Here is a 71,569-nt window from a genome sequence, read left to right as displayed (position 1 = left end):
TGTGAGTGGACACAGCCAGATCCGCACTTCGCATTGCCTGACCGTCTGCCGTGGGTGAGTGGACACAGCCAGATCCGCCCTGCGCCCTGCCTGCCCGTCTGCCGTGGGTCAGTGGATGTAGCCAGATCCACACAGCACCCTCTCTGCCCGTCTCCGGTGGGTGAGTGGACACAGCCAGATCCACACTGCGCCTTGCCTGCCCCACTCCCGTGGGTGAGTGGACACAGCCAGATCCGCACTGCGCCCTGCCTGCCCGTCTGCCGTGGTTCAATGGACATAGCCAGATCCACACAGCACCCTCTCTGCCCGTCACCCGTGGGTGAGTGGACACAGCCAGATCCACACTGCGCCTTGCCTGCCCATCTCCCGAGGGTGATTGGACAGAGCCAGATCCGACTGCGCCCTGCCTGCCCGTCTGCCGTGGGTGAGTGGACACAGCCAGATCCACACTGCACCCTGCCTGTACGTCTGCCGTGGGTGAGGGGACACAGCCAGATCCGCACTGCGCCCTGCCTGCCCGTCTGCCGTGGGTCAGTAGACATAGCCAGATCCATACGGCACCCTCTCTGCCCCTCTCCCGTGGGGGAGTGGACACAGCCAGATCCACACTGCGCCTTGCCTGCCCGTCTCCCATGGGTGAGTGGACACAGCCAGATCTGCACTGCGCCCTGCCTGCCCGTGTGCCGTTGGTGAGTGGACACAGCCAGATCCGCACTGCGCCCTGCCTGCCCTTCTCCCGTGGGTGAGTGGACACAGCCAGATTCGCACTGCGCCCTGCCTGCCCGTCTGGCGTGGGTGAGTGGACACAGCCAGATCCGCACTGTGCCCTGCCTGACCGTCTCCCGTGGGTGAGTGGACACAGCCAGATCCTCACTGCGCACTGCCTGACCGTCTGCCGTGGGTTAGTGGACACAGCCAGATACGCACTGCGTCCTGCCTGCCCGTCTGCCGTGGGTGAGTGGACACAGCCAGATCCGCACTGCGCCCTGCCTGCCCGTCTGCCGTGGGTAGTGGACATAGCCAGATCCACACAGCACACTCTCTGCCCGTCTCCCGTGGGTGAGTGGACACAGCCAGATCCGCACTGTGCCCTGCCTGACCGTCTCCCGTGGGTGAGTGGACGCAGCCTGATCCGCACAGCGCCCTGCCTGCCCGTCTGCCGTGGGTGAGTGGACACAGCCAGATCCGCACTGCGCCCTGCCTGCCCGTCTGCCGTGGGTCAGTGGACATAGCCAGGTCCACACAGCGCCCTTTCTGCCCGTCTCCCGTGGGTGAGTGGACACAGCCAGATCCACACTGCGCCTTGCCTACACGTCTCCCGTGGGTGAGTGGACACAGCCAGATCCGCACTGCGCCCTGCCTGCCGGTCTGCCGTGGGTGAGTGGACACAGCCAGATCCGCACTGCGCCCTACCTGCCCGTCTCCTGTGGTGAGTGGACACAGCCAGATCCGCACTGCGCCCTTCCTGACCGTCTGCCGTGGGTGAGTGGACACAGCCAGATCCGCACTGCGCCCGGCCTGCCCATCTGCCGTAGGTCAGTGTACATAGCCAGATCCACACAGCACCCTCTCTGCCCGTATCCCGTGGGTGAGTGGACACAGACAGATCCACACTGCGCCTTGCTTGCCCGTCTCCTGTGGGTGAGTGGACACCGCCAGATCCGCACTGTGCCCTGCCTGCCCGTCTGCCGTTGGTGAGTGGACACAGCCAGATCCGCACTGCGCCCTGCCTGCCCGTCTGCCGTGGGTCAGTGGACACAGCCAGATCCAAACAGCAACCTCTCTGCCTGTCTACCGTGGGTGAGTGGACACAAGCAGATCCACATGGCGCCTTGCCTGCCCGTATCCCATGGTTGAGTGGACACAGCCAGATCCGCACTGAGCCCTGCCTGCCTGTCGGCCGTGTGTTAGTGGACACAGCCAGATCCGCACTGCACCCTGCCTGCCCGTCTCCCGTGGGAGAGTGGACACAGCCAGATCCGCACTGCGCCCTGCCTGCCCGTCTCCCGTGGGTGAGTGGCCACAGCCAGATCTGCACTGCGCCCTGCCTGACCGTCTGCCGTGGGTGAGTGGACACAGCCAGATCCGCACTGCGCCCGGCCTGCCCGTCTGCCGTAGGTCAGTGTACATAGCCAGATCCACACAGCACTCTCTCTGCCCGTATTCCGTGGGTGAGTGGACACAGCCAGATCCACATGGCGCCTTGCCTGCCCGTACCCCATGGTTGAGTGGACACAGCCAGATCCGCACTGCGCCCTGCCTGCCTGTCTGCCGTGTGTTAGTGGACACAGCCTGATCCGCACTGCGCCCTGCCTGCCCATCTCCCGTGGGTGAGTGGACACAGCCAGATCCACACTGCACCCTGCCTGAACGTCTGCCGTGGGTGAGGGGACACAGCCAGATCCGCACTGCGCCCTTCCTGCCCGTCTTCCGTGGGTCAGTGGACATAGCCAGATCCACACGGCACCCTATCTGCCCATCTCCCGTGGGGGAGTGGACACAGCCAGATCCACAGTGCGCCTTGCCTGCCCGTCTCCCATGGGTGAGTGGACACAGCCAGATCCGCACTGCGCCCTGCCTGCCCGTCTGCCGTGGGTGAGTGGACACAGCCAGATCCGCACTGCGCCCTGCCTGCCCGTCTCCCGTGGGTGAGTGGACACAGCCAGATCCGCACTGCGCCCTGCCTGCCCGTCTGGCGTGGGTGAGTGGACACAGCCAGATCCGCACTGCGCCCTGCCTGCCCGTCTGCCGTGTGTCAGTGGACATAGCCAGATCCACACAGCACCCTCTTTGCCCATCTCCCGTGGGTGAGTAGACACAGCCAGATCCACACAGTGCCCTTTCTGCCCGTCTCCCATGGGTGAGTGGACACAGCCAGATCCGCACTGCGCCCTTCCTGACCGTCTGCCGTGGGTGAGTGGACACAGCCAGATCCGCACTGCGCCCGGATTGCCCATCTGCCGTAGGTCAGTGTACATAGCCAGATCCAAACAGCAACCCTCTGCCTGTCTCCCGTGGGTGAGTGGACACAGCCAGATCCGCCCTGCGCCGTGCCTACCCGTCTGCTGTGGGTGAGTGGACACAGCCAGATCCGCACGGCGCCCTGCCTGCCCGTCTGCTGTGGGTGAGTGGACACCGCCAGATCCGCACTGCGCCCCGCCTGCCCGTCTGCCGTGCGTCAGTGGACATAGAGAGATCCACACAGCACCCTCTCTGCCCGTCTCCCGTGGGTGGAGGACACAGCCAGATCCGCACTGCGCCCTGCCTACCCGTCTGCAGTGGGTGAGTGGGCACAGCCAGATCCGCACAGCACCCTGCCTGCCCGTCTGCCGTCGGTGAGTGGGCACAGCCAGATCCGCACTGCGCCCTGCCTGCCCGTCTGCCGTGGGTCAGTGGACATAGCCAGATCCACACAGCACCCTCTCTGCCCGTCTTTCGTGGGTGAGTGGACACAGCCAGATCCACACTGCGCCTTGCATACCCGTCTCCCGTGGGTGAGTGGACACGGCCAGATCCACATTGTGCCCTGCCTGACCATATGAAGTGGGTGAGTGGACACAGCCAGATCCGCACTGCGCCCTGCCTGCCCGTCTGTCGTGGGTGATTGGACACAGCCAGATCCGCACTGCGCCCTGCCTGCCCGTCTGCCGTGGGTCAGTGGACAGGGCCAGATCCACACAGCACCCTCTCTGCCTGTCTTTCGTGGGTGAGTGGACACAGCCAGATCCACACTGTGCCTTGCCTGTCCGTCTCACGTGAGTGAGTGGACACAGCCAGATCCGCACTGCGCCCTGCCTGCCCGTCTGCCGTGGGTCAGTGGACATAGCCAGATCCACACAGCAACCTCTCTGCCCGTCCCCCGTGGGTGAGTAGACACAGCCATATCCACACTGCGCTTTGCCTGCCCGTCTCCCGTGGGTGAGTGGACACACCCAGATCCGCACTGCGCCCTGCCTGCCCGTCTCCTGTGGGTGAGTGGACACAGCCAGATCCGCACTGCGCCCTGCCTTCCCGTATGCCGAGGGTCATTGGACATAGCCAGATCCACACAGCACCCTCTCTGCCCGTGTCCCGTGGGTGAGTGGACACAGCCAGATCCGCACTGCGCCCTGCCTGACCGTCTCCCGTGGGTGAGTGGACACAGCCAGATGCTCACTGCTCCCTTCCTGCCCGTCTGCCATAGGTCAGTGGACAATGCCAGATACGCACTGCGCCCTGCCTGCCCGTCTGCCGTGGGTTAGTGGACATAGCCAGATACGCACAGCACACTCTCTACCCGTCTCCCGTGGGTGAGTGGACACAGTCAGATCCACAGTGCGCCTTGCCTGCCCGTCTCCCGTGGGTGAGTGGACACAGCCAGATCCGCACTGCGCCCTGCCTGCCCGTCTGCCGTGGGTGAGTGGACACAACCAGATCCGACTGCGCCCTGCCTTCCCGTCTGCCGAGTGTCATTGGACATAGCCAGATACACACAGCACCCTCCCTGCCCGTCTCCCGAGGGTGAGTGGACACAGCCAGATCCGCACTATGCCCTGCCTGACCGTCTGCCGTGGGTGAGTGGACACAGCCAGATCCGCACTGCGCCCTGCCTGCCCGTCTGCCGTTGGTGATTGGACACAGCCAGATTCGCACTGCGCCCTGCCTGCGCATCTGCCGAGGTTCAGTGGACATAGCCAGATCCACACTGCGCTTTGCCTGCCCGTCTCCCGTGGTTGAGTGGACACAGCCAGATCCGCACTGCGCCCTGCCGGTCCGTCTGCCGTGGGTGAGAGGATACAGGAAGATCCGCACTGTGCCCTGCCTGCCCGACTGCCGTGGGTCAGTGGACATAGCCAGATACGCACAGCACACTCTCTGCCCGTCTCCCGTGGGTGAGTGGACACAGCCAGATCCACACTGCGCCTTGCATGCCCTTCTCCCGTGGTTGAGTGGACACAGCCAGATCCGCACTGCCCCCTGCCTGCCAGTCTGCCCTGGGTGAGTGGACAAAGCCACATCCGCACTGCGCCCTGCCTGCCCGTCTGCCGTGGGTCAGTGGACATAGCCAGATCCACACAGCACCCTCTCTGCCCGTCTCCCGTGGATGAGTGGACAAAGCCAGATCCGCACTGCGCCCTGCCTGACAGTCTGCCGTGGGTGAGTGCACACAGCCAGATCTGCACTGCACTCTGCCTGCCGGTCTGCCGTTGGTCAGTGGACATACCAAGATCCACACAGCACCCTCTCTGCCCGTCTCCCGTGGGTGAGTGGACACAGGCAGATCCACACTGCGCCTAGCCTGCCCGTCTCCCGTGGGTGAGTGGACACGGCCAGATCCGCACTGCGCCCTGCCTGCCCGTCTGCCGTGGGTGAGTGGTCACAGCCAGATCCGCACTGCGCCCTGCCTGCCCGTCTGTCGTGGGTCAGTGGACGTAGCCACATCTACACAGCACCCTCTCTGCCCGTCTCCCATGGGTGCGTGGACACAGCCAGATCCACACTGCGCCTTGTCTGCCCGTCTCCCGTGGGTGAGTGGCCAAGCCAGATCCGCACTGCGCCTTGCCTATCCGTCTGCCATGGGTGAGTGGACACAGCCAGATCCGCACTGCGCCCTGCCTGCCCGTCTGCCATGGGTCAGTGGACATACCCAGATCCAAACAGCACCCTCTCTGCCTGTCTCCCGTGGGTGAGTGGACACAGCCAGATCCGCACTACGCTCTGCCTGCCCGTCTCTCGTGGGTGAGTGGACAAAGCCAGATCCGAACTGCGCCCTCCCTGACCGTCTGCCGAGGGTGAGTGGACACAGCCAGATCTGGACTGCGCCCTGCCTGCCCGTCTCCCGTGGGTGAGTGGACACAGCCTGATCTGCACTGCGCCCTGCATGCCCGTCTGCCGTGGGTGATTGGACACAACCAGATCCGCACTGCGCCCTGCCTGCCCGTCTGCCGTGGGTCAGTGGACATAGCCAGATCCACACAGCACACTCTCTGCCCGTCTCCCGTGGGTGAGTGGACACAGCCAGATTCACACTGCATCTTGCTTACCCGTCTCCCGTGGGTGAGTGGACACAGCCAGATCCGCACTGCGCCCTGCCTGACCATCTGCCGTGGGTGAGGGGACAGAGCCAGATCCGCACTGCGCCCTGCCTGCCCGTCTGCCGTGGGTTAGTGGACTTACCCAGATCCACACAGCACCCTCTCTGCCCGTCTCCCGTGGGTGAGTGGACACAGCCAGATCCACACTGCGCCCTGCCTACCTGTCTCCCTTGGGTGAGTGGACACAGCCAGATCCGCACTGCGCCCTGCCTGACCGTCTGCCGTGGGTGAGTGGACACAGCCAGATTTGCACTGCGCCCTGCCTGACCGTCTTCCGTCGGTGAGTGGACACAGCCATATCCGCACTGCGCCCTGCCTGCCCGTCTGCCGTGGGTCAGTGGACATAGCCAGATCCACACAGCACCCTCTCTGCCTGTCTCCCGTGGGTGAGTGGACACAGCCAGATCCACACTGCGCCCTACCTGCCTGTCTCCCGTGGGTGAGTGGACACAGCCAAATCCGCACTGCGCCCTGCCTGCCCGTCTCCCGTGGGTGAGTGGACACAGCCAGATCCGTACTGCGCCCTGCCTGCCCCTCTCCCGTGGGTGTGTGGACACAGCCAGATCCGCACTGCGCCTGCCTGACTGTCTGCCATGGGTGAGTGGACACAGCCAGATCCGTACTGCGCCCTGCCTTCCCGTCTGCCGTGGGTCAGTGGAAATTGCCAGATCCACACAGCACCCACTCTGCCCGTCTCCCGTTGGTGAGTGGACACAGCCAGATCCACACTGCGCCTTGCCTGCCCGTCTCCCGTGGGTGAGTGGACACAGCCAGATCCGCACTGCGCCCTGCCTGCCCGTCTGCCGTGGGAGAGTGGACACAGCCAGATCCTCACTGCGCCCTGCCTGCCCGTCTGCCGTGGGTCAGTGGACATAGCCAGATCCACACAGCACCCTCTCTGCCTGTCTCCCGTGGGTGAGTGAACACAGCGAGATCCACAGTGCGCCTTGCCTACCTGTCTCCCGTGTGTGAGTGGACACAGCCAGATCCGCACTTCGCATTGCCTGACCGTCTGCCGTGGGTGAGTGGACACAGCCAGATCCGCCCTGCGCCCTGCCTGCCCGTCTGCCGTGGGTCAGTGGATGTAGCCAGATCCACACAGCACCCTCTCTGCCCGTCTCCGGTGGGTGAGTGGACACAGCCAGATCCACACTGCGCCTTGCCTGCCCCACTCCCGTGGGTGAGTGGACACAGCCAGATCCGCACTGCGCCCTGCCTGCCCGTCTGCCGTGGTTCAATGGACATAGCCAGATCCACACAGCACCCTCTCTGCCCGTCACCCGTGGGTGAGTGGACACAGCCAGATCCACACTGCGCCTTGCCTGCCCATCTCCCGAGGGTGATTGGACAGAGCCAGATCCGACTGCGCCCTGCCTGCCCGTCTGCCGTGGGTGAGTGGACACAGCCAGATCCACACTGCACCCTGCCTGTACGTCTGCCGTGGGTGAGGGGACACAGCCAGATCCGCACTGCGCCCTGCCTGCCCGTCTGCCGTGGGTCAGTAGACATAGCCAGATCCATACGGCACCCTCTCTGCCCCTCTCCCGTGGGGGAGTGGACACAGCCAGATCCACACTGCGCCTTGCCTGCCCGTCTCCCATGGGTGAGTGGACACAGCCAGATCTGCACTGCGCCCTGCCTGCCCGTGTGCCGTTGGTGAGTGGACACAGCCAGATCCGCACTGCGCCCTGCCTGCCCTTCTCCCGTGGGTGAGTGGACACAGCCAGATTCGCACTGCGCCCTGCCTGCCCGTCTGGCGTGGGTGAGTGGACACAGCCAGATCCGCACTGTGCCCTGCCTGACCGTCTCCCGTGGGTGAGTGGACACAGCCAGATCCTCACTGCGCACTGCCTGACCGTCTGCCGTGGGTTAGTGGACACAGCCAGATACGCACTGCGTCCTGCCTGCCCGTCTGCCGTGGGTGAGTGGACACAGCCAGATCCGCACTGCGCCCTGCCTGCCCGTCTGCCGTGGGTAGTGGACATAGCCAGATCCACACAGCACACTCTCTGCCCGTCTCCCGTGGGTGAGTGGACACAGCCAGATCCGCACTGTGCCCTGCCTGACCGTCTCCCGTGGGTGAGTGGACGCAGCCTGATCCGCACAGCGCCCTGCCTGCCCGTCTGCCGTGGGTGAGTGGACACAGCCAGATCCGCACTGCGCCCTGCCTGCCCGTCTGCCGTGGGTCAGTGGACATAGCCAGGTCCACACAGCGCCCCTTCTTCCCGTCTCCCGTGGGTGAGTGGACACAGCCAGATCCACACTGCGCCTTGCCTACACGTCTCCCGTGGGTGAGTGGACACAGCCAGATCCGCACTGCGCCCTGCCTGCCGGTCTGCCGTGGGTGAGTGGACACAGCCAGATCCGCACTGCGCCCTACCTGCCCGTCTCCTGTGGTGAGTGGACACAGCCAGATCCGCACTGCGCCCTTCCTGACCGTCTGCCGTGGGTGAGTGGACACAGCCAGATCCGCACTGCGCCCGGCCTGCCCATCTGCCGTAGGTCAGTGTACATAGCCAGATCCACACAGCACCCTATCTGCCCGTACCCCGTGGGTGAGTGGACACAGACAGATCCACACTGCGCCTTGCTTGCCCGTCTCCTGTGGGTGAGTGGACACCGCCAGATCCGCACTGTGCCCTGCCTGCCCGTCTGCCGTTGGTGAGTGGACACAGCCAGATCCGCACTGCGCCCTGCCTGCCCGTCTGCCGTGGGTCAGTGGACACAGCCAGATCCAAACAGCAACCTCTCTGCCTGTCTACCGTGGGTGAGTGGACACAAGCAGATCCACATGGCGCCTTGCCTGCCCGTATCCCATGGTTGAGTGGACACAGCCAGATCCGCACTGAGCCCTGCCTGCCTGTCGGCCGTGTGTTAGTGGACACAGCCAGATCCGCACTGCACCCTGCCTGCCCGTCTCCCGTGGGAGAGTGGACACAGCCAGATCCGCACTGCGCCCTGCCTGCCCGTCTCCCGTGGGTGAGTGGACACAGCCAGATCTGCACTGCGCCCTGCCTGACCGTCTGCCGTGGGTGAGTGGACACAGCCAGATCCGCACTGCGCCCGGCCTGCCCGTCTGCCGTAGGTCAGTGTACATAGCCAGATCCACACAGCACTCTCTCTGCCCGTATTCCGTGGGTGAGTGGACACAGCCAGATCCACATGGCGCCTTGCCTGCCCGTACCCCATGGTTGAGTGGACACAGCCAGATCCGCACTGCGCCCTGCCTGCCTGTCTGCCGTGTGTTAGTGGACACAGCCTGATCCGCACTGCGCCCTGCCTACCCATCTCCCGTGGGTGAGTGGACACAGCCAGATCCACACTGCACCCTGCCTGAACGTCTGCCGTGGGTGAGGGGACACAGCCAGATCCGCACTGCGCCCTTCCTGCCCGTCTTCCGTGGGTCAGTGGACATAGCCAGATCCACACGGCACCCTATCTGCCCATCTCCCGTGGGGGAGTGGACACAGCCAGATCCACAGTGCGCCTTGCCTGCCCGTCTCCCATGGGTGAGTGGACACAGCCAGATCCGCACTGCGCCCTGCCTGCCCGTCTGCCGTGGGTGAGTGGACACAGCCAGATCCGCACTGCGCCCTGCCTGCCCGTCTCCCGTGGGTGAGTGGACACAGCCAGATCCGCACTGCGCCCTGCCTGCCCGTCTGGCGTGGGCGAGTGGACACAGCCAGATCCGCACTGCGCCCTGCCTGACCGTCTGCCGTGGGTGAGTGGACACAGCCAGATCCGCACTGCGCCCTGCCTGCCCGTCTGCCGTGTGTCAGTGGACATAGCCAGATCCACACAGCACCCTCTTTGCCCGTCTCCCGTGGGTGAGTAGACACAGCCAGATCCACACAGTGCCCTTTCTGCCCGTCTCCCATGGGTGAGTGGACACAGCCAGATCCGCACTGCGCCCTTCCTGACCGTCTGCCGTGGGTGAGTGGACACAGCCAGATCCGCACTGCGCCCGGATTGCCCATCTGCCGTAGGTCAGTGTACATAGCCAGATCCAAACAGCAACCCTCTGCCTGTCTCCCGTGGGTGAGTGGACACAGCCAGATCCGCACTGCGCCCTGCCTGCCTGTCTGTCGTGTGTTAGTGGACACAGCCAGGTCCGCACTGCGCCCTGCCTGCCCGTCTCCTGTGGGAGAGTGGACACAGCCAGATCCGCACTGCGCCCTGCCTGCCCGTCTCACGTGGGTGAGTGGACACAGCCAGATCTGCACTGCGCCCTGCCTGACCGTCTGCCGTGGGTGAGTGGACACAGCCAGATCCGAACTGCGCCCTGCCTGCCCGTCTGCCGTGGGTCACTGTACATAGGCAGATCCACACAGCACCCTCTCTGCCTGTCTCCCGTGGGTGAGTGGACACAGCCAGATCCACACTGCGCCTTGCCTACCCGTCTCCCGTGGGTGAGTGGACACCGCCAGATCCGCACTGCGCCCTGCCTGCCCGTCTGCCATGGGTGAGTGGACACAGCCAGATCCGCACTGCACCCTGCGTGCCCGTCTGAGTTGGGTAGTGGACATAGCCAGATCCACACAGCACCCTCTCTGCCCGTGTCCCGTGGGTGAGTGGACACAGCCAGATCCACACTGCGCCTTGCCTACCCGTCTCCCGTGGGTGAGTGGACACAGCCAGATCCACACTGCGCCTTGCCTGCTGGTCTCCCGTGGGTGAGTGGACACAGTAAGATCCACACTGCGCCCTGCCTTCCCGTCTGCCGTTGGTGAGTGGACACAGCCAGATCCGCACTGTGCCCTGCCTGCCCGTCTCCTGTGCGTGAGTGGACACAGCCAGATCCGCACTGCGCCCTGCCTGCCCGTCTGCCGTGGGTGATTGGACACCGCCAGATCCGCACTGCGCCCTGCCTGCCCGTCTGCCGTGGGTCAGTAGACATAGCCAGATCCACACAGCGCCCTTTCTGCCTGTCTCCCGTGGGTGAGTGGACACAGCGAGATCCACACTGCGCCCTGCCTCCCCGTCTCCCGTGTGTGAGTGGACACAGCCAGATCCGCACTGCGCCCTGCCTGCCCGTCTGCCGTGGGTGAGTGGACACAGCCAGATCCGCACTGCGCCCTGCCTGCCCGTCTCCCGTGGGTGAGTGGACACAGCCAGATCCGAACTGCGCCCTTCCTGACCGTCTGCCGTGGGTTAGTGGAAACAGCCAGATCCGCACTTCGCCCTGCCTGCCCGTCCCCCATTGGTGAGTGGACAGAGCCAGATCTGCACTGCGCCCTGCCTGCCCGTCTGCCGTGGGTGAGTGGACACAGCCAGATATGCACTGCGCCCTGCCTGCCCGTCTGCCGTGGGTGAGGGACAAAGCCAGATCCACACTGCACCCTGCCTGCCCGTCTGCCGTGGGTCAGTGGACATAGCCAGATCCACCCGGCACCCTCTCTGCCCGTCTCCTGTGGGGGAGGGGACACAGCCTGATCCACACTGCGCCTTGCCTGCCCGTCTACCGTGGGTGAGTGGACACAGCCAGATCCACACTGCGCCTTGCCTGCCCGTCGCCCGTGGGTGAGTGTACACAGCCAGATCCGAACTGCGCCCTGCCTGCCCGTCTGCAGTGGGTGAGTGGACACAGCCAGATCCGCACTGCGCCCTGCCTGCCGGTCTGCCGTGGGTGATTGGACACGCCCAGATCCGCACTGTGCCTTGCCTGCCCGTCTGCCGTGGGTGAGTGGACACAGCCAGATCCGCACTGTGCCCTGCCTGCCCGTCTCCCGTGGGTGAGTGGACACAGCCTGATCTGCACTGCGCCCTGCATGCCCGTCTGCCGTGGGTGATTGGACACAACCAGATCCGCACTGCGCCCTGCCTGCCCGTCTGCCGTGGGTCAGTGGACATAGCCAGATCCACACAGCACACTCTCTGCCCGTCTCCCGTGGGTGAGTGGACACAGCCAGATTCACACTGCATCTTGCTTACCCGTCTCCCGTGGGTGAGTGGACACAGCCAGATCCGCACTGCGCCCTGCCTGACCATCTGCCGTGGGTGAGGGGACAGAGCCAGATCCGCACTGCGCCCTGCCTGCCCGTCTGCCGTGGGTTAGTATACTTACCCAGATCCACACAGCACCCTCTCTGCCCGTCTCCCGTGGGTGAGTGGACACAGCCAGATCCACACTGCGCCCTGCCTTCCTGTCTCCCTTGGGTGAGTGGACACAGCCAGATCCGCACTGCGCCCTGCCTGACCGTCTGCCGTGGGTGAGTGGACACAGCCAGATTTGCACTGCGCCCTGCCTGACCGTCTTCCGTCGGTGAGTGGACACAGCCATATCCGCACTGCGCCCTGCCTGCCCGTCTGCCGTGGGTCAGTGGACATAGCCAGATCCACACAGCACCCTCTCTGCCTGTCTCCCGTGGGTGAGTGGACACAGCCAGATCCACACTGCGCCCTACCTGCCTGTCTCCCGTGGGTGAGTGGACACAGCCAAATCCGCACTGCGCCCTGCCTGCCCGTCTCCCGTGGGTGAGTGGACACAGCCAGATCCGTACTGCGCCCTGCCTGCCCCTCTCCCGTGGGTGTGTGGACACAGCCAGATCCGCACTGCGCCTGCCTGACTGTCTGCCATGGGTGAGTGGACACAGCCAGATCCGTACTGCGCCCTGCCTTCCCGTCTGCCGTGGGTCAGTGGAAATTGCCAGATCCACACAGCACCCACTCTGCCCGTCTCCCGTTGGTGAGTGGACACAGCCAGATCCACACTGCGCCTTGCCTGCCCGTCTCCCGTGGGTGAGTGGACACAGCCAGATCCGCACTGCGCCCTGCCTGCCCGTCTGCCGTGGGAGAGTGGACACAGCCAGATCCTCACTGCGCCCTGCCTGCCCGTCTGCCGTGGGTCAGTGGACATAGCCAGATCCACACAGCACCCTCTCTGCCTGTCTCCCGTGGGTGAGTGAACACAGCGAGATCCACAGTGCGCCTTGCCTACCTGTCTCCCGTGTGTGAGTGGACACAGCCAGATCCGCACTTCGCATTGCCTGACCGTCTGCCGTGGGTGAGTGGACACAGCCAGATCCGCCCTGCGCCCTGCCTGCCCGTCGGCCGTGGGTCAGTGGATGTAGCCAGATCCACACAGCACCCTCTCTGCCCGTCTCCGGTGGGTGAGTGGACACAGCCAGATCCACACTGCGCCTTGCCTGCCCCACTCCCGTGGGTGAGTGGACACAGCCAGATCCGCACTGCGCCCTGCCTGCCCGTCTGCCGTGGTTCAATGGACATAGCCAGATCCACACAGCACCCTCTCTGCCCGTCACCCGTGGGTGAGTGGACACAGCCAGATCCACACTGCGCCTTGCCTGCCCATCTCCCGAGGGTGATTGGACAGAGCCAGATCCGACTGCGCCCTGCCTGCCCGTCTGCCGTGGGTGAGTGGACACAGCCAGATCCACACTGCACCCTGCCTGTACGTCTGCCGTGGGTGAGGGGACACAGCCAGATCCGCACTGCGCCCTGCCTGCCCGTCTGCCGTGGGTCAGTAGACATAGCCAGATCCATACGGCACCCTCTCTGCCCCTCTCCCGTGGGGGAGTGGACACAGCCAGATCCGCACTGCGCCCTGCCTGCCCTTCTCCCGTGGGTGAGTGGACACAGCCAGATTCGCACTGCGCCCTGCCTGCCCGTCTGGCGTGGGTGAGTGGACACAGCCAGATCCGCACTGTGCCCTGCCTGACCGTCTCCCGTGGGTGAGTGGACACAGCCAGATCCTCACTGCGCACTGCCTGACCGTCTGCCGTGGGTTAGTGGACACAGCCAGATACGCACTGCGTCCTGCCTGCCCGTCTGCCGTGGGTGAGTGGACACAGCCAGATCCGCACTGCGCCCTGCCTGCCCGTCTGCCGTGGGTCAGTGGACATAGCCAGATCCACACAGCACACTCTCTGCCCGTCTCCCGTGGGTGAGTGGACACAGCCAGATCCGCACTGTGCCCTGCCTGACCGTCTCCCGTGGGTGAGTGGACGCAGCCTGATCCGCACAGCGCCCTGCCTGCCCGTCTGCCGTGGGTGAGTGGACACAGCCAGATCCGCACTGCGCCCTGCCTGCCGGTCTGCCGTGGGTGAGTGGACACAGCCAGATCCGCACTGCGCCCTACCTGCCCGTCTCCTGTGGTGAGTGGACACAGCCAGATCCGCACTGCGCCCTTCCTGACCGTCTGCCGTGGGTGAGTGGACACAGCCAGATCCGCACTGCGCCCGGCCTGCCCATCTGCCGTAGGTCAGTGTACATAGCCAGATCCACACAGCACCCTCTCTGCCCGTATCCCGTGGGTGAGTGGACACAGACAGATCCACACTGCGCCTTGCTTGCCCATCTCCTGTGGGTGAGTGGACACCGCCAGATCCGCACTGTGCCCTGCCTGCCCGTCTGCCGTTGGTGAGTGGACACAGCCAGATCCGCACTGCGCCCTGCCTGCCCGTCTGCCGTGGGTCAGTGGACACAGCCAGATCCAAACAGCAACCTCTCTGCCTGTCTACCGTGGGTGAGTGGACACAAGCAGATCCACATGGCGCCTTGCCTGCCCGTATCCCATGGTTGAGTGGACACAGCCAGATCCGCACTGAGCCCTGCCTGCCTGTCGGCCGTGTGTTAGTGGACACAGCCAGATCCGCACTGCACCCTGCCTGCCCGTCTCCCGTGGGAGAGTGGACACAGCCAGATCCGCACTGCGCCCTGCCTGCCCGTCTCCCGTGGGTGAGTGGACACAGCCAGATCTGCACTGCGCCCTGCCTGACCGTCTGCCGTGGGTGAGTGGACACAGCCAGATCCGCACTGCGCCCGGCCTGCCCGTCTGCCGTAGGTCAGTGTACATAGCCAGATCCACACAGCACTCTCTCTGCCCGTATTCCGTGGGTGAGTGGACACAGCCAGATCCACATGGCGCCTTGCCTGCCCGTACCCCATGGTTGAGTGGACACAGCCAGATCCGCACTGCGCCCTGCCTGCCTGTCTGCCGTGTGTTAGTGGACACAGCCTGATCCGCACTGCGCCCTGCCTGCCCATCTCCCGTGGGTGAGTGGACACAGCCAGATCCACACTGCACCCTGCCTGAACGTCTGCCGTGGGTGAGGGGACACAGCCAGATCCGCACTGCGCCCTTCCTGCCCGTCTTCCGTGGGTCAGTGGACATAGCCAGATCCACACGGCACCCTATCTGCCCATCTCCCGTGGGGGAGTGGACACAGCCAGATCCACAGTGCGCCTTGCCTGCCCGTCTCCCATGGGTGAGTGGACACAGACAGATCCGCACTGCGCCCTGCCTGCCCGTCTCCCGTGGGTGAGTGGACACAGCCAGATCCGCACTGCGCCCTGCCTGCCCGTCTGGCGTGGGCGAGTGGACACAGCCAGATCCGCACTGTGCCCTGCCTGACCGTCTCCCGTGGGTGAGTGGACACAGCCAGATCCACACTGCGCCCTGCCTGACCGTCTGCCGTGGGTGAGTGGACACAGCCAGATCCGCACTGCGCCCTGCCTGCCCGTCTGCCGTGTGTCAGTGGACATAGCCAGATCCACACAGCACCCTCTTTGCCCGTCTCCCGTGGGTGAGTAGACACAGCCAGATCCACACAGTGCCCTTTCTGCCCGTCTCCCATGGGTGAGTGGACACAGCCAGATCCGCACTGCGCCCTTCCTGACCGTCTGCCGTGGGTGAGTGGACACAGCCAGATCCGCACTGCGCCCGGATTGCCCATCTGCCGTAGGTCAGTGTACATAGCCAGATCCAAACAGCAACCCTCTGCCTGTCTCCCGTGGGTGAGTGGACACAGCCAGATCCGCCCTGCGCCGTGCCTACCCGTCTGCTGTGGGTGAGTGGACACAGCCAGATCCGCACGGCGCCCTGCCTGCCCGTCTGCTGTGGGTGAGTGGACACCGCCAGATCCGCACTGCGCCCCGCCTGCCCGTCTGCCGTGCGTCAGTGGACATAGAGAGATCCACACAGCACCCTCTCTGCCCGTCTCCCGTGGGTGGAGGACACAGCCAGATCCGCACTGCGCCCTGCCTACCCGTCTGCAGTGGGTGAGTGGGCACAGCCAGATCCGCACAGCACCCTGCCTGCCCGTCTGCCGTCGGTGAGTGGGCACAGCCAGATCCGCACTGCGCCCTGCCTGCCCGTCTGCCGTGGGTCAGTGGACATAGCCAGATCCACACAGCACCCTCTCTGCCCGTCTTTCGTGGGTGAGTGGACACAGCCAGATCCACACTGTGCCTTGCCTGTCCGTCTCACGTGAGTGAGTGGACACAGCCAGATCCGCACTGCGCCCTGCCTGCCCGTCTGCCGTGGGTCAGTGGACATAGCCAGATCCACACAGCAACCTCTCTGCCCGTCCCCCGTGGGTGAGTAGACACAGCCATATCCACACTGCGCTTTGCCTGCCCGTCTCCCGTGGGTGAGTGGACACACCCAGATCCGCACTGCGCCCTGCCTGCCCGTCTCCTGTGGGTGAGTGGACACAGCCAGATCCGCACTGCGCCCTGCCTTCCCGTATGCCGAGGGTCATTGGACATAGCCAGATCCACACAGCACCCTCTCTGCCCGTGTCCCGTGGGTGAGTGGACACAGCCAGATCCGCACTGCGCCCTGCCTGACCGTCTGCCGTGGGTGAGTGGACACAGCCAGATGCTCACTGCTCCCTTCCTGCCCGTCTGCCATAGGTCAGTGGACAATGCCAGATACGCACTGCGCCCTGCCTGCCCGTCTGCCGTGGGTTAGTGGACATAGCCAGATACGCACAGCACACTCTCTACCCGTCTCCCGTGGGTGAGTGGACACAGTCAGATCCACAGTGCGCCTTGCCTGCCCGTCTCCCGTGGGTGAGTGGACACAGCCAGATCCGCACTGCGCCCTGCCTGCCCGTCTGCCGTGGGTGAGTGGACACAACCAGATCCGACTGCGCCCTGCCTTCCCGTCTGCCGAGTGTCATTGGACATAGCCAGATACACACAGCACCCTCCCTGCCCGTCTCCCGAGGGTGAGTGGACACAGCCAGATCCGCACTATGCCCTGCCTGACCGTCTGCCGTGGGTGAGTGGACACAGCCAGATCCGCACTGCGCCCTGCCTGCCCGTCTGCCGTTGGTGATTGGACACAGCCAGATTCGCACTGCGCCCTGCCTGCGCATCTGCCGAGGTTCAGTGGACATAGCCAGATCCACACTGCGCTTTGCCTGCCCGTCTCCCGTGGTTGAGTGGACACAGCCAGATCCGCACTGTGCCCTGCCTGCCTGACTGCCGTGGGTCAGTGGACATAGCCAGATACGCACAGCACACTCTCTGCCCGTCTCCCGTGGGTGAGTGGACACAGCCAGATCCACACTGCGCCTTGCATGCCCTTCTCCCGTGGTTGAGTGGACACAGCCAGATCCGCACTGCCCCCTGCCTGCCAGTCTGCCCTGGGTGAGTGGACAAAGCCACATCCGCACTGCGCCCTGCCTGCCCGTCTGCCGTGGGTCAGTGGACATAGCCAGATCCACACAGCACCCTCTCTGCCCGTCTCCCGTGGATGAGTGGACAAAGCCAGATCCGCACTGCGCCCTGCCTGACAGTCTGCCGTGGGTGAGTGCACACAGCCAGATCTGCACTGCACCCTGCCTGCCGGTCTGCCGTTGGTCAGTGGACATACCAAGATCCACACAGCACCCTCTCTGCCCGTCTCCCGTGGGTGAGTGGACACAGGCAGATCCACACTGCGCCTAGCCTGCCCGTCTCCCGTGGGTGAGTGGACACGGCCAGATCCGCACTGCGCCCTGCCTGCCCGTCTGCCGTGGGTGAGTGGTCACAGCCAGATCCGCACTGCGCCCTGCCTGCCCGTCTGTCGTGGGTCAGTGGACGTAGCCACATCTACACAGCACCCTCTCTGCCCGTTTCCCATGGGTGCGTGGACACAGCCAGATCCACACTGCGCCTTGTCTGCCCGTCTCCCGTGGGTGAGTGGCCAAGCCAGATCCGCACTGCGCCTTGCCTATCCGTCTGCCATGGGTGAGCGGACACAGCCAGATCCGCACTGCGCCCTGCCTGCCCGTCTGCCATGGGTCAGTGGACATACCCAGATCCAAACAGCACCCTCTCTGCCTGTCTCCCGTGGGTGAGTGGACACAGCCAGATCCGCACTACGCTCTGCCTGCCCGTCTCTCGTGGGTGAGTGGACAAAGCCAGATCCGAACTGCGCCCTCCCTGACCGTCTGCCGAGGGTGAGTGGACACAGCCAGATCTGGACTGCGCCCTGCCTGCCCGTCTCCCGTGGGTGAGTGGACACAGCCTGATCTGCACTGCGCCCTGCATGCCCGTCTGCCGTGGGTGATTGGACACAACCAGATCCGCACTGCGCCCTGCCTGCCCGTCTGCCGTGGGTCAGTGGACATAGCCAGATCCACACAGCACACTCTCTGCCCGTCTCCCGTGGGTGAGTGGACTCAGCCAGATTCACACTGCATCTTGCTTACCCGTCTCCCGTGGGTGAGTGGACACAGCCAGATCCGCACTGCGCCCTGCCTGACCATCTGCCGTGGGTGAGGGGACAGAGCCAGATCCGCACTGCGCCCTGCCTGCCCGTCTGCCGTGGGTTAGTGGACTTACCCAGATCCACACAGCACCCTCTCTGCCCGTCTCCCGTGGGTGAGTGGACACAGCCAGATCCACACTGCGCCCTGCCTACCTGTCTCCCTTGGGTGAGTGGACACAGTCAGATCCGCACTGCGCCCTGCCTGACCGTCTGCCGTGGGTGAGTGGACACAGCCAGATTTGCACTGCGCCCTGCCTGACCGTCTTCCGTCGGTGAGTGGACACAGCCATATCCGCACTGCGCCCTGCCTGCCCGTCTGCCGTGGGTCAGTGGACATAGCCAGATCCACACAGCACCCTCTCTGCCTGTCTCCCGTGGGTGAGTGGACACAGCCAGATCCACACTGCGCCCTACCTGCCTGTCTCCCGTGGGTGAGTGGACACAGCCAAATCCGCACTGCGCCCTGCCTGCCCGTCTCCCGTGGGTGAGTGGACACAGCCAGATCCGTACTGCGCCCTGCCTGCCCCTCTCCCGTGGGTGTGTGGACACACCCAGATCCGCACTGCGCCTGCCTGACTGTCTGCCATGGGTGAGTGGACACAGCCAGATCCGTACTGCGCCCTGCCTTCCCGTCTGCCGTGGGTCAGTGGAAATTGCCAGATCCACACAGCACCCACTCTGCCCGTCTCCCGTTGGTGAGTGGACACAGCCAGATCCACACTGCGCCTTGCCTGCCCGTCTCCCGTGGGTGAGTGGACACAGCCAGATCCGCACTGCGCCCTGCCTGCCCGTCTGCCGTGGGAGAGTGGACACAGCCAGATCCTCACTGCGCCCTGCCTGCCCGTCTGCCGTGGGTCAGTGGACATAGCCAGATCCACACAGCACCCTCTCTGCCTGTCTCCCGTGGGTGAGTGAACACAGCGAGATCCACAGTGCGCCTTGCCTACCTGTCTCCCGTGTGTGAGTGGACACAGCCAGATCCGCACTTCGCATTGCCTGACCGTCTGCCGTGGGTGAGTGGACACAGCCAGATCCGCCCTGCGCCCTGCCTGCCCGTCTGCCGTGGGTCAGTGGATGTAGCCAGATCCACACAGCACCCTCTCTGCCCGTCTCCGGTGGGTGAGTGGACACAGCCAGATCCACACTGCGCCTTGCCTGCCCCACTCCCGTGGGTGAGTGGACACAGCCAGATCCGCACTGCGCCCTGCCTGCCCGTCTGCCGTGGTTCAATGGACATAGCCAGATCCACACAGCACCCTCTCTGCCCGTCACCCGTGGGTGAGTGGACACAGCCAGATCCACACTGCGCCTTGCCTGCCCATCTCCCGAGGGTGATTGGACAGAGCCAGATCCGACTGCGCCCTGCCTGCCCGTCTGCCGTGGGTGAGTGGACACAGCCAGATCCACACTGCACCCTGCCTGTACGTCTGCCGTGGGTGAGGGGACACAGCCAGATCCGCACTGCGCCCTGCCTGCCCGTCTGCCGTGGGTCAGTAGACATAGCCAGATCCATACGGCACCCTCTCTGCCCCTCTCCCGTGGGGGAGTGGACACAGCCAGATGCGCACTGCGCCCTGCCTGCCCGTCTGGCGTGGGTGAGTGGACACAGCCAGATCCGCACTGTGCCCTGCCTGACCGTCTCCCGTGGGTGAGTGGACACAGCCAGATCCTCACTGCGCACTGCCTGACCGTCTGCCGTGGGTTAGTGGACACAGCCAGATACGCACTGCGTCCTGCCTGCCCGTCTGCCGTGGGTGAGTGGACACAGCCAGATCCGCACTGCGCCCTGCCTGCCCGTCTGCCGTGGGTAGTGGACATAGCCAGATCCACACAGCACACTCTCTGCCCGTCTCCCGTGGGTGAGTGGACACAGCCAGATCCGCACTGTGCCCTGCCTGACCGTCTCCCGTGGGTGAGTGGACGCAGCCTGATCCGCACAGCGCCCTGCCTGCCCGTCTGCCGTGGGTGAGTGGACACAGCCAGATCCGCACTGCGCCCTGCCTGCCCGTCTGCCGTGGGTCAGTGGACATAGCCAGGTCCACACAGCGCCCTTTCTGCCCGTCTCCCGTGGGTGAGTGGACACAGCCAGATCCACACTGCGCCTTGCCTACACGTCTCCCGTGGGTGAGTGGACACAGCCAGATCCGCACTGCGCCCTGCCTGCCGGTCTGCCGTGGGTGAGTGGACACAGCCAGATCCGCACTGCGCCCTACCTGCCCGTCTCCTGTGGTGAGTGGACACAGCCAGATCCGCACTGCGCCCGGCCTGCCCATCTGCCGTAGGTCAGTGTACATAGCCAGATCCACACAGCACCCTCTCTGCCCGTATCCCGTGGGTGAGTGGACACAGACAGATCCACACTGCGCCTTGCTTGCCCGTCTCCTGTGGGTGAGTGGACAACGCCAGATCCGCACTGTGCCCTGCCTGCCCGTCTGCCGTTGGTGAGTGGACACAGCCAGATCCGCACTGCGCCCTGCCTGCCCGTCTGCCGTGGGTCAGTGGACACAGCCAGATCCAAACAGCAACCTCTCTGCCTGTCTACCGTGGGTGAGTGGACACAAGCAGATCCACATGGCGCCTTGCCTGCCCGTATCCCATGGTTGAGTGGACACAGCCAGATCCGCACTGAGCCCTGCCTGCCTGTCGGCCGTGTGTTAGTGGACACAGCCAGATCCGCACTGCACCCTGCCTGCCCGTCTCCCGTGGGAGAGTGGACACAGCCAGATCCGCACTGCGCCCTGCCTGCCCGTCTCCCGTGGGTGAGTGGACACAGCCAGATCTGCACTGCGCCCTGCCTGACCGTCTGCCGTGGGTGAGTGGACACAGCCAGATCCGCACTGCGCCCGGCCTGCCCGTCTGCCGTAGGTCAGTGTACATAGCCAGATCCACACAGCACTCTCTCTGCCCGTATTCCGTGGGTGAGTGGACACAGCCAGATCCACATGGCGCCTTGCCTGCCCGTACCCCATGGTTGAGTGGACACAGCCAGATCCGCACTGCGCCCTGCCTGCCTGTCTGCCGTGTGTTAGTGGACACAGCCTGATCCGCACTGCGCCCTGCCTACCCATCTCCCGTGGGTGAGTGGACACAGCCAGATCCACACTGCACCCTGCCTGAACGTCTGCCGTGGGTGAGGGGACACAGCCAGATCCGCACTGCGCCCTTCCTGCCCGTCTTCCGTGGGTCAGTGGACATAGCCAGATCCACACGGCACCCTATCTGCCCATCTCCCGTGGGGGAGTGGACACAGCCAGATCCACAGTGCGCCTTGCCTGCCCGTCTCCCATGGGTGAGTGGACACAGCCAGATCCGCACTGCGCCCTGCCTGCCCGTCTGCCGTGGGTGAGTGGACACAGCCAGATCCGCACTGCGCCCTGCCTGCCCGTCTCCCGTGGGTGAGTGGACACAGCCAGATCCGCACTGCGCCCTGCCTGCCCGTCTGGCGTGGGCGAGTGGACACAGCCAGATCCGCACTGTGCCCTGCCTGCCCGTCTGGCGTGGGCGAGTGGACACAGCCAGATCCACACAGCACCCTCTTTGCCCGTCTCCCGTGGGTGAGTAGACACAGCCAGATCCACACAGTGCCCTTTCTGCCCGTCTCCCATGGGTGAGTGGACACAGCCAGATCCGCACTGCGCCCTTCCTGACCGTCTGCCGTGGGTGAGTGGACACAGCCAGATCCGCACTGCGCCCGGATTGCCCATCTGCCGTAGGTCAGTGTACATAGCCAGATCCAAACAGCAACCCTCTGCCTGTCTCCCGTGGGTGAGTGGACACAGGCAGATCCACACTGCGCCTTGCATGCCCTTCTCCCGTGGTTGAGTGGACACAGCCAGATCCGCACTGCCCCCTGCCTGCCAGTCTGCCCTGGGTGAGTGGACAAAGCCACATCCGCACTGCGCCCTGCCTGCCCGTCTGCCGTGGGTCAGTGGACATAGCCAGATCCACACAGCACCCTCTCTGCCCGTCTCCCGTGGATGAGTGGACAAAGCCAGATCCGCACTGCGCCCTGCCTGACAGTCTGCCGTGGGTGAGTGCACACAGCCAGATCTGCACTGCACCCTGCCTGCCGGTCTGCCGTTGGTCAGTGGACATACCAAGATCCACACAGCACCCTCTCTGCCCGTCTCCCGTGGGTGAGTGGACACAGGCAGATCCACACTGCGCCTAGCCTGCCCGTCTCCCGTGGGTGAGTGGACACGGCCAGATCCGCACTGCGCCCTGCCTGCCCGTCTGCCGTGGGTGAGTGGTCACAGCCAGATCCGCACTGCGCCCTGCCTGCCCGTCTGTCGTGGGTCAGTGGACGTAGCCACATCTACACAGCACCCTCTCTGCCCGTCTCCCATGGGTGCGTGGACACAGCCAGATCCACACTGCGCCTTGTCTGCCCGTCTCCCGTGGGTGAGTGGACACAGCCAGATCCGCACTGCGCCCTGCCTGCCCGTCTGCCGTGGGTCAGTGGACATAGCCAATTCCACACAGCACCCTCTCTGCCCGTCTGCCATTGGGGAGTAGACACAGCCAGATCCACACTGGGCCTGGCCTACCCGTCTCCCGTTGGTGAGTGGACACAGCCAGATTCGCACTGCGCCCTGCCTGTCCGTCTGCCGTGGGTGAGGGGACACAGCCAGATCCGCACTGCGCCCTGCCTGCCAGTCTGCCGTGGGTGAGTGGACACAGCCAGATCCGCACTGCGCCCTACCTGCCCGTCTCCCGTGGGTGAGTGGACACAGCCAGATCAGCACTGCGCCCTTCCTGACCGCCTGCCGTGGGTGAGTGGACACAGCCAGATCCGCACTGCGCCCTGCCTGCCCGTCTGCCGTAGGTCAGTGTACATAGCCAGATCCACACAGCACCCTCTCTGCCCATCTCCCGTGGGTGAGTGGACACAGCCAGATCCACACTGTGCCTTGCCTGCCCGTCTCCCGTGGGTGAGTGGACACCGCCAGATCCGCACTGCGCCCTGCCTGCCCGTCTGCCGTGGGTAAGTGGACACAGCCAGATCCGCACTGCGCCCTGCCTGCCCGTCTCCCGTGGGTGAGTGGACACAGCCAGATCCGCACGGCGCCCTTTCTGCCCGTCTGCCGTGGGTCAGGGGACACAGCCAGATTCGCAGTGCCCCCTTCCTGCCCGTCTGCCGTGGGTCAGTGGACGTAGCCAGATCCACACAGCACCCTCTCTACCCGTCTCCCGTGGGTGAGTGGACACAGCCAGATCCACACTGCGCCTTGCCTAACCGTCTCCCGTGGGTGAGTGGACACAGCCAGATCCGCACTGTGCCCTGCCTGACCATCTGCCGTGGGTGAGTGGACACAGCCAGATCCGCACTGCGCCCTGCCTGCCCGTCTGCCATGGGTGATTGGACACAGCCAGATCCGCACTGCGCCCTGCCTGCCCTTCTGCCGTGGGTGAGTGGACACAGCCAGATCCGCACTGCGCCCTGCCTGCCCGTCTCCCGTGGGTGAGTGAACACAGCCAGATCCGCACTGCGCCCTGCCGGCCAGTCTGCCGTGGTGAGGGGACACAGACAGATCCGCACTGCACCCTGCCTTGCCTTCTGTCTTGGGTCAGTGGACATAGCCAGATCCACACAGCACCCTCCCTGCCCGTCTCCCATGGGTGAGTGGACACAGCGAGATCCACAGTGCGCCTTGCCTACCTGTCTCCCGTGGGTGAGTGGACACATCCAGATCCGCACTGCGCCCTGCCTGACAGTCTGCCGTGGGTGAGGGGACACAGCCAGATCCGCACTGCGCCCTGCCTGCCCGTCTGCCGAGGGTCAGTGGACGTAGCCATATCCACAAAGCACCCTCTCTGCCCGTCTCCCGTGGGTGAGTGGACACAGCCAGATCCACACAGCGCCTTGCCTACCCGTCTTCCGTGGGTGAGTGGACACAGCCAGTCCGCACTGTGCCCTGCCTGACCGTCTGCCGTGGGTGAGTGGACACAGCCAATCCGCACAGCGCCCTGCCTGTCCATCTGCCGTGGATGATTAGACACAGCCAGATCTGCACTGCGCCCTGCCTGCCCGTCTGCCGTGGGTCAGTGGACATAGCCAGATCCACACAGCGCCCTTTCTGCCTGTCTCCCGTGGATGAGTGGACACAGCGAGATCCGCACTGCGCCTTGCCTGCCCGTCTCCCGGGGGTGAGTGGACACAGCCAGATCCGCACTGCGCCCTGCCTGCCCGTCTGGCGTGGGTGAGTGGACACAGCCAGATCCGCACTGTGCCCTGCCTGACCGTCTCCCGTGGGTGAGTGGACACAGCCAGATCCGCACTGCGCCCTGCCTGACCGTCTGCAGTGGGTGAGTGGACACGGCCAGATCCGCACTGCGCCCTGCCTGCCCGTCTGCCGTGTGTCAGTGGATATAGCAAGATCCACACAGCACCCTCTCTGCCCGTCTCCCGTGGGTGAGTGGACACAGCCAGATCCGCACAGCACCCTGCCTGCCCGTCTGCCGTGGGTGAGTAGACACAGCCAGATCCGCACTGCGCCCTGCCTGCCCGGCGGGCGTGGGTGAGTGGACACAGCCAGATCCACACTGTGCCCTGCCTGACCGTCTCCTGTGGGTGAGTGGACACAGCCAAATCCGCACTGCGCCCTGCCTGACCGTCTGCCGTGGGTGAGTGGACACAGCCAGATCCGAACTGCGCCCTGCCTGCCCGTCTGCCGTGTGTCAGTGGACATAGCCAGATCCACACAGCACCCTCTCTGCCCGTCTTTCGTGGGTGAGTGGACACAGCCAGATCCGCACTGCGCCCTGCCTGCCCGTCTGCCGTGGGTGATTGGACACAGCCAGATTCGCACTGCGCCCTGCCTGCTCATCTGCCGAGGGTCAGTGGACATAGCCAGATCCACACTGCGCTTTGCCTGCCCGTCACCCGTGTGTGAGTGGACACAATCGGATCCGCACTGCGCCCTGCCGGTCCGTCTGCCGTGGGTGAGTGGATACAGCCAGATCCGCACTGCTCCCTGCCTGTCCGACTGCCGTGGGTCAGTGGACATAGCCAGATACGCACAGCACCCTCCCTACCCGTCTCCCGTGGGTGAGTGGACACAGCCAGATCTGCACTGCGCCCTGCCTGCCCGTATGTCGTGGGTGATTGGACACAGCCAGATCCGCACTGCGCCCTGCATGCGCATCTGCCGTGGGTCAGTGGATATAACAAGATACATACAGCACCCTCTCTGCCTGTCTCCCGTGGGTGAGTGGACACAGCCAGATCCGCACTGCGCTCTGCCTGCCCGTCTCCCGTGGGTGAGTGGACACAGCCAGATCCGCACTGCGCCCTGCCGGACGGTCTCTCGTGGGTGAGTGGACACAGCCAGATCCGCACTGCGCCCTGCCTGCCCGTCTGCCGTGGGTCAGTGGACATAGCCAGATCCACACAGCACCCTCTTTGACCGTCTCCCGTGGGTGAGTGGACACAGCCAGATCCACACTGCGCCTTGCCTGCCCTTCTCCCGTGGGTGAGTGGACACAGCCAGATCCACACTGCGCCTTGCCTGCCCGTCTCCCATGGGTGAGTGGACACAGCCAGATACGCACTTCGCCCTGCCTGACCGTCTGCCGTGGGTGAGTGGACAAAGCCAGATCCGCACTGCGCCCTGCCTCCCCGTCTGCCCTGGGTGATTGGACACAGCCAGATCCGCACTGCGCCCTACTTGCCCCTCTGCCGTGGGTCAGTGGACATAGCCAGATCCACACAGCACCCTCTCTGCCCGTCTCCCGTGGGCGAGTGGACACAGCCAGATCCGCACTGCGCCCTGCCTGCCCGTCTGCCGTGGGTCAGTGGACATAACCAGATCCAAACAGCACCCTTTCTGCCCGTCTCCCGAGGGTGAGTGGACACAGCCAGATCCGCACTGCGCCCTGCATGACCGTCTGCCGTGGGTGAGGGGACACAGCCAAATCCGCACTGCGCCCTGCCTGCCGGTCTGCCGTGGGTGAGTGGACACAGCCAGATCCGCACTGCGCCCTACCTGCCCGTCTCCCGTGGGTGAGTGGACACAGCCAGATCCACACTGCGCCCTTCCTTACCCTCTGCCGTGGGTGAGTGGACACAGCCAGATCCGCACTGCGCCCTGCCTGCCCTTCTGCCGTAGGTCAGTGTACATAGCCAGATCCACACAGCACCCTCTCTGCCCGTCTCCCGTGGGTGAGTAACACAGCCAGATCCACACTGTGCCTTGCCTGCCCGTCTCCCGTGGGTGAGTGGACACCGCCAGATCCGCACTGCGCCCTGCCTGCCCCTCTGCCGTGGGTGAGTGGACACAGCCAGATCCGCACTGCGCCCTGCCTGCCCGTCTCCCGTGGGTGAGTGGACACAGCCAGATCCGCACGGCGCCCTTTCTGCCCGTCTGCCGTGGGTCAGGGGACACAGCCAGATCCGCAGTGCGCCCTGCCTGCCCGTCTGCCGTGGGTCAGTGGACGTAGCCAGATCCACACAGCACCCTCTCTGCCCGTCTCCCGTGGATGAGTGGACACAGCCAGATCCACACTGCGCCTTGCCTACCCGTCTCCCGTGGGTGAGTGGACACAGCCAGATCCGCACTGTGCCCTGCCTGACCGTCTGCCGTGGGTGACTGGACACAGCCAGTCCGCACTGCGCCCTGCCTGTCCATCTGCCGTGGGTGATTGGACACAGCCAGATCTGCACTGCCCCCTGCCTGCCCGTCTGCCGTGGGTCAGTGGACATAGCCAGATCCACACAGCGCCCTTTCTGCCCGTCTCCCGTGGGTGATTGGACACAGCCAGATCCGCACTGCGCCCTGCATGCCCGTCTGCCGTGGGTCAGTGGATATAACAAGATACATACAGCACCCTCTCTGCCTGTCTCCCGTGGGTGAGTGGACACAGCCAGATCTGCACTGCGCTCTGCCTGCCCGTTTCCCGTGGGTGAGTGGACACAGCCAGATCCGCACTGCGCTCTGCCTGCCCGTCTCCCGTGGGTGAGTGGACACAGCCAGATCCGCACAGCGCCCTGCGTGCCCGTCCCCCGTGGGTGAGTGGACACAGCCAGATCCGCACTGCGCCCTGCCTGACGGTCTGTCTTGGGTGAGTGGACACAGCCAGAACCCCACTGCGCCCTGCCTGCCGGTCTGCCATGTGTCAGTGGACATAGCCAGATCCACACGGCACCCTCTCTGCCCGTCTCCCGTGGGTGAGTGGACAAAGCCAGATCCACACTGCGCCTTGCCGGCCCGTCTCCCATGGGTGAGTGGACACAGCCAGATCCGCACTGCGCCCTGCCGGACGGTCTCTCGTGGGTGAGTGGACACAGCCAGATCCGCACTGCGCCCTGCCTGCCCGTCTGCCGTGGGTCAGTGGACATAGCCAGATCCACACAGCACCCTCTTTGACCGTCTCCCGTGGGTGAGTGGACACAGCCGGATCCACACTGCGCCTTGCCTGCCCGTCTCCCGTGGGTGAGTGGACACAGCCAGATCCACACTGCGCCTTTCCTGCCCGTCTCCCATGGGTGAGTTGACACAGCCAGATACGCACTTCGCCCTGCCTGACCGTCTGCCGTGGGTGAGTGGACAAAGCCAGATCCGCACTGCGCCCTGCCTCCCCGTCTGCCCTGGGTGATTGGACACAGCCAGATCCGCACTGCGCCCTGCTTGCCCCTCTGCCGTGGGTCAGTGGACATAGCCAGATCCACACAGCACCCTCTCTGCCCGTCTCCCGTGGGCGAGTGGACACAGCCAGATCCGCACTGCGCCCTGCCTGCCCGTCTGCCGTGGGTCAGTGGACATAACCAGATCCAAACAGCACCCTTTCTGCCCGTCTCCCGAGGGTGAGTGGACACAGCCAGATCCGCACTGCGCCCTGCATGACCGTCTGCCGTGGGTGAGGGGACACAGCCAAATCCGCACTGCGCCCTGCCTGCCGGTCTGCCGTGGGTGAGTGGACACAGCCAGATCCGCACTGCGCCCTACCTGCCCGTCTCCCGTGGGTGAGTGGACACAGCCAGATCCGCACTGCGCCCTTCCTGACCGTCTGCCGTGGGTGAGTGGACACAGCCAGATCCGCACTGCGCCCTGCCTGCCCTTCTGCCGTAGGTCAGTGTACATAGCCAGATCCACACAGCACCCTCTCTGCCCGTCTCCCGTGGGTGAGTAACACAGCCAGATCCACACTGTGCCTTGCCTGCCCGTCGCCCGTGGGTGAGTGGACACCGCCAGATCCGCACTGCGCCCTGCCTGCCCGTCTGCCGTGGGTGAGTGGACACAGCCAGATCCGCACTGCGCCCTGCCTGCCCATCTGGCGTGGGTGAGTGGACACAGCCAGATCCGCACTGTGCCCTGCCTGACCGTCTCCCGTGTGTGAGTGGACACAGCCAGATCCGCACTGCGCCCTGCCTGACCGTATGCCGTTGGTGAGTGAACACAGCCAGATCCGAACAGCGCCCTCTCTGCCGGTCTGCCGTTGGTGAGTGGACACAGCCATATCCGCATTGCTCCCTACCTGCCAGTCTCCCGTGGGTGAGTGGACACAGCCAGATCCGCACTGCGCCCTTCCTGACCGTCTGCCGTGGGTGAGTGGACACAGCCAGATCCGCACTGCGCCCTGCCTGACCGTCTGCCGGGGGTGAGGGGACACAGCCAGATCAGCACTGCGCCCTGCCTGCCGGTCTGCCGTGGGTCAGTGGACATAGCCAGATCCACACAGCACCCTCTCTGCCCGTATCCCGTGGGTGAGTGGACACAGCCAGATCCACACAGCGCCTTGCCACCCGTCTCCCGTGGGTGAGTGGACACAGCCAGATCCGCACTGCGCCCTGTCTGACCGTCTGCCGTGGGTGATGGGACACAGCCAGATCCGCACTGCGCCCTGCCTGCCGGTCTACTGTGGGTGAGTGGACACAGCCTGATCCGTACTGCGCCCTACCTGCCCGTCTCCCGTGTGTGAGTGGACACAGCCAGATCCGCACTGCGGCCTTCCTGACCGTCTGCCGTGGGTGAGTGGACACAGCCAGATCCGCACTGCGCCCTGCCTGCCCATCTGCCGTAGGTCAGTGTACATAGCCAGATCCATACAGCACCCTCTCTGCCCGTCTCCCGTGGGTGAGTGGACAAAGCCACATCCACACTGCGCCTTGCCTGCCCCTCTCCCGTGGGTGAGTGGACACCGCCAGATCCGCACTGCGCCCTGCCTGCCCGTCTGCCGTGGGTGAATTGACAGAGCCAGATCCGCACTGAGCCCTGCCTGCCCGTCTGCCGTGGGTCAGTGGACTTAGCAAGATCCACACAGAGCCCTTTCTGCAGGTCTCCCGTGGGTGAGTGGACACAGCCAAATCCGCACAGCGCACTGCCTGCCCGTCTCCCGTGGGAGAGTGGACACAGCCAGATCCGCATTGCGCCCTGCCTGCCCGTCTCCCGTGGGTGAGTGGACACAGCCAGATCCACACTGCGCCCTTCCTGACCGTATGCCGTGGGTGAGTGGACACAGCCAGATCCGCACTGCGCCCTGCCTGCCGGTCAGCCGTGGGTGAGTGGACACAGCCAGATCCGCACTGCGCCCTGCCTGCCCATCTCCCGTGGGTGTGTGGACACAGCGAGATCCACACTGTGCCTTGCCTGCCCGTCTCCCGTGGGTGAGTGGACACAGCCAGATCCGCACTGCGCCCTGCCTGCCCGTCTCCCGTGGGTGAGTGGACACCGCCATATCCGCACTGCGCCCTGCCTGCCCGTCTGCCGTGGGTAAGTGTACAAAGCCAGATCCACACAGCACCCTCTCTGCCCGTCTCCCGTGGGTAAGTGGACACAGCCAGATCCACACTGCGCCTTGCCTGCCCATCTCCCGTGGGTGAGTGGACACAGCCAATTCCGCACTGCGCCCTTCCTTTCCGTCTGCCGTGGGTGAGTGGACACAGCCAGATCCGCACTGCGCCCTGCCTGACCTTCTCCCGTGGGTCAGTGGACACAGCCAGATCCACACAGCACCCTCTGTGCCCATCTCCCGTGGGTGAGTGCACACAGCCATATCCGCACTGCACCCTTCCTGCCCGTCTGCCGTGGGTCAGTGTACATAGCCAGATCCACACAGCACCCTCTTTGCCCGTCTCCCGTGGGTGAGTGGACACAGCCAGATCCGCACTGCGCCCGGCCTGCCCGTGTGCCATGGGTCAGTGTACATAGCCAGATCCACACAGCACCGTCTCTGCACGTCTCCCGTGGGTGAGTGGACACAGCCATATCCACACTGCGTCTTGCCTGCCCGTCTCCCGTGGGTGAGTGGACACAGCCAGATCCGCACTGTGCCTTGCCTTACCGTCTCCCGTGGGTGAGTGGACACAGCCAGGTCCGCACTGCGCCCTGCCTGCCCGTCTGCCGTGGGTGAGTGGACACAGCCAGATCCGCACTGCGCCCAGCCTGCCCGTCTGCCGTGGGTGAGTGGACACAGCGAGATCCGCACTGCGCCCTCCCTGCCCGACTGCCGTGGGTCAGTGGACATAGCCAGATCCACACAGCAACCTCTCTGCCCGTCTCCCGTGGGTGAGTGGACACAGCCAGATCCACTCTGCGCCTTGCCTGCCCATCTCCCATGGGTGAGTGGACAGAGCCAGATCCGCACTGCGCCCTGCCTGCCTGTCTGCCGTGTGTGAGTGGACACAGCCAGATACGCACTGCGCCCTGCCTGCCCGTCTCCCGTGGGAAAGTGGACACAGCCAGATCCGCACTGCGCCCTGCCTGCCCGTCTCCCGTGGGTGAGTGGACACCGCCATATCCGCACTGCGCTCTGCCTGCCCGTCTGCCGTGGGTAAGTGTACATAGCCAGATCCACACAGCACCCTCTCTGCCCGTCTCCCGTGGGTAAGTGGACACAGCCAGATCCACTCTGCGCCTTGCCTGCCCATCTCCCGTGGGTGAGTGGACACAGCCAATTCCGCACTGCGCCCTGCATGCCCGTCTGCCGTGGGTGAGTGGACACAGCCAGATCCGCACTGCGCCCTGAATGCCCGTCTGCCGTGGGTCAGTGGACATAGCCAGATCCACACAGCACCCTCTCTGCCCGTCTCCCGTGGGTGAGTGTACACAGCCAGATCCGCACTGCGCCCTGCCTGCCCGTCTACCGTGGGTCATTGGACATAGCCAGATCCACACAGGACCCTCTCTGCCCGTCTCCCGTGGGTGAGAGGACACAGCCAGATCCACACTGCGCCCTACCTACCCGTCTGTCGTGGGTGAGTGGACACAGCCAGATCCGCACTGCGCCCTGCATGCCCGTCTGCCGTGGGTCAGTGGAGATAGCCAGATCCACACAGCACCCTCTATGCCCGTCTCCCGTCGGTGAGTGGACACAGCCAGATCAACATTGCGCCTTCCCTACACGACTCCCGTGGGTGTGTGGACACAGCCAGATCAACACAGCACCCTCTCTGCCTGTCTCCCGTAGGTGAGTGGACACAGCCAGATCCACACTGCGCCTTGCCTACCCGTCTCCTGTGGGTGAGTGGACACAGCCAGATCCGCACTGCGCCCTGCCTTCCCGTCTGCCGTGGGTGATTGGACACAGCCAGATCCGCACTGCGCCCTGCCTGCCCGTCTGCCGTGGGTCAGTGGACATAGCCAGATTCACACAGCGCCCTTTCTGCCCGTCTCCCGTGGGTGAGTGGACACAGTCAGATCCACACTGCGCCTTGCCTGCCCGTCTCCCGTGGCTGAGTGGAAACAGCCAGATCCGCACTTCGCCCTGCCTGCCCGCCTGCCGTGGGTGAGTGGACACTACCAGATCCGCCCTGTGCCCTGCCTGCCCGTCACCCGTGGGTGAGTGGATACAGCCAGATCCGCACTGCACCCTTCCTGACCGTCTGCCGTGGGTGAGTGGAAACAGCCAGATCCGCACTGCGCCCTGCCTGTCCGTCTGCCTTGTGTCAGTATACATAGCCAGATCCACACAGCACCCTCTCTGCCCGTCTCCCGTGGGTGAGTGGACATAGCCAGATCCACACTGCGCCTTGCCTGCCCGTCTCCCATGGGTGAGTGGACACAGCCAGATCCACACTGCACCTTGCCTGCCCGTCTGCCGTGGGTGAGTGGACACAGCCAGATCCGCACTGCGCCCTGCCTTCCCGTCTCCCGTGGGTGAGTGGACACAGCCAGATCCGCAGTGCGACCTGCCTGACCGTCTGCCGTTGGTGAGGAGACACAGCCAGATCCGCACTGCGCCCTGCCTGCCCTTCTGCCGTGGGTCAGTGGACATAGCCAGATCCACACGGCACTCTTTCTGCCCGTCTCCCGTGGGTGAATGGACACAGCCAGATCCGCACTGCGCCCTGCTTGTCCGTCTCCCGAGGGTGAGTGGACACAGCCAGATCCGCCCTGCGCCCTGCCTGACCGTCTGCCGTGGTTGAGTGGACACAGCCAGATCCGTACTGCGCCCTGCCTGCCCGTGTGCCGTGGGTCAGTGGACATAGCCAGATCCACACAGCACCCTCTCTGCCCATCTCCCGTGGGTGAGTGGACACAGCCAGATCCACACTGCGCCTTGCCTACCCGTCTCCCGTGGGTGAGTGGACACAGCCAGATCCGCACTGCGCCCTGCCTTCCCGTCTGCCGTGGGTGATTGGACACAGCCACATCCGCACTGCGCCCTGCCTGCCAATCTGCAGTGGGTCAGTGGACATAGCCAGATCCACACAGCACCCTCTCTGCCCGTCTGCCTTGGGTGAGTGGACACAGCCAGATCCGCATTGCGCCCTGCCTGCCCGTGTGTCGTGGGTGAGTGGACACAGCCAGATCCGCACTGCGCCCTGCCTGCCCGTCTGCCGTGGGTCAGTAGACATAGCCAGATCCACACAGCGCCCTTTCTGCCCGTCTCCCGTGGGTGAGTGGACACAGCAAGATCCACACTGTGCCTTGCCTTACCGTCTCCCGTGGGTGAGTGGACACAGCCAGATACGCACTGCGCCCTGCCTGACCGTCTCCCGTGGGAAAGTGGACACAGCCAGATCCGCACTGCGCCCTGCCTGCCCGTCTCCCGTGGGTGAGTGGACACCGCCATATCCGCACTGCGCCCTGCCTGCCCGTCTGCCGTGTTTAAGTGTACATAGCCAGATCCACACAGCACCCTCTCTGCCCGTCTCCCGTGGGTGAGTGGACACAGCCAGATCCACACTGCGCCTTGCCTGCCCATCTCCCGTGGGTGAGTGGACACTGCCAATTCCGCACTGCGCCCTGCATGCCCGTCTCCCGTGGGTGAGTGTACACAGCCAGATCCGCACTGCGCCCTGCCTGCCTGTCTGCCGTGGGTCAGTGGAGATAGCCAGATCCACACAGCACCCTATATGCCCGTCTCCCGTCGGTGAGTGGACACAGCCAGATCAACATTGCGTCTTCCCTACACGACTCCCGTGGGTGTGTGGAAACTGCCAGATCAACACAGCACCCTCTCTGCCCGTCTCCCGTGGGTGAGTGGACACAGCCAGATCCACACTGCGCCTTGCTTACCCGTCTCCCGTGGGTGAGTGGACACAGCCAGATCCGCACTGCGCCCTGCCTACCCGTCTGCCGTGGGTGATTGGACACAGCCACATCGGCACTGCGCCCTGCCTGCCCGTCTGCCGTGGGTCAGTGGACATAGCCAGATCCACAGAGCACCCTCTCTGCTCGTCTCCCGTGGGTGATTGGACACAGCCAGATCCGCATTTCGCCCTGCCTGCCGGTCTGCCGTGGGTGAGTGGACACAGCCAGATCCGCACTGCGCCCTGCCTGCCCGTCTGCCTTGGGTCAGTGGACATAGCCAGATCCACACATCGCCCTTTCTGCCCGTCTCCCGTGGGTGAGTGGACACAGCCAGATCCACACTGTGCCTTGCCTTACCGTCTCCCGTGGGTGAGTGGACACAGCCAGATCCGCACTGCGCCCTGCCTGCCCGTCTGCCGTGGGTGAGTGGACACAGCCAGATACGCACGGCGCCCTGCCTGCCCGTCTGCCATGGGTGAGTGGACACAGCGAGATCCGCACTGCGCCTTCCCTGCCCGTCTGCCGACGGTCAGTGGACATAGCCAGATCCGCACTGCGCCCTAGATGTCCGTCTGCCGTGGGTGAGTGGACACAGCCAGATCCACACTGCGCCCTTTCTGCCCGTCTCCCGTGGGTGAGTGGACACAGCCAATTCCGCACTGCGCCCTTCCTCTCCGTCTGCCGTGGGTGAGTGGACACAGCCAGATCCGCACTGCGCCCTAGATGCCCGTCTGCCGTGGGTCAGTGGAGATAGCCAGATCCACACAGCACCCTCTCTGCCCGTCCTCCGTCGGTGAGTGGACACAGCCAGATCAACACTGCGCCTTGCCTACACGACTCCCGTGGGTGTGTGGACACAGCCAGATCCACACAGCACCCTCTCTGCCCGTCTCCCGTGGGTGAGTGGACACAGCCAGATCCACACTGTGCCTTGCCTTACCGTCTCCCGTGGGTGAGTGGACACAGCCAGGTCCGCACTGCGCCCTTCCTGCCCGTCTGCCGTGGGTGAGTGGACACAGCCAGATCCGCACTGCGCCCTGCCTGCCCGTCTGCCGTGGGTGAGTGGACACAGCGAGATCCGCACAGCGCCCTCCCTGCCCGACTGCCGTGGGTCAGTGGACATAGCCAGATCCACACAGCAACCTCTCTGCCCGTCTCCCGTGGGTGAGTGGACACAGCCAGATCCACTCTGCGCCTTGCCTGCCCGTCTCCCATGCGTGAGTGGACACAGCCAGATCCGCACTGCGCCCTGCCTGCCTGTCTGCCGTGTGTGAGTGGACACAACCAGATACGCACTGCGCCCTGCCTGCCCGTCTCCCGTGAAAAAGTGGACACAGCCAGATCCGCACTGCGCCCTGCCTGCCCGTCTCCCGTGGGTGAGTGGACACCGCCATATCCGCACTGCGCCCTTCCTGACCGTCTGCCGTGGGTGAGTGACACAGCCAGATCCGCACTGCGCCCTGCCTGCCCGTCAGCCGTGGGTCAGTGTACATAGCCAGATCCACACAGCACCCTCTCTGCCCGTCTCCCGTGGGTGAGTGGACACAGCCAGATCCACACTGCGCCTTGCCTGCCCATCTCCCGTGGGTGAGTGGACACAGCCTATTCCGCAGTGCGCCCTGCATGCCCGTCTGCCGTGGGTGAGTGGACACAGCCAGATCCGCACTGCGCCCTGCCTGCCCGTCTGCCGTGGGTCAGTGGACATAGCCAGATCCACATAGCACCCTCTCTGCCCGTCTCCCGTGGGTGAGTGGACACAGCCAGATCCGCACTGCGCCCTGCCTGCCCGTCTGCCGTGGGTAATTGGACATAGCCAGATCCACACAGGACCCTCTCTACCCGTCTCCCGTGGGTGAGTGGACACAGCCAGATCCACACTGCGCCCTGCCTACCCGTCTCTCGTGGGTGAGTGGACACAGCCAATTCCGCACTGCACCCTGCCTGACCGTATGCCGTGGGTGAGTGGACACAGCCAGATCCGAACTGCGCCCTGCCTGCCCGTCTGCCGTGGGTCAGTGGAGATAGCCAGATCCACACAGCACCCTCTCTGCCCGTCTCCCGTCGGTGAGTGTACACAGCCAGATCAACATTGCGCCTTGCCTACACGACTCCCGTGTGTGTGTGGACACAGCCAGATCAACACAGCACCCTCTCTGCCCGTCTCCCGTGGGTGAGTGGACACAGCCAGATCCGCACTGCGCCCTGCCTGCCCGTCTGCCGTGGGTGAGTGGACACAGCCATATCCACAGTGCGCCCTACCTGCCCGTCTCCCGTGGGTGAGTGGACACAGCCATATCCGCACTGCGCCCTGCCGGTCCGTATGCCGTGGGTGAGGGGACACAGCCAGGTTCGCACTGCGCCCTGCATGCCCGTCTGCCGTGGGTCAGTGGACATAGCCAGATCCACACGGCACCCTCTCTGCCCGTCTCCCGTGGGTGAGTGGACACAGCCAGATCCACACTGCGCATTGCCTACCCGTCTCCCGTGGGTGAGTGGACACAGCCAGATCCGCACTGCGCCCAGCCTGCCCGTCTGCCGTGGGTGAGTGGACACAGCCAGATCCGCACTGCGCCCTGCCTGCCCGTCTGCCGTGGGTCACTGGACATAGCCAGATCCACACATGACCCTCTCTGTCCGTCTCCCGTGTGTGAGTGGACACAGCCAGATCCACACTGCGCCCTGCCTAACCGTCTCCCGTGGGTGAGTGGACACAGCCAATTCCGCACTGCGCCCTGCCTCACCGTCTGCCGTGGATGAGAGGACACAGCCAGATCCGCACTGCGCCCTGCATTCCCGTCTGCCGTGGGTCAGTGGAGATAGCCAGATCCACACAGCACCCTCTCTTCCCGTATCCTGTCGGTGAGTGGACACAGCCAGATCAACACTGCGACTTGCCTACACGACTCCCGTGGGGGTGTGGACACAGCCAGATCAACACAGCACTCTCTCTGCCCGTCTCCCGTGGGTGAGTGGACACAGCCATATCCACACTGCGCCTTGCCTGCCCGTCTCCCGTGGGTGAGTGGACACTGCCAGATCCGCACTGCGCCCTGCCTGCCCGTCTGACGTGGGTGACTGGACACAGCCAGATCCGCACTGCGCCCTGCCTGCCCGTCTGCCGTGGGTCAGTGGACACAGCCAGATCCGTACTGCGCCCTTCCTGACCGTCTGCCGTGGGTGAGTGGACACAGCCAGATCCGCACACCGCCCTGCTTGCCCGTCTGCCGTGGGTCAGTGTACATAGCCAGATCCACACAGCACCCTCTCTGCCCGTCTACCGTGGGTGAGGGAACACAGCCAGATCCACACTGCGCCTTCCCTACCCGTCTCCCGTGGGTGAGTTGACACAGCCAATTCCGCACTGCGCCCTGCCTCACCGTCTGCCGTGGGTGAGTGGACACAGCGAGATCCGCACTGCGCCCTGCATGCCCGTCTGCCGTGGGTCAGTGGAGATAGCCAGATCCACACAGCACCCTCTCTGCCCGTCTCCTGTCGGTGAGTGGACACAGCCAGATCAACACTGCGCCTTGCCTACACGACTCCCGTGGGTGTGTGGACACAGCCAGATCAACACAGCACCCTCTCTGCCCGTCTCCCGTGGGTGAGTGGACACAGCCAGATCCGCACTGCGCCCTGCCTGCCCATCTGCCGTGGGTCAGTAGACATAGCCAGATCCACACAGCGCCTTTTCTGCCCGTCTCCCGTGGGTGAGTGGACACAGCCAGGTCCGCACTGCGCCCTGCCTGCCTGTCTGCCTTGGCTGAGTGGACACAGCCAGATCCGCACTGCGCCCTGCCTGCCCGTCTGCCGTGGGTGAGTGGACACAGCCAGATCCGCACTGCGCCCTCCCTGCCAGACTGCCGTGGGTCAGTGGACATAGCCAGATCCACACAGCAACCTCTCTGCCCGTCTCCCGTGCGTGAGTGGACACAGCCAGATCCACTCTGCGCCTTGCCTGCCCGTCTCCCATGGGTGAGTGGACACAGCCAGATCCGCACTGCGCCCTGCCTGCCTGTCTGCCGTGTGTGAGTGGACACAGCCATATACGCACTGCGCCCTGCCTGCCCGTCTCCCGTGAAAAAGTGGACACAGCCAGATCCGCACTGCGCCTTGCCTGCCCGTCTCCCGTGGGTGAGTGGACACCGCCATATCCGCACTGCGCCCTTCCTGACCGTCTGCCGTGGGTGAGTGACACAGCCAGATCCACACTGCGCCCTGCCTGCCCGTCTGCCGTGGGTCAGTGTACATAGCCAGATCCACACAGCACCCTCTCTGCCTGTCTCCCGTGGGTGAGTGGACACAGCCAGATCCACACAGCGCCTTGCCTGCCCATCTCCCGTGGGTGAGTGGACACAGCCTATTCCGCACTGCGCCCTGGATGCCCGTCTGCCGTGGGTGAGTGGACACAGCCAGATCCGCACTGCGCCCTGCCTGCCCGTCTGCCGTGGGTCAGTGTACATAGCCAGATCCACACAGCACCCTCTCTGCCCGTCTCCTGTGGGTGAGTGGACACAGCCAGATCCGCACTGCGCCCTGCCTGCCCGTCTGCCGTGGGTCATTGGACATAGTCAGATCCACACAGGACCCTCTCTCCCCGTCTCCCGTGGGTGAGTGGACACAGCCAGATCCGCACTGCGCCCTGCCTGCCCATCTGCCGTGGGTCAGTAGACATAGCCAGATCCACACAGCGCCTTTTCTGCCCGTCTCCCGTGGGTGAGTGGACACAGCCAGATCCACACTGTGCCTTGCCTTACCGTCTCCCGTGGGTGAGTGGACACAGCCAGGTCCGCACTGCGCCCTGCCTGCCCGTCTGCCGTGGCTGAGTGGACACAGCCAGATCCGCACTGCGCCCTGCCTGCCCGTCTGCCGTGGGTGAGTGGACACAGCCAGATCCGCACTGCGCCCTCCCTGCCAGACTGCCGTGGGTCAGTGGACATAGCCAGATCCACACAGCAACCTCTCTGCCCGTCTCCCGTGCGTGAGTGGACACAGCCAGATCCACTCTGCGCCTTGCCTGCCCGTCTCCCATGGGTGAGTGGACACAGCCAGATCCGCACTGCGCCCTGCCTGCCTGTCTGCCGTGTGTGAGTGGACACAGCCAGATACGCACTGCGCCCTGCCTGCCCGTCTCCCGTGAAAAAGTGGACACAGCCAGATCCGCACTGCGCCCTGCCTGCCCGTCTCCCGTGGGTGAGTGGACACCGCCATATCCGCACTGCGCCCTTCCTGACCGTCTGCCGTGGGTGAGTGACACAGCCAGATCCGCACTGCGCCCTGCCTGCCCGTCTGCCGTGGGTCAGTGTACATAGCCAGATCCACACAGCACCCTCTCTGCCCGTCTCCCGTGGGTGAGTGGACACAGCCAGATCCACACTGCGCCTTGCCTGCCCATCTCCCGTGGGTGAGTGGACACAGCCTATTCCGCACTGCGCCCTGCATGCCCGTCTGCCGTGGGTGAGTGGCCACAGCCAGATCCGCACTGCGCCCTGCCTGCCCGTCTGCCGTGGGTCAGTGGACATAGCCAGATCCACATAGCACCCTCTCTGCCCGTCTCCCGTGGGTGAGTGGACACAGCCAGATCCACACTGCGCCTTGCCTGCCCATCTCCCGTGGGTGAGTGGCCACAGCCTATTCCGCTCTGCGCCCTGCATGCCCGTCTGCCGTGGGTGAGTGGACACAGCCAGATCCGCACTGCGCCCTGCCTGCCCGTCTGCCGTGGGTCAGTGGACATAGCCAGATCCACATAGCACCCTCTCTGCCCGTCTCCCGTGGGTGAGTGGACACAGCCAGATCCGCACTGCGCCCTGCCTGCCCGTCTGCCGTGGGTAATTGGACATAGCCAGATCCACACAGGACCCTCTCTGCCCGTCTCCCGTGGGTGAGTGGACACAGCCAGATCCACACTGCGCCCTGCCTACCCGTCTCTCGTGGGTGAGTGGACACAGCCAATTCCGCACTGCACCCTGCCTGACCGTATGCCGTGGGTGAGTGGACACAGCCAGATCCGAACTGCGCCCTGCCTGCCCGTCTGCCGTGGGCCAGTGGAGATAGCCAGATCCACACAGCACCCTCTCTGCCCGTCTCCCGTCGGTGAGTGGACACAGCCAGATCAACATTGCGCCTTGCCTACACGACTCCCGTGGGTGTGTGGACACAGCCAGATCAACACAGCACCCTCTCTGCCCGTCTCCCGTGGGTGAGTGGACACAGCCAGATCCGCACTGCGCCCTGCCTGCCCGTCTGCCGTGGGTGAGTGGACACAGACAGATATGCACTGTGCCCTTCCTGACCGTCTGCAGTGGGTGAGTGGACACAGGCAGATTTGCACTGCGCCCTGCCTGCCCGTCTGCCGTGGGTCAGTGTACATAGCCAGATCCACATAGCACCCTCTCTGCCCGTCTACCGTGGGTGAGGGAACACAGCCAGATCCACACTGCGCCTTGCCTGCCCGTATCCCGTGGGTGAGTGGACACAGCCAGATCCGCACTGCGCCCTGCCTGCTTGTCTGCCGTGGGTCAGTGGACACAGCCAGATCCGCACTGGGCCCTGCCTGCCCGTCTACCATGGGTCAGTGGACATAGCGAGATCCACACAGCATCTTCTCTGCCCGTCTCACGTTTGTGAGTGGATACAGCCAGATCCACACTGCGCCTTCCCTACCCGTCTCCCGTGGGTGAGTGGACACAGCCAGATCCGCACTGCGCCCTGCCTGCCCGTCTGCCGTGGGTCAGTGGACATAGCCAGATCCGCACTGTGCCCTGCCTGCCCGTCTCCCATGGGTGAGTTGACACAGCCACATCCGCACAGCGCCCTGCCTGACCGTCTGCCGTGGGTGAGTGGACACAGCCAGATCTGCACTGAGCCCTGCCTGCCCGTCTGCCGTGGGTCAGTGGACATAGCCAAATCCACACAGCACCTTCTCTGCCCGTCTCCCGTGGGTGAGTGGACACAGCCAGATCCACACTGCGCCTTGCCTGCCCAACTCCCGTGGGTGAGTGGACACAGCCAGATCCCCACTGCGCCCTGCCTGCCCGTCTGCCGTGGGTGAGTGGACACAGCCAGATCTGCACTGCTCCCTGCCTGCCCGTCTTCCGTGGGTCAGTGGACATAGCCAGATCCACACAACACCCTCTCTGCCCGTCTCCCGTGGGTGAGTGGACACAGCCAGATCCACACTGCGCCTTGCCTACCCGTCTCCCGTGGGTGAGTGGACACAGCCAGATCCGCACTGCGCCCTGCCTGACCGTCTGCCGTGGGTGAGTGGAAACAGCCAGATCCACACAGCGCCCTCTCTGCCCGTCTCCTGTGGGTGAGTGGACACAGCCAGATCCGCACTGCGCCCTCCCTGCCCGTCTCCCGTGGGTGAGTGAACACAGCCAGATCCGCACTGCGCCCTGCCTGCCCGTCTGCCGTGGGTCTGTGGACATAGCCAGATCCACAGAGCACCTTCTCTGCCCGTCTCCCGTTGGTGAGTGGACACAGCCAGATCCGCACTGCGCCCTGCCTTCCCGTCTGCCGTGGGTGAGTGGACGCAGCCAAATCCGCACTTGGCCCTGTGTGCCCATCTGCCGTGGGTGAGTGGACACAGCCAGATCTGCACTGCGCCCTGCCTGCCCGTCTCCCGTGTGTGAGTGGACACAGCCAGATCCGCACTGCGCCCTGCCTGCCCGTCTCCCGTGGGTGAGAGGACACAGCCAGACCCGCACTACGACCTGCCTGCCCGTCTACCGTGGGTCAGTGTACATAGCCAGATCCACACAGCACCCTCTCTGCCCGTCTCCCGTGTGTGAGTGGACACAGCCAGATCCGCACTGCGCCCTTCTTGCCCGTCTGCCGTAGGTGAGTGGACACAGCCAGATCCGCACTGCGCCCTGCCTGCCCGTCTGCCGTAGGTCAATGTACATAGCCAGATCCACACAGCACCCTCTCTGCCCGTCTCCCATGGGTGAGTGGACACAGCCAGATCCACACTGCGCCTTGCCTACCCGTCTCCCGTGGGTGAGTGGACACAGCCAGATCCGCACTGCGCCCTGCCTGACCGTCTGCCGTGGGTGAGTGGATACAGCGAGATCTGCACTGCGCCCTGCCTGCCCATCTGCCTTGGGTGATTGGACACAGCCAGATCCGCACTGTGCCCTGCCTTCCCGTCTGCCGTGGGTCAGTTGACATAGCTAGATCCACACAGCGCCCTTTCTGCTTGTCTCCTGTGGGTGAGTGGACACAACCAGATCCGCATTGCGCCCTTCCTGACCGTCTGACGTGGGTGACTGGACACAGCCAGATTTGCACACCGCCCTGCCTGCCCGTCTGCCGTGGGTCAGTGTACATAGCCAGATCCACACAGCACCCCCTTTCCCGTCTCCCGTGGTTGAGTGGCCAGTCCCAGATCCGCACTGCGCCCTGCCTGCCCGTCTGCCGTGGGTGAGTGGACATAGCCAGATCCGCACTGTGCCCTGCCTGCCCGTCTCCCATGGGTGAGTTGACACAGCCACATCCGCACAGCGCCCTGCCTGACCGTCTGCCGTGGGTGAGTGGACACAGCCAGATCTGCACTGAGCCCTGCCTGCCCATCTGCCGTGGGTCAGTGGACATAGCCAGATCCACACAGCACCTTTTCTGCCCGTCTCCCGTGGGTGAGTGGACACAGCCAGATCCACACTGCCCCTTGCCTGCCCGATTCCAGGGGGTGAGTGGACACAGCCAGATACCCACTGCGCCCTGCCTGCCCGTCTGCCGTGGGTGAGTGGACACAGCCAGATCTGCACTGCGCCCTGCCTGCCCGTCTTCCGTGGGTCAGTGGACATAGCCAGATCCACACAACACCCTCTCTGCCCGTCTCCCGTGGGTAAGTGGACACAGCCAGATCCACACTGCGCCTTGCCTACCCGTCTCCCGTGGGTTAGTGGACACAGCCAGATCCGCACTGCGCCCTGCCTGACCGTCTGCCGTGGGTGAGTGGAAACAGCCAGATCCACACAGCGCCCTCTCTGCCCGTCTCCTGTGGGTGAGTGGACACAGCCAGATCCACACTGCGCCCTGCCTGCCCGTCTCCCGTGGGTGAGTGGAAACAGCCAGATCCGCACTCGCCCTGCCTGCCCGTCTCACGTGGGTGAGTGGACACAGCCAGATCCGCACTGCGCCCTGCCTGCCCGTCTGCCGTGGGTGAGTGGACACAGCCAGATCCGCACTGCGCCCTGCCTGCCCATCGGCCGTGGGTCAGTGGACATAGCCAGATCCACACAGCGCCCTTTCTGCCCGTCTCCCGTGGGTGAGTGGACACAGCCAGATGAACACTGCGCCTTGCCTGCCTGTCTCCCGTGGGTGAGTGGACACAGCCAGATCCGCACTGCGCCCTGCCTGCCCATCGGCCGTGGGTCAGTGGACATAGCCAGATCCACACAGCGCCCTTTCTGCCCGTCTCCCGTGGGTGAGTGGACACAGCCAGATGAACACTGAGCCTTGCCTGCCTGTCTCCCGTGGGTGAGTGGACACGGCCAGATCCGCACTGCGCACTGCCTGCCCGTCTGCCGTGGGTCAGTGGACATACCCAGATCCACACAGCACCCTCTCTGCCCGTCTCCCGTGGGTGAGTGGACACAGCCAGATCCACACTGCCCCTTGCCTGCCCGTCTCCCGTGGGTGAGTTGACAGAGCCAGATCCGCACTGCGCCCTGCCCGCCAGTCTGCCGTGGTGAGGGGACACAGCCAGATCCGCACTGCGCCCTGCCTGCCCGTCTGCCGTGGGTCAGTGGACATTGCCAGATCCACAAAGCATCCTCTCTGCCCATCTCCCGTGGGTGAGTGGACACAGCCAGATCCACACTGCGCATTGCCTGCCCGGTTCTCGTGGGTGAGTGGACACAGCCAGATCCGCACTGCGCGCTGCCTGCCCGTCTGCCGTGGGTCAGTGGACAAATCCAGATCCACACAGCATCCTTTCTGCCCGTCTCTCGTGGGTTAGTGGACACAACCAGATCCACACTGCGCCTTGCCTACCCGTCTCCCGTGGGTGAGCGGACATAGACAGATCCACACTGCGCCTTGCCTGCCCGTCTCCCGTGGGTGAGTGGACACAGCTAGATCCGCACTGCGCCCTGCCGGCCGGTCTGCCGTGGGTGACTGGACACAGCCAGATCCGCACTGCGCCCTGCCTGCCCGTCTGCCGTGGGTCAGTGGACATAGCCATATCCACACAGCACCCTCTGTGCCCGTCTCCCGTGGGTGAATGGACACAGCCAGATCCACACTGCGCCTTGCCTGCCCGTCTCCCGTGGGTGAGTGGACACAGCCAGATCCGCACTGCGCCCTGCCTGCCCGTCCACCGTGTGTGAGTGGACACAGCCAGATCCGCACTGCGCCCTGCCTGCCTGTCTGCCGTGGGTCAGTAGACATAGCCAGATACGCACAGCACCCTATCTGCCCGTCTCCCGTGGGGGAGTGGACACAGCCAGATCCGCACTGCGCCCTGCTTGCCCGTCTGCCGTGGGTCAGTGGACACAGCCAGATCCGTACTGCGCCCTTCCTGACCGTCTGCCGTGGGTGAGTGGACACAGCCAGATCCGCACACCGCCCTGCTTGCCCGTCTGCCGTGGGTCAGTGTACATAGCCAGATCCACACAGCACCCTCTCTGCCCGTCTACCGTGGGTGAGGGAACACAGCCAAATCAACACTGCGCCTTCCCTACCCGTCTCCCGTGGGTGAGTGGACACAGCCAGATCCGCACTGCGCCCTGCATGCCCGTCTACCATGGGTCAGTGGACATAGCGAGATCCACACAGCATCTTCTCTGCCCGTCTCATGTTTGTGAGTGGACACAGCCAGATCCACACTGCGCCTTGCCTGCCCGACTCCCGTGGGTGAGTGGACACAGCCAGATCCCCACTGCGCCCTGCCTGCCCGTCTGCCGTGGGTGAGTGGACACAGCCAGATCTGCACTGCGCCCTGCCTGCCCGTCTTCCGTGGGTCAGTGGACATAGCCAGATCCACACAACACCCTCTCTGCCCGTCTCCCGTGGGTGAGTGGACACAGCCAGATCCACACTGCGCCTTGCCTACCCGTCTCCCGTGGGTGAGTGGACACAGCCAGATCCGCACTGCGCCCTGCCTGACCGTCTGCCGTGGGTGAGTGGAAACAGCCAGATCCACACAGCGCCCTCTCTGCCCGTCTCCTGTGGGTGAGTGGACACAGCCAGATCCGCACTGCCCCCTCCCTGCCCGTCTCCCGTGGGTGCGTGGACACAGCCAGATCCGCACTGCGCCCTGCCTGCCCGTCTGCCGTGGGTCTGTGGACATAGCCAGATCCACAGAGCACCTTCTCTGCCCGTCTCCCGTTGGTGAGTGGACACAGCCAGATCCGCACTGCGCCCTGCCTGCCCGTCTGCCGTGGGTGAGTGGACGCAGCCAAATCCGCACTTGGCCCTGTGTGCCCATCTGCCGTGGGTGAGTGGACACAGCCAGATCTGCACTGCGCCCTGCCTGCCCGTCTCCCGTGTGTGAGTGGACACAGCCAGATCCGCACTGCGCCCTGCCTGCCCGTCTCCCGTGGGTGAGAGGACACAGCCAGACCCGCACTACGACCTGCCTGCCCGTCTACCGTGGGTCAGTGTACATAGCCAGATCCACACAGCACCCTCTCTGCCCGTCTCCCGTGTGTGAGTGGACACAGCCAGATCCGCACTGCGCCCTTCTTGCCCGTCTGCCGTAGGTGAGTGGACACAGCCAGATCCGCACTGCGCCCTGCCTGCCCGTCTGCCGTAGGTCAATGTACATAGCCAGATCCACACAGCACCCTCTCTGCCCGTCTCCCATGGGTGAGTGGACACAGCCAGATCCACACTGCGCCTTGCCTACCCGTCTCCCGTGGGTGAGTGGACACAGCCAGATCCGCACTGCGCCCTGCCTGACCGTCTGCCGTGGGTGAGTGGATACAGCGAGATCCGCACTGCGCCCTGCCTGCCCGTCTGCCTTGGGTGATTGGACACAGCCAGATCCGCACTGTGCCCTGCCTTCCCGTCTGCCGTGGGTCAGTTGACATAGCTAGATCCACACAGCGCCCTTTCTGCTTGTCTCCTGTGGGTGAGTGGACACAACCAGATCCGCATTGCGCCCTTCCTGACCGTCTGACGTGGGTGAGTGGACACAGCCAGATCCGCACTGCGCCCTGCCTGCCCGTCTGCCGTAGGTCAATGTACACAGCCAGATTTGCACACCGCCCTGCCTGCCCGTCTGCCGTGGGTCAGTGTACATAGCCAGATCCACACAGCACCCCCTTTCCCGTCTCCCGTGGTTGAGTGGCCAGACCCAGATCCGCACTGCGCCCTGCCTGCCCGTCTGCCGTGGGTGAGTGGACATAGCCAGATCCGCACTGTGCCCTGCCTGCCCGTCTCCCATGGGTGAGTTGACACAGCCACATCCGCACAGCGCCCTGCCTGACCGTCTGCCGTGGGTGAGTGGACACAGCCAGATCTGCACTGAGCCCTGCCTGCCCATCTGCCGTGGGTCAGTGGACATAGCCAGATCCACACAGCACCTTTTCTGCCTGTCTCCCGTGGGTGAGTGGACACAGCCAGATCCACACTGCCCCTTGCCTGCCCGATTCCAGGGGGTGAGTGGACACAGCCAGATACCCAGTGCGCCCTGCCTGCCCGTCTGCCGTGGGGGAGTGGACACAGCCAGATCTGCACTGCGCCCTGCCTGCCCGTCTTCCGTGGGTCAGTGGACATAGCCAGATCCACACAACACCCTCTCTGCCCGTCTCCCGTGGGCAAGTGGACACAGCCAGATCCACACTGCGCCTTGCCTACCCGTCTCCCGTGGGTTAGTGGACACAGCCAGATCCGCACTGCGCCCTGCCTGACCGTCTGCCGTGGGTGAGTGGAAACAGCCAGATCCACACAGCGCCCTCTCTGCCCGTCTCCTGTGGGTGAGTGGACACAGCCAGATCCACACTGCGCCCTGCCTGCCCGTCTCCCGTGGGTGAGTGGAAACAGCCAGATCCGCACTCGCCCTGCCTGCCCGTCTCACGTGGGTGAGTGGACACAGCCAGATCCGCACTGCGCCCTGCCTGCCCGTCTGCCGTGGGTGAGTGGACACAGCCAGATCCGCACTGCGCCCTGCCTGCCCATCGGCCGTGGGTCAGTGGACATAGCCAGATCCACACAGCGCCCTTTCTGCCCGTCTCCCGTGGGTGAGTGGACACAGCCAGATGAACACTGCGCCTTGCCTGCCTGTCTCCCGTGGGTGAGTGGACACAGCCAGATCCGCACTGCGCCCTGCCTGCCCATCGGCCGTGGGTCAGTGGACATAGCCAGATCCACACAGCGCCCTTTCTGCCCGTCTCCCGTGGGTGAGTGGACACAGCCAGATGAACACTGAGCCTTGCCTGCCTGTCTCCCGTGGGTGAGTGGACACGGCCAGATCCGCACTGCGCACTGCCTGCCCGTCTGCCGTGGGTCAGTGGACATACCCAGATCCACACAGCACCCTCTCTGCCCGTCTCCCGTGGGTGAGTGGACACAGCCAGATCCACACTGCCCCTTGCCTGCCCGTCTCCCGCTGGGTGAGTTGACAGAGCCAGATCCGCACTGCGCCCTGCCCGCCAGTCTGCCGTGGTGAGGGGACACAGCCAGATCCGCACTGCGCCCTGCCTGCCCGTCTGCCGTGGGTCAGTGGACAAATCCAGATCCACACAGCATCCTTTCTGCCCGTCTCTCGTGGGTTAGTGGACACAACCAGATCCACACTGCGCCTTGCCTACCCGTCTCCCGTGGGTGAGCGGACATAGACAGATCCACACTGCGCCTTGCCTGCCCGTCTCCCGTGGGTGAGTGGACACAGCTAGATCCGCACTGCGCCCTGCCGGCCGGTCTGCCGTGGGTGACTGGACACAGCCAGATCTGCACTGCGCCCTGCCTGCCCGTCTGCCGTGGGTCAGTGGACATAGCCATATCCACACAGCACCCTCTGTGCCCGTCTCCCGTGGGTGAGTGGACACAGCCAGATCCACACTGCGCCTTGCCTGCCCGTCTCCCGTGGGTGAGTGGACACAGCCATATCCGCACTGCGCCCTGCCTGCCCGTCCGCCGTGTGTGAGTGGACACAGCCAGATCCGCACTGCGCCCTGCCTGCCTGTCTGCCGTGGGTCAGTAGACATAGCCAGATACGCACAGCACCCTATCTGCCCGTCTCCCATGGGGGAGTGGACACAGCCAGATCCGCACTGCGCCTTGCCTGCCCGTCTGCCGTGGGTGAGAGGACACAGACTGACCTGCACTGTGCCCTGCCTGCCCCGTCTCCCGTGGGTGAGTGGACACAGCCAGATCCGCACTGCGCCCTGCCGGACCGTCTCGTGGATGAGTGGACTCAGCCAGATCCGCACTGCGCCCTGCCTGCCCGACAGCCGTGGGTGAGTGGACATAGCCAGATCCGCACCTCGCCCTGCCTGCCCGTCTGCCGTGGGTCAGTGGACATAGCCAGATCCACACAGCGCCATTTCTGCCCGTCTCCCGTGGGTGAGTGGACACAGCCTGATCAACACTGCGCCTTGCCTGCCCGTCTCCCGTGGGTGAGTGGACACAGCAAGATCCGCATTGCGCCCGGCCTGCCCGTCTCCGTGGGTGAGTGGACACAGCCAGATCCGCACTGCGCCCTGCCTGCCCGTCTGCCGTGGGTGAGTGGAAACAGCCAGATCCACACAGCGCCCTCTCTGCCCGTCTCCTGTGGGTGAGTGGACACAGCCAGATCCGCACTGCGCCCTGCCTGCCCGTCTGCCGTGGGTCAATGGACATAGCCAGATCCACACAGCACCCTCTCTGCCCGTCTCCCGTGGGTGAGTGGACACAGCCAGATCCACACTGCGCCTTGCCTACCCATCTCCCGTGGGTGAGTGGACATAGCCAGATCCGCACTGCGCCCTGCCTGACCGTCTGCCGTGGGTGAGTGGACACAGCCAGATCTGCACTGCGCCCTGCCTGCCCGTCTGCCTTGGGTTATTGGGCACAGCCAGATCCGCACTGTGCCCTGCCTTCCCGTCTGCCGTGGGTCAGTGGACATAGCCAGATCCACACAGCGCCCTTTCTGCTTGTCTCCTGTGGGTGAGTGGACACAGTGAGATCCGCACTGCGCCCTTCGTGACCGTCTGCCGTGGGTGATTGGACACAGCCAGATTTGCACACCGCCCTGCCTGCCCGTCTGCCGTGGGTCAGTGTACATAGACAGATCCACACAGCACCCCCTTGCCCGTCTCCCGTGGGTGAGTGGCCACACCCAGATACGCACTGCGCCCTGCCTGCCCATCTGCCGTGGGTGAGTGGACACAGCCAGATCCGCACTGTGCCCTGCCTGCCCCTCCACCATGGGTGAGTTGACACATCCAGATCCGCACAGCGCCCTGTCTGACCGTCTGCCGTGGGTGAGTGGACACAGCCAGATCCGCACTGAGCCCTGCCTGCCCGTCTGCCGTGGGTCAGTGGACATAGCCAGATCCACACAGTACCCTCTCTGCCCGTCTCCCATGGGTGAGTGGACACAGCCAGATCCACACTGCGCCTTGCCTGCCCGTCTCCCGTGTGTGAGTGGACACAGCCAGATCCGCACTGCGCCCTGCCTGACCGTCTGCCCTGGGTCCATGTACATAGCCAGATCCACACAGCACCCTCTCAGCCCGTCTCCCGTGGGTGAGTGGACACAGCAAGATCCACACTGCGCCTTGCCTGCCCGTCTCCCGTGGGTGAGTGGACACAGCCAGATCCGCACTGCGCCCTGCCTGCCCGTCTCCCGTGGGTGAGTGGACACCGCCAGATCCGCACTGCGCCCTGCCTGCCCGTCTGCCCTGTGTCCGTGTACATAGCCAGATCCACACAGCACCCTCTCTGCCCATCTCCCATGGGTGAGTGGACACAGCCAGATCCACACTGCGCCTTACCTGCCCGTCTCCCGTGGGTGAGTGGACACAGCCAGATCCGCACTGCGCCCTGCCTGCCCGTCTCCCGTGGGTGAGTGGACACCGCCAGATCTGCACTGCGCCCTGCCTGACCGTTTGCCGTGGGTGAGTGGACACAGCCAGATCCGCACTGCGCCCTGCCTGCCCGTCTGCCGTGGGTCAGTGTACATAGCCAGATTGACACAGCACCCTCTCTGCCCGTCTCCCGTGGGTTAGTGGACACAGCCAGATCTACACTGCGCCTTGCCTGCCCGTCTCCCGTGGGTGAGTGGACACAGCCAGTTCCTCACTGCGCCCTGCATGTCCGTCTGCCGTGGGTGAGTGGAAACAGCCAGATCCGCACTGCGCCCTGCCTGCCCGTCTGCCGTGGGTCAGTGTACATAGCCAGATCAACACAGCACCCTCTCTGCCCGTCTCCCGTGGGTGAGTAGACACAGTCAGATCCAAACTGCGCCTTGCCTGCCCGTCTCCCGTGGGTGAGTGGACACAGCCAGATCCGCACTGCGCCCTGCCTGCCCGTCTGCCGTGGGTGATTGGACACAGCCAGATCCGCACTGCGCCCTGCCTGCCCGTCTGCCGTGGGTCAGTGTACATAGCCAGATCCACACAGCACCCTCTCTGCCCGTCTCCCGTGGGTGAGTGGACACAGCCAGATCCGCACTGCGCCCTGCCTTCCCGTCTGCCGTGGGTCAGATTACATAGCCAGATCCACAAAGCACCCTCTCTGCCCGTTTCCCGTGGGTGAGTGGACACAGCCAGATCCACACAGCGCCTTGCCTGCCCGACTCCCTTGGGTGAGTGGACACAGCCAGATCGGCACTGCGCCCTGCCTGCCCGTCTGCCGTGGGTGAGTGGACACAGCCAGATCCGCACTGCGCCCTGCATGCCCGTCTGCCGTGGGTCAGTGGACATAGCCAGATCAACACAGCACACTCTCTGCCCGTCTCCCGTGGGTGAGTGGACACAGCCAGATCCACACTGCGCCTTGCCTACCCGTCTCCCGTGGGTGAGTGGACACAGCCAGATCCGCACTGCGCCCTGCCTGACCGTCTGCCGTGGGTGAGTGGAAACAGCCAGATCCACACAGCGCCCTCTCTGCCCGTCTCCTGTGGGTGAGTGGACACAGCCAGATCCACACTGCGCCCTGCCTGACCGTCTGCCATGGGTGAGTGGACACAGCCAGATCCGCACTGCGCCCTGCATGCCCGTCTGCCGTGGGTCAGTGGACATAGCCAGATCCAAACAGCACCCTCTCTGCCCGTCTCCCATAGGTGAGTGGACACAGCCAAATCCACACTGCGCCTTGCCTGCCCGGCTCCCGTGGGTGAGTGGACACAGACAGATCCGCACTTCGCCCTGCATACCCGGCTCCCGTGGGTGAGTGGACACAGCCAGATCCGCACTGCGCCATGCCTGCCCGTCTGCCGTGGGTTAGTGGAAACAGCCAGATCCGCACTGTGCCCTGCCTGCCCGTCTGCCGTGGGTCAGTGTACATAGCCAGATCAACACAGCACCCTCTCTGCCCGTCTCCCGTGGGTGAGTAGACACAGTCAGATCCAAACTGCGCCTTGCCTGCCCGTCTCCCGTGGGTGAGTGGACACAGCCAGATCCGCACTGCGCCCTGCCTACCCGTCTGCCGTGGGTGAGTGGACACAGCCAGATCCGCACTGCGCCCTGCCTGCCAGTCTTCCGTGGGTCAGTGGACATAGCCAGATCCACACAGCACACTCTCTGCCCGTCTCCCGTGGGTGAGTGGACACAGCCAGATCCACACTGCGCCTTGCCTACCCGTCTCCCGTGGGTGAGTGGACACAGCCAGATCCGCACTGCGCCCTGCCTGACCGTCTGCCGTGGGTGAGTGGAAACAGCCAGATCCACACAGCGCCCACTCTGCCCGTCTCCTGTGGGTGAGAGGACACAGCCAGATCCGCACTGCGCCCTGCCTGCCCGTCTGCCGTGGGTCAATGGACATAGCCAGATCCACACAGCACCCTCTCTGCCCGTCTCCCGTGGGTGAGTGGACACAGCGAGATCCACACTGCGCCTTGCCTACCCATCTCCCGTGGGTGAGTGGACACAGCCAGATCCGCACTGCGCCCTGCCTGACCGTCTGCCGTGGGTGAGTGGACACAGCCAGATCCGCACTGCGCCCTGCCTGCCCGTCTGCCTTGGGTGATTGGACACAGCCAGATCCGCACTGTGCCCTGCCTTCCCGTCTGCCGTGGGTCAGTGGACATAGCCAGATCCACACAGCGCCCTTTCTGCTTGTATCCTGTGGGTGAGTGGACACAGTGAGATCCGCACTGCGCCCTTCGTGACCGTCTGCCGTGGGTGATTGGACACAGCCAGATTTGCACACCGCCCTGCCTGCCCGTCTGCCGTGGGTCAGTGTACATAGCCAGATCCACAGAGCAACCCCTTGCCCATCTCCCGTGGGTGAGTGGCCACACCCAGATCCGCACTGCGCCCTTCCTGCCCATCTGCCGTGGGTGAGTGGACACAGCCAGATCCGCACTGTGCCCTGCCTGCCCCTCCACCATGGGTGAGTTGACACATCCAGATCCGCACAGCGCCCTGTCTGACCGTCTGCCGTGGGTGAGTGGACATAGCCAGATCCGCACTGAGCCCTGCCTGCCCGTCTGCCGTGGGTCAGTGGACATAGCCACATCCACACAGTACCCTCTCTGCCCGTCTCCCATGGGTGAGTGGACACAGCCAGATCCACACTGCGCCTTGCCTGCCCGTCTCCCGTGTGTGAGTGGACACAGCCAGATCCGCACTGCGCCCTGCCTGCCCGTCTGCCCTGGGTCCATGTACATAGCCAGATCCACACAGCACCCTCTCAGCCCGTCTCCCGTGGGTGAGTGGACACAGCAAGATCCACACTGCGCCTTGCCTGCCCGTCTCCCATGGGTGAGTGGACACAGCCAGATCCGCACTGCGCCCTGCATGCCCGTCTCCCGTGGGTGAGTGGACACCGCCAGATCCGCACTGCGCCCTGCCTGCCCGTCTGCCCTGTGTCCGTGTACATAGCCAGATCCACACAGCACCCTCTCTGCCCATCTCCCATGGGTGAGTGGACACAGCCAGATCCACACTGCGCCTTGCCTGCCCGTCTCCCGTGGGTGAGTGGACACAGCCAGATCCGCACTGCGCCCTGCCTGCCCGTCTCCCGTGGGTGAGTGGACACCGCCAGATCCGCACTGCGCCCTGCCTGACCGTTTGCCGTGGGTGAGTGGACACAGCCAGATCCGCACTGCGCCCTGCCTGCCCGTCTGCCGTGGGTCAGTGGACATAGCCAGATCCAAACAGCACCCTCTCTGCCCGTCTCCCGTGGGTTAGTGGACACAGCCAGATCCACACTGCGCCTTGCCTGCCCGTCTCCCGTGGGTGAGTGGACACAGCCAGTTCCGCACTGCGCCCTGCATGCCCGTCTGCCGTGGGTGAGTGGACACAGCCAGATCCACACAGCGCCCTCTCTGCCCGTCTCCTGTGGGTGAGTGGACACAGCCAGATCCAAACTGCGCCTTGCCTGCCCGTCTCCCGTGGGTGAGTGGACACAGCCAGATCCGCACTGCGCCCTGCCTGCCCGTCTTCCGTGGGTCAGTGGACATAGCCAGATCAACACAGCACACTCTCTGCCCGTCTCCCGTGGGTGAGTGGACACAGCCAGATCCACACTGCGCCTTGCCTACCCGTCTCCCGTGGGTGAGTGGACACAGCCAGATCCGCACTGCGCCCTGCCTGACCGTCTGCCGTGGGTGAGTGGAAACAGCCAGATCCACACAGCGCCCTCTCTGCCCGTCTCCTGTGGGTGAGTGGACACAGCCAGATCCACACTGCGCCCTGCCTGACCGTCTGCCATGGGTGAGTGGACACAGCCAGATCTGCACTGCGCCCTGCCTGCCCGTCTGCCGTGGGTCAGTGGACATAGCCAGATCCACACAGCACCCTCTCTGCCCGTCTCCCATAGGTGAGTGGACACATCCAAATCCACACTGCGCCTTGCCTGCCCGGCTCCCGTGGGTGAGTGGACACAGACAGATCCGCACTGCGCCCTGCCTGCCCGTCTGCCTTGGGTGAGTGGACACAGCCAGATCCGCACTGCGCCCTGCCTGCCCGTCTGCCGTGGGTCAGTGTACATAGCCAGATCAACACAGCACCCTCTCTGCCCGTCTCCCGTGGGTGAGTAGACACAGTCAGATCCAAACTGCGCCTTGCCTGCCCGTCTCCCGTGGGTGAGTGGACACAGCCAGATCCGCACTGCGCCCTGCCTGCCCGTCTGCCGTGGGTGATTGGACACAGCTAGATCCGCACTGCGCCCTGCCTGCCCGTCTGCCGTGGGTCAGTGTACATAGCCAGATCCACACAGCACCCTCTCTGCCCGTCTCCCGTGGGTGAGTGGACACAGCCAGATCCACACTGCGCCTTGCCTGCCCGACTCCCTTGGGTGAGTGGACACAGCCAGATCCGCACTGCGCCCTGCCTGCCTGTCTGCCGTGGGTGAGTGGACACAACCAGATCCGCACTGCGCCCTGCCTGCCCGTCTTCCGTGGGTCAGTGGACATAGCCAGATCCACACAGCACACTCTCTGCCCGTCTCCCGTGGGTGAGTGGACACAGCCAGATCCACACTGCGCCTTGCCTACCCGTCTGCCGTGGGTGAGTGGACACAGCCAGATCCGCACTGCGCCCTGCCTGACCGTCTGCCGTGGGTCAGTGGACATAGCCAGATCCACACAGCACCCTCTCTGCCCGTCTCCCATAGGTGATTGGACACAGCCAAATCCACACTGCGCCTTGCCTGCCCGGCTCCCGTGGGTGAGTGGACACAGACAGATCCGCACTTTGCCCTGCATACCCGTCTCCCGTGGGTGAGTGGACAAAGCCAGATCCGCACTACGCCCTGCTTGCCCGTCTGCCATTGGTGAGAGGACACAGCCAGATCCACACTGCGCCCTGCCTGCCCGTCTGCCGTGGGTCAGTGGACATAGCCAGATCCACACAGCACCCTCTCTACCCGTCTCCCGTGGGTGAGTGGACACAGCCAGATCAACACTGCGCCCTGCCTGGCCGTCTCCCGTGGGTGAGTGGGAACAGCCAGATCCGCACTGCGCCCTGCCTTCCCGTCTCCCGTGGTTGAGTGGACACAGCCTGATCCGCACTGCGCCCTGCTTGCCCGACTCCAGTGGGTGAGTGGACACAGCCAGATCCGCACTGCACCCTGCCTGACCGTCTGCCGTGGGTGAGTGGACACAGCCAGATCTGCACTGCGCCCTGCCTGCCCATCTGCCGTGGGTCAGTGGACATAGCCTGATCCACACAGCCACCTCTCTGCCCGTCTCCCTTGGGTGAGAGGACACAGCCAAATCCACACTGCGCCTTTCCTGCCCGTCTCCCGTGGGTGAGTGGACACAGCCAGATCCGCACTGCGCCCTGCCTGCCCGTCTCCCGTGGGTGAGTGGACACAGCCAGATCCGCATTGCGCGCTGCCTGCCCGTCTCACGTGGGTGAGTGGACACAGCCATATCCGCACTGCGCCCTGCCTGCCCGTCTGCCGTGAGTGAGTGGACACAGCCAGATCCGCACTGCGCCCTGCCTGCCCGTCTGCCTTGGGTGATTGGACACAGCCAGATCCGCACTGTGCCCTGCCTTCCCGTCTGCCGTGGGTCAGTTGACATAGCCAGATCCACACAGCCCCCTTTCTGCTTGTCTCCTGTGGGTGAGTGGACACAGCCAGACCCGCACTGCGCCCTTCCTGACCGTCTGACGTGGGTGATAGGACACAGCCAGATTTGCACACCGCCCTGCCTGCCAGTCTGCCGTGGGTCTGTGTACATAGCCAGATCCACACAGATCCCCCTTTCCCTTCTCCGGTGGTTGAGTGGCCACACCCAGATTCGCACTGCGCCCTGCCTGCCCGTCTGCCGTGGGTGAGTGGACACAGCCAGATCCGCACTGTTCCCTGCCTGCCCGTCTCCCATGGGTGAGTTGACACACCCAGATCCGCACAGCGCCCTGCCTGACCGTCTGCCGTGGGTGAGTGGACACAGCCAGATCCGCACTGAGCCCTGCCTGCCCGTCTGCCGTGGGTCAGTGGACATAGCCAGATCCACACGGTACCCTCTCTGCCCGTCTCCCATGGGTGAGTGGACACAGCCAGATCCACACTGCGCCTTGCCTGCCCGTCTCCCGTGGGTGAGTGGACACAGCCAGATCCGCACTGCGCCCTGCCTGCCCGTCTGCCCTGGGTCCATGTACATAGCCAGATCCACACAGCACCCTCTCTGCCCGTCTCCCGTGGGTTAGTGGACACAGCCAGATCCACACTGCGCCTTGCCTGCCCGACTCCCGTGGGTGAGTGGACACAGCCAGATCCGCACTGCGCCCTGCCTGACCGTCTGCCATGGGTGAGTGGACACAGCCAGATCCGCACTGCGCCCTGCCTGCCCTTCTGCCGTGGGACTGTGGACGTAGCCAGATCCACAGAGCACCTTCTCTGCCCATCTCCCGTAGGTGAGTGGACACAGCCAGATCCGCACTGCGCCCTGCCTGCCCGTCTGCCGTGGGTGAGTGGACGCAGCCAAATCCGCACTGCGCCCTGTGTGCCCATCTGCCGTGGGTCAGTGGACATAGCCAGATCCACATAACGCCCTCTCAGCCCGTCTCCCGTGGGTTAGTGGACAAAGCCAGACCCGCACTACGACCTGCCTGCCCGTCTGCCGTGGGTCAGTGTACATAGCCAAATCCACACCGCACCCTCTCTGCCCGTCTCCCGTGAGTGAGTGGACACAGCGAGATCCGCACTGCGCCCTGCCTGCCCGTCTGCCTTGGGTGATTGGACACAGCCAGATCCGCACTGTGCCCTGCCTTCCCGTCTGCCGTGCGTCAGTTGACATAGCCAGATCCACACAGCCCCCTTTCTGCTTGTCTCCTGTGGGTGAGTGGACACAGCCAGACCCGCACTGCGCCCTTCCTGACCGTCTGACGTGGGTGATAGGACACAGCCAGATTTGCACACCGCCCTGCCTGCCAGTCTGCCGTGGGTCAGTGTACATAGCCAGATCCACACAGATCCCCCTTTCCTTTCTCCCGTGGTTGAGTGGCCACACCCAGATTCGCACTGCGCCCTGCCTGCCCGTCTGCCGTGGGTGAGTGGACACAGCCAGATCCGCACTGTGCCCTGCCTGCCCGTCTCCCATGGGTGAGTTGACACAGCCAGATCCGCACAGCGCCCTGCCTGACCGTCTGCCGTGGGTGAGTGGACACAGCCAGATCCGCACTGAGCCCTGCCTGCCCGTCTGCCGTGGGTCAGTGGACATAGCCAGATCCACACGGTACCCTCTCTGCCCGTCTCCCATGGGTGAGTGGACACAGCCAGATCCACACTGCGCCTTGCCTGCCCGTCTCCCGTGGGTGAGTGGACACAGCCAGATCCGCACTGCGCCCTGCCTGCCCGTCTGCCCTGGGTCCATGTACATAGCCAGATCCACACAGCACCCTCTCTGCCCGTCTCCCGTGGGTTAGTGGACACAGCCAGATACACACTGCGCCTTGCCTGCCCGACTCCCGTGGGTGAGTGGACACAGCCAGATCCGCACTGCGCCCTGCCGGCCCGACTGCCGTGGGTCAGTGGACATAGCCAGATCCACACAACACCCTCTCTGCCCGTCTCCCGTGGGTGAGTGGACACAGCCAGATCCACACAGCGCCTTGCCTACCCGTCTCCCGTGGGTGAGTGGACACAGCCAGATCCGCACTGCGCCCTGCCTGACCGTCTGCGGTGGGTCAGTGGACATAGCCAGATCCACAGAGCACATTCTCTGCCCGTCACCCTTGGGTGAGTGGACACAGCCTAATCCGCACTGCGCCCTGCTTGCCTGTCTCCAGTGGGTGAGTGGACACAGCCAGATCCGCACTGCACCCTGCCTGACCGTCTGCCGTGGGTGAGTGGACACAGCCAGATGCGCACTGCGCCCTGCCTGCCCGACTGCCGAGGGTGACTGGACACAGCCAGATCCGCACTGCGCCCTGCCTGCCCGTCTGCCGTGGGTCAGTGGACATAGCCAGATCCACACAGCACCCTCTCTACCCGTCTCCCATGGGTGAGTGGACACAGCCAGATCCACACTGTGCCTTGCCTACCCGTCTCCCGTGGGTGAGTGGACACAGCCAGATCCGCACTGCGCCATGCCTGACTGTCTGCCGTGGGTGAGGGGACACAGCCAGATCCGCACTGCGCCCTGCCTTCCCGTCTGCCGTGGGTCAGTGGACATAGCCAGATCCACACAGCACCCTCTCTGCCCGTCTCCCGTGGGTGAGTAGACACAGTCAGATCCAAACTGCGCCTTGCCTGCCCGTCTCCCGTGGGTGAGTGGACACAGCCAGATCCGCACTGCGCCCTGCCTGCCCGTCTCCCGTGGGTGAGTGGACACAGCCAGATCCGCACTGCGCCATGCCTGCCCGACTCCCGTGGGCGAGTGGACACAGCCAGATCCGCACTGCGCCCTGCCTGCCCGTCTGCCGTGGGCGAGTGGACACAGCCAGATCCGCACTGCGCCCTGCCTGCCCATTTGCTTTGGGTAAGTGGACATAGCCAGATCCACACAGCACCCTCTCTGCCCGTCTCCCATGGGTGAGTGGACACAGCCAGATCCACACTGCGCCTTGCCTACCCGTCTCCCGTGGGTGAGTGGACACAGCCAGATCCGCACTGCACCCTGCCTGACCGTCTGCCGTGGGTGAGTGGACACAGCCAGATGCGCACTGCGCCCTGCCTGACCGTCTGCCGTGGGTGATTGGACACTGCCAGATCCGCACTGCGCCCTGCCTGCCCGTCTTCCGTGGGTGATTGGACACAGCCAGATCCGCACTGCCTCCTGCCTGCCCGTCTGCCGAGGGTGATTGGACACAGCCAGATCTGCACTGCGCCTTGCCTACCCGTCTCCCGTGGGTGAGTGGACACAGCCAGATCCGCACTGCGCCATGCCTGACCGTCTGCCGTGGGTGAGGGGACACAGCCAGATCCGCACTGCGCCCTGCCTGCCCGTCTGCCGTGTGTCAGTGGACATAGCCCGATCCACACGGCACCCTCTCTGCCCATCTCCCGTGGGTGAGTGAACACAGCCAGATCCACACTGCGCTTTGCCTTCCCGTCTCCCGTGGGTGAGTGGACACAGCCACATCCGCACTGCGCCCTGCCTGCCCGTCTGCCGTGGGTGAGTGGACACAGCCAGATCCGCACTGCGTCCTGCCTGCCCGTCTGCCGAGGGTGATTGGACACAGCCAGATCTGCACTGCGCCTTGCCTACCCGTCTCCCGTGGGTGAGTGGACACAGCCAGATCCGCACTGCGCCCTGCCTGACCGTCTGCCGTGGGTGAGGGGACACAGCCAGATACGCACTGCGCCCTGCATGCCTGTCTGCCGTGTGTCAGTGGACATAGCCCGATCCACACGGCACCCTCTCTTCCCGTCTCCCGTGGGTGAGTGAACACAGCCAGATCCACACTGCGCTTTGCCTTCCCGTCTCCCGTGGGTGAGTGGACACAGCCAGATCCGCACTGCGCCCTGCCTGCCCGTCTGCCGTGGGTGAGTGGACACAGCCAGATTCACAGTGCGCCTTGCCTGCGCGACTCCCGTGGGTGAGTGGAGACATCCAGATCCGCACTGCGCCTTGCCTGCCCGTCTGGCGTGGGTGATTGGACACAGCCATATCCGCATTGCGCCCTGCCTGACCATCCGCCGTGGGTCAGTGGACATAGCCCTATCGACACAGCACCCTCTCTGCCCGTCTCCCGTGGGTCAGTGGACACAGCCAGATCCGCACTACGCTCTGCCTGCCCCTCTCCCGTGGGTGAGTGGACACAGCCAGATCCGTACTGCGCCTGCCTGCCCGTCTCCCATGGGTGAGTGTACACAGCCAGATCCGCACTGCGCCCTGCCGGCCCGTCTACCGTGGGTGAGTGGACACAGGCAGATCCGCACTGTGCCCTACCTGCCCGTCTGCCGTGGGTCAGTGGACATAGCCAGATACGCCCAGCACCCTCTCTACCCATCTCCCGTGGGTGAGTGGACACAGCGAGATCGACACTGCGCCTTGCCTGCCCGTCTCCCGTGGGTGAGTCGACACAGCCAAATCCGCACTGCGCCCTGCCGGCCAGTCTGCCGTGGTGAGGGGACACAGACAGATCCGCACTGCGCCCTGCCTTCCCTTCTGCCATGGGTCAGTGGACATAGCCATATCCACACAGCACCCTCTCGGCCCGTCTCCCGTGGGTGAGTGGACACAGCCAGATCCGCACTGCGCCTTGCCTACCCGTCTCCCGTGGGTCAGTGGACATAGCCAGATCCACACAGCACCCTCTCTGCCCGTCACCTTGGGGGAGTGGACACAGCCTAATCCGCACTGCGCCCTGCTTGCCCGTCTCCAGTGGGTGAGTGGGCACAGCCAGATCCGCACTGCACCCTGCCTGACCGTCTGCCGTGGGTGAGTTGAAACAGCCAGATGCGCACTGCGCCCTGCCTGCCCGACTGCCGAGGGTGATTGGACACAGCCAGATCCGCACTGCGCCCTGCCTGCCCGTCTGCCGTGGGTCAGTGGACATAGCCAGATCCACACAGTACCCTCTCTGCCCGTCTCCCATGGGTGAGTGGACACAGCCAGATCCACACTGTGCCTTGCCTACCCGTCTCCCGTGGGTGAGTGGACACAGCCAGATCCGCACTGCGCCATGCCTGACTGTCTGCCGTGGGTGAGTGGACACAGCCAGATCCGCACTGCGCTCTGCCTGCCCGTCTGCCGTGGGTGAGTGGACACAGCCAGATCCACAGTGCGCCTTGCCTGCCCGTGTCCCGTGGGTGAGTGGACACAGCCAGATCCGCACTGCGCCCTGCCTTCCCGTCTGCCTTGGGTGATTGGACACAACCCGATCCGCACTGCGCCCTGCCTGACCTTCTGCCGTGGGTCAGTGTACATAGCCAGATCCACACAGCACCCTCTCTGCCCGTCTCCCGTGGGTGAGTGGACACAGCCAGATCCACACTGCGCCCTGCCTGCCCATCTCCCGTGGGTGAGTGGACACAGCCAGATCAACACTGCGCCTTGCCTGCCCGTCTCCCGTGGGTGAGTGGACACAGCAAGATCCGCACTAAGCCTCGCCTGCCCGTCTGCCGTGGGTGAGTGGACACAGCCAGATCCGCACTGCGCCCTGCCTGCCCCGTCTCCCGTGGGTGAGTGGACACAGCCAGATCCGCACTGCGCGCTGCCTGACCGTCTCGTGGGTGAGTGGACACAGCAAGATCCGCACTGCGCACTGCCTGCCCGTCTGCCGTGGGTCAGTGGACATAGCCAGATCCTCACAACACCCTCTCTGCCCGTCTCCCGTGGGTTAGTGGACACAGCCAGATCCACACTGTGCCTTGCCTACCCGTCTCCCGTGGGTGAGTGGACACAGCCAGATCCGCACTGCGCCCTGCCTGACCGTCTGCCGTGGGTGAGGGGACACAGCCATATCCGCACTGCGCCCTGCCTGCCCGTCTGCCGTGGGTCAGTGGACATTGCCAGATCAACACAGCACCCTCTCTGCCCGTCTTCCGTGGGTGAGTGGACACAGCCAGATCCACACTGCGCATTGCCTGCCCGGTTCTCCTGGGTGAGTGGACACAGCCAGATCGGCACTGCGACCTGCCTGCCCGTCTGCCGTGGGTGAGTGGACACAGCCAGATCCGCACTGCGCCCTGCCTGCCCATCTGCTTTGGGTAAGTGGACATAGCCAGATCCACACAGCACCCTCTCTGCCCGTCTCCCATGGGTGAGTGGACACAGCCAGATCCACACTGCGCCTTGCCTACCCGTCTCCCGTGGGTGAGTGGACACAGCCAGATCCGTGCTGCACCCTGCCTGACCGTCTGCCGTGGGTGAGTGGACACAGCCAGATGCGCACTGCGCCCTGCCTGACCGTCTGCTGTGGGTGATTGGACACTGCCAGATCCGAACTGCGCCCTGCCTGCCCGTCTGCCGTGGGTAAGTGGACATAGCCAGATCCACACAGCGCCCGTTCTGCTCGTCTCCCGTGGGTGAGTGTACACTGCAAGATCTGCACTGCGCCCTGCCTGACCGTATGCCGTGGGTGAGTGGACACATGAGATCCGCACTGCGCCCTGCCTGCCCGTCTGCCGTGGGTGATTGGACACAGCCAGATCCGCACTGCGTCCTGCCTGCCCGTCTGCCGAGGGTGATTGGACACAGCCAGATCTGCACTGTGCCTTGCCTACCCGATTCCCGTGGGTGAGTGGACACAGCCAGATCCGCACTGCGCCATGCCTGACCGTCTCCCGTGGGTGAGTGGACACAGCCAGATCCGCACTGCGCCCTGCCTGCCCGTAGGCCGTGGGTCAGTGGACATAGCCAGATCCACACAGCACCCTCTCTGCCCGTCCTCCGTGGATGAGTGGACACAGCGAGATCCACATTGCGCCTTGCCTACCCATCTCCCGTGGGTGATTGGACACAGCCAGATCCGCACTGCGCCCTGCCTGACCTTCTGCCGTGGGTGAGTGGACACAGCCAGATCCGCACTGCGCCCTGCCTGCCCGTCTGCCGTGGGTCAGTGGACATTTCCAGATCCACACAGCACCCTCTCTGCCCGTCTCCCATGGGTGAGTGGACACAGCCAGATCCACAATGCGCCTTGCCTACCCGTCTCCCGTGGGTCAGTAGACACAGCCAGATCCGCACTGCGCCCTGCCTGACCGTCTGCCGTGGGTGAGTGGACACAGCAAGATGCGCACTGCGCCCTGCCTGACCGTCTGCCGTGGGTGATTGGACACAGCCAGATCCGCACTGCGCCCTGCCTGACCGTCTGCCGTAGGTCAGTGGACATAATCAGATCCACACAGCGCCCGTTCTGCTCGTCTCCCGTGGGTGAGTGGAAACAGCCAGATCCACACTGCGCCTTGCCTACCCGTCTCCCGTGGGTGAGTGTACACTGCCAGATCTGCTCTGCGCCTTGCCTGACCGTCTGCCGTGGGTGAGTGGAAACAGCCAGATCCGCACTGCGCCCTGCCTGCCCGTCTGCCGTGGGTGATTGGACACAGCCAGATCCGCACTGCGCCCTGCCTGCCCGACTGCCGAGGGTGATTGGACACAGCCATATCCGCACTCCGCCCTGCCTGCCCGTCTGCCGTGGGTCAGTGGACATAGCCAGATCCACACAGCACCCTCTCTGCCCGTCTCCCATGGGTGAGTTGACACAGCCAGATCCACACTGCGCCTTGCCTACCCATCTCCCGTGGTAGAGTGGACACAGCCAGATCCGCACTGCGCCATGCATGACTGTCTGCCGTGGGTGAGTGGACACAGCCAGATCCGCACTGCGCCCTGCCTGCCCGACTGCCGAGGGTGATTGGACACAGCCATATCCGCACTCCGCCCTGCCTGCCCGTCTGCCGTGGGTCAGTGGACATAGCCAGATCCACACAGCACCCTCTCTGCCGGTCTCCCATGGGTGAGTGGACACAGCCAGATCCACACTGCGCCTTGCCTACCCATCTCCCGTGGTTGAGTGGACACAGCCAGATCCGCACTGCGCCATGCATGACTGTCTGCCGTGGGTGAGGGGACACAGCCAGATCCGCACTGCGCCCTGCCTGCCCGTCTGCCGTGGGTCAGTGGACATAGCCAGATCCACACGGCACCCTCTCTGCCCGTCTCCCGTGGGTGAGTGGACACAGCCAGATCCGCACTGCGCCCTGCCTGCCCGTCTGCCGTGGGTGAGTGGACACAGCCAGATCCACAGTGCGCCTTGCCTGCCCGTGTCCCGTGGGTGAGTGGACACAGCAAGATTTGCGGTGAGCCTTGCCTGCCCGTCTGCCGTGGGTGAGTGGACACCGCCAGATCTGCACTGCGCCCTGCCTGCCCCGTCTCCCGTGGGTGAGTGGACACAGCCAGATCCGCACTGCGCACTGCCTGCCCGTCTGCCGTGGGTCAGTGGACATAGCCAAATCCACACAGAACCCTCTCTGCCCGTCTCCCGTGGGTGAGTGGACACAGCCAGATCCACACTGTGCCTTGCCTACCCGTCTCCCGTGGGTGAGTGGACACATCCAGATCCGCACTGCGCCATGCCTGCCCGTCTGCCGTGGGTGATTGGACACAGCCAGATCCGCACTGCGCCCTGCCTGACCGTCTGCCGTGGGTGAGTGGACACAGCCAGATCCGCACTGCGCCCTGCCTGCCCGTCTTCCGTGGGTCAGTGGACATAGCCAGATCAACACAGCACACTCTCTGCCCGTTTCCCGTGGGTGAGTGGACACAGCCAGATCCACACTGCGCCTTGCCTACCCGTCTCCCGTGGGTGAGTGGACACAGCCAGATCCGCACTGCGCCCTGCCTGACCGTCTGCCGTGGGTGAGTGGAAACAGCCAGATCCACACAGCGCCCTCTCTGCCCGTCTCCTGTGGGTGAGTGGACACAGCCAGATCCACACTGCGCCCTGCCTGACCGTCTGCCATGGGTGAGTGGACACAGCCAGATCCGCACTGCGCCCTGCCTGCCCGTCTGCCGTGGGTCAGTGGACATAGCCAGATCCACACAGCACCCTCTCTGCCCGTCTCCCATAGGTGAGTGGACACATCCAAATCCACACTGCGCCTTGCCTGCCCGGCTCCCGTGGGTGAGTGGACACAGACAGATCCGCACTGCGCCCTGCCTGCCCGTCTGCCTTGGGTGAGTGGACACAGCCAGATCCGCACTGCGCCCTGCCTGCCCGTCTGCCGTGGGTCAGTGTACATAGCCAGATCAACACAGCACCCTCTCTGCCCGTCTCCCGTGGGTGAGTAGACACAGTCAGATCCAAACTGCGCCTTGCCTGCCCGTCTCCCGTGGGTGAGTGGACACAGCCAGATCCGCACTGCGCCCTGCCTGCCCGTCTGCCGTGGGTGATTGGACACAGCTAGATCCGCACTGCGCCCTGCCTGCCCGTCTGCCGTGGGTCAGTGTACATAGCCAGATCCACACAGCACCCTCTCTGCCCGTCTCCCGTGGGTGAGTGTACACAGCCAGATCCACACTGCGCCTTGCCTGCCCGACTCCCTTGGGTGAGTGGACACAGCCAGATCCGCACTGCGCCCTGCCTGCCTGTCTGCCGTGGGTGAGTGGACACAACCAGATCCGCACTGCGCCCTGCCTGCCCGTCTTCCGTGGGTCAGTGGACATAGCCAGATCCACACAGCACACTCTCTGCCCGTCTCCCGTGGGTGAGTGGACACAGCCAGATCCACACTGCGCCTTGCCTACCCGTCTCCCGTGGGTGAGTGGACACAGCCAGATCCGCACTGCGCCCTGCCTGACCGTCTGCCGTGGGTCAGTGGACATAGCCAGATCCACACAGCACCCTCTCTGCCCGTCTCCCATAGGTGTTGGACACAGCCAAATCCACACTGCGCCTTGCCTGCCCGGCTCCCGTGGGTGAGTGGACACAGACAGATCCGCACATTGCCCTGCATACCCGTCTCCCGTGGGTGAGTGGACAAAGCCAGATCCGCACTACGCCCTGCTTGCCCGTCTGCCATTGGTGAGAGGACACAGCCAGATCCACACTGCGCCCTGCCTGCCCGTCTGCCGTGGGTCAGTGGACATAGCCAGATCCACACAGCACCCTCTCTACCCGTCTCCCGTGGGTGAGTGGACACAGCCAGATCAACACTGCGCCCTGCCTGGCCGTCTCCCGTGGGTGAGTGGGAACAGCCAGATCCGCACTGCGCCCTGCCTTCCCGTCCCCCGTGGTTGAGTGGACACAGCCTGATCCGCACTGCGCCCTGCTTGCCCGACTCCAGTGGGTGAGTGGACACAGCCACCTCCGCACTGCACCCTGCCTGACCGTCTGCCGTGGGTGAGTGGACACAGCCAGATCTGCACTGCGCCCTGCCTGCCCATCTGCCGTGGGTCAGTGGACATAGCCTGATCCACACAGCCACCTCTCTGCCCGTCTCCCTTGGGTGAGAGGACACAGCCATATCCACACTGCGCCTTTCCTGCCCGTCTCCCGTGGGTGAGTGGACACAGCCAGATCCGCACTGCGCCCTGCCTGCCCGTCTCCCGTGGGTGAGTGGACACAGCCAGATCCGCATTGCGCGCTGCCTGCCCGTCTCACGTGGGTGAGTGGGCACAGCCATATCCGCACTGCGCCCTGCCTGCCCGTCTGCCGTGAGTGAGTGGACACAGCCAGATCCGCACTGCGCCCTGCCTGCCCGTCTGCCTTGGGTGATTGGACACAGCCAGATCCGCACTGTGCCCTGCCTTCCCGTCTGCCGTGGGTCAGTTGACATAGCCAGATCCACACAGCCCCCTTTCTGCTTGTCTCCTGTGGGTGAGTGGACACAGCCAGACCCGCACTGCGCCCTTCCTGACCGTCTGACGTGGGTGATAGGACACAGCCAGATTTGCACACCGCCCTGCCTGCCAGTCTGCCGTGGGTCAGTGTACATAGCCAGATCCACACAGATCCCCCTTTCCCTTCTCCCGTGGTTGAGTGGCCACACCCAGATTCGCACTGCGCCCTGCCTGCCCGTCTGCCGTGGGTGAGTGGACACAGCCAGATCCGCACTGTTCCCTGCCTGCCCATCTCCCATGGGTGAGTTGACACACCCAGATCCGCACAGCGCCCTGCCTGACCGTCTGCCGTGGGTGAGTGGACACAGCCAGATCCGCACTGAGCCCTGCCTGCCCGTCTGCCGTGGGTCAGTGGACATAGCCAGATCCACACGGTACCCTCTCTGCCCGTCTCCCATGGGTGAGTGGACACAGCCAGATCCACACTGCGCCTTGCCTGCCCGTCTCCCGTGGGTGAGTGGACACAGCCAGATCCGCACTGCGCCCTGCCTGCCCGTCTGCCCTGGGTCCATGTACATAGCCAGATCCACACAGCACCCTCTCTGCCCGTCTCCCGTGGGTTAGTGGACACAGCCAGATCCACACTGCGCCTTGCCTGCCCGACTCCCGTGGGTGAGTGGACACAGCCAGATCCGCACTGCGCCCTGCCTGACCGTCTGTCATGGGTGAGTGGACACAGCCAGATCCGCACTGCGCCCTGCCTGCCCGTCTGCCGTGGGACTGTGGACGTAGCCAGATCCACAGAGCACCTTCTCTGCCCGTCTCCCGTAGGTGAGTGGACACAGCCAGATCTGCACTGCGCCCTGCCTGCCCGTCTGCCGTGGGTGAGTGGACGCAGCCAAATCCGCACTGCGCCCTGTGTGCCCATCTGCCGTGGGTCAGTGGACATAGCCAGATCCACATAACGTCCTCTCTGCCCGTCTCCCGTGGGTTAGTGGACAAAGCCAGACCCGCACTACGACCTGCCTGCCCGTCTGCCGTGGGTCAGTGTACATAGCCAAATCCACACCGCACCCTCTCTGCCCGTCTCCCGTGAGTGAGTGGACACAGCGAGATCCGCACTGCGCCCTGCCTGCCCGTCTGCCTTGGGTGATTGGACACAGCCAGATCCGCACTGTGCCCTGCCTTCCCGTCTGCCGTGGGTCAGTTGACATAGCCAGATCCACACAGCCCCCTTTCTGCTTGTCTCCTGTGGGTGAGTGGACACAGCCAGACCCGCACTGCGCCCTTCCTGACCGTCTGACGTGGGTGATAGGACACAGCCAGATTTGCACACCGCCCTGCCTGCCAGTCTGCCGTGGGTCAGTGTACATAGCCAGATCCACACAGATCCCCCTTTCCTTTCTCCCGTGGTTGAGTGGCCACACCCAGATTCGCACTGCGCCCTGCCGGCCCGACTGCCGTGGGTCAGTGGACATAGCCAGATCCACACAACACCCTCTCTGCCCGTCTCCCGTGGGTGAGTGGACACAGCCAGATCCACACAGCGCCTTGCCTACCCGTCTCCCGTGGGTGAGTGGACACAGCCAGATCCGCACTGCGCCCTGCCTGACCGTCTGCCGTGGGTCAGTGGACATAGCCAGATCCACAGAGCACATTCTCTGCCCGTCACCCTTGGGTGAGTGGACACAGCCTAATCCGCACTGCGCCCTGCTTGCCCGTCTCCAGTGGGTGAGTGGACACAGCCAGATCCGCACTGCACCCTGCCTGACCGTCTGCCGTGGGTGAGTGGACACAGCCAGATGCGCACTGCGCCCTGCCTGCCCGACTGCCGAGGGTGACTGGACACAGCCAGATCCGCACTGCGCCCTGCCTGCCCGTCTGCCGTGGGTCAGTGGACATAGCCAGATCCACACAGCACCCTCTCTACCCGTCTCCCATGGGTGAGTGGACACAGCCAGATCCAAACTGTGCCTTGCATACCCGTCTCCCGTGGGTGAGTGGACACAGCCAGATCCGCACTGCGCCATGCCTGACTGTCTGCCGTGGGTGAGGGGACACAGCCAGATCCGCACTGCGCCCTGCCTTCCCGTCTGCCGTGGGTCAGTGGACATAGCCAGATCCACACAGCACCCTCTCTGCCCGTCTCCCGTGGGTGAGTAGACACAGTCAGATCCAAACTGCGCCTTGCCTGCCCGTCTCCCGTGGGTGAGTGGACACAGCCAGATCCGCACTGCGCCCTGCCTGCCCGTCTCCCGTGAGTGAGTGGACACAACCAGATCCGCACTGCGCCATGCCTGCCCGACTCCCGTGGGCGAGTGGACACAGCCAGATCCGCACTGCGCCCTGCCTGCCCGTCTGCCGTGGGCGAGTGGACACAGCCAGATCCGCACTGCGCCCTGCCTGCCCATTTGCTTTGGGTAAGTGGACATAGCCAGATCCACACAGCACCCTCTCTGCCCGTCTCCCATGGGTGAGTGGACACAGCCAGATCCACACTGCGCCTTGCCTACCCGTCTCCCGTGGGTGAGTGGACACAGCCAGATCCGCACTGCACCCTGCCTGACCGTCTGCCGTGGGTGAGTGGACACAGCCAGATGCGCACTGCGCCCTGCCTGCCCGTCTGCCGTGGGTGATTGGACACTGCCAGATCCGCACTGCGCCCTGCCTGCCCGTCTGCCGTGGGTGATTGGACACAGCCAGATCCGCACTGCGTCCTGCCTGCCCGTCTGCCGAGGGTGATTGGACACAGCCAGATCTGCACTGCGCCTTGCCTACCCGTCTCCCGTGGGTGAGTGTACAAAGCCAGATCCGCACTGCGCCCTGCCGGCCCGTCTACCGTGGGTGAGTGGACACAGGCAGATCCGCACTGTGCCCTACCTGCCCGTCTGCCGTGGGTCAGTGGACATAGCCAGATACGCCCAGCACCCTCTCTACCCATCTCCCGTTGGTGAGTGGACACAGCGAGTTCGACACTGCGCCTTGCCTGCCCGTCTCCCGTGGGTGAGTCGACACAGCCAAATCCGCACTGCGCCCTGCCGGCCAGTCTGCCGTGGTGAGGGGACACAGACAGATCCGCACTGCGCCCTGCCTTCCCTTCTGCCATGGGTCAGTGGACATAGCCATATCCACACAGCACCCTCTCGGCCCGTCTCCCGTGGGTGAGTGGACACAGCCAGATCCGCACTGCGCCTTGCCTACCCGTCTCCCGTGGGTCAGTGGACATAGCCAGATCCACACAGCACCCTCTCTGCCCGTCACCTTGGGGGAGTGGACACAGCCTAATCCGCACTGCGCCCTGCTTGCCCGTCTCCAGTGGGTGAGTGGACACAGCCAGATCCGCACTGCACCCTGCCTGACCGTCTGCCGTGGGTGAGTTGAAACAGCCAGATGCGCACTGCGCCCTGCCTGCCCGACTGCCGAGGGTGATTGGACACAGCCAGATCCGCACTGCGCCCTGCCTGCCCGTCTGCCGTGGGTCAGTGGACATAGCCAGATCCACACAGTACCCTCTCTGCCCGTCTCCCATGGGTGAGTGGACACAGCCAGATCCACACTGTGCCTTGCCTACCCGTCTCCCGTGGGTGAGTGGACACAGCCAGATCCGCACTGCGCCATGCCTGACTGTCTGCCGTGGGTGAGTGGACACAGCCAGATCCGCACTGCGCTCTGCCTGCCCGTCTGCCGTGGGTGACTGGACACAGCCAGATCCACAGTGCGCCTTGCCTGCCCGTGTCCCGTGGGTGAGTGGACACAGCCAGATCCGCACTGCGCCCTGCCTTCCCGTCTGCCTTGGGTGATTGGACACAACCCGATCCGCACTGCGCCCTGCCTGACCTTCTGCCGTGGGTCAGTGGACATAGCCAGATCCACACAGCACCCTCTCTGCCCGTCTCCCGTGGGTGAGTGGACACAGCCAGATCCACACTGCGCCCTGCCTGCCCATCTCCCGTGGGTGAGTGGACACAGCCAGATCAACACTGCGCCTTGCCTGCCCGTCTGCCGTGGGTGAGTGGACACAGCCAGATCCGCACTGCGCCCTGCCGGCCAGTCTGCCGTGGTGAGGGGACACAGCCAGATCCGCACTGCGCCCTGCCTGCCCGTCTGCCGTGGGTCAGTGGACATAGCCAGATCCACACAGTACCCTCTCTGCCCGTCTCCCATGGGTGAGTGGACACAGCCAGATCCACACTGTGCCTTGCCTACCCGTCTCCCGTGGGTGAGTGGACACAGCCAGATCCGCACTGCGCCATGCCTGACTGTCTGCCGTGGGTGAGTGGACACAGCCAGATCCGCACTGCGCTCTGCCTGCCCGTCTGCCGTGGGTGAGTGGACACAGCCAGATCCACAGTGCGCCTTGCCTGCCCGTGTCCCGTGGGTGAGTGGACACAGCCAGATCCGCACTGCGCCCTGCCTTCCCGTCTGCCTTGGGTGATTGGACACAACCCGATCCGCACTGCGCCCTGCCTGACCTTCTGCCGTGGGTCAGTGGACATAGCCAGATCCACACAGCACCCTCTCTGCCCGTCTCCCGTGGGTGAGTGGACACAGCCAGATCCACACTGCGCCCTGCCTGCCCATCTCCCGTGGGTGAGTGGACACAGCCAGATCAACACTGCGCCTTGCCTGCCCGTCTGCCGTGGGTGAGTGGACACAGCCAGATCCGCACTGCGCCCTGCCTGCCCCGTCTCCCGTGGGTGAGTGGACACAGCCAGATCCGCACTGCGCGCTGCCTGACCGTCTCGTGGGTGAGTGGACACAGCAAGATCCGCACTGCGCACTGCCTGCCCGTCTGCCGTGGGTCAGTGGACATAGCCAGATCCTCACAACACCCTCTCTGCCCGTCTCCCGTGGGTTAGTGGACACAGCCAGATCCACACTGTGCCTTGCCTACCCGTCTCCCGTGGGTGAGTGGACACAGCCAGATCCGCACTGCGCCCTGCCTGACCGTCTGCCGTGGGTGAGGGGACACAGCCATATCCGCACTGCGCCCTGCCTGCCCGTCTGCCGTGGGTCAGTGGACATTGCCAGATCAACACAGCACCCTCTCTGCCCGTCTCCCGTGGGTGAGTGGACACAGCCAGATCCACACTGCGCATTGCCTGCCCGGTTCTCCTGGGTGAGTGGACACAGCCAGATCGGCACTGCGACCTGCCTGCCCGTCTGCCATAGGTGAGTGGACACAGCCAGATCCGCACTGCGCCCTGCCTGCCTATCTGCTTTGGGTAAGTGGACATAGCCAGATCCA

This window comes from Microcebus murinus, chromosome 20, assembly GCF_040939455.1.
Source record: "Microcebus murinus isolate Inina chromosome 20, M.murinus_Inina_mat1.0, whole genome shotgun sequence".
Taxonomy (NCBI): Eukaryota; Metazoa; Chordata; class Mammalia; order Primates; family Cheirogaleidae; genus Microcebus; species Microcebus murinus.
The sequence above is the reverse complement of the archived record's forward strand: the minus strand, read 5'-3'. Positions refer to the sequence as shown.